The sequence below is a fragment of the Vigna angularis genome, chromosome 8, assembly GCF_016808095.1.
Source record: "Vigna angularis cultivar LongXiaoDou No.4 chromosome 8, ASM1680809v1, whole genome shotgun sequence".
NCBI classification, from domain to species: Eukaryota; Viridiplantae; Streptophyta; class Magnoliopsida; order Fabales; family Fabaceae; genus Vigna; species Vigna angularis.
The window spans coordinates 8,882,349-8,954,437 of NC_068977.1; the positions used below are offsets into that span (position 1 = coordinate 8,882,349).

At 32.8% G+C, this 72,089-nt stretch overlaps 3 protein-coding genes and 1 pseudogene across 4 annotated transcripts; 2 read left to right on the forward strand and 2 right to left on the reverse strand.

Annotated features, from left to right (window-relative positions):
- Positions 1–5,765: 5,765 nt before the first annotated feature.
- LOC108344479 (uncharacterized) lies at positions 5,766–8,435 on the forward strand (annotated as a pseudogene).
- Positions 8,436–11,795: 3,360 nt separating this feature from the next.
- On the forward strand, positions 11,796–21,249 carry LOC108345626 (ABSCISIC ACID-INSENSITIVE 5-like protein 2). Of its 2 annotated transcripts, XM_017584256.2 has the most exons (4): positions 11,796–11,875; positions 12,347–13,251; positions 13,358–13,429; positions 21,032–21,249. In XM_017584256.2, the coding sequence occupies exons 2-4, from the start codon at positions 12,583–12,585 to the stop codon at positions 21,110–21,112; spliced, it is 822 nt and encodes a 273-aa protein (XP_017439745.1). In that variant the 5' UTR covers positions 11,796–11,875; positions 12,347–12,582; the 3' UTR covers positions 21,113–21,249. The 2 variants fall into 2 exon arrangements, with proteins under 2 accessions (XP_017439745.1, XP_017439743.1); XM_017584254.2 differs by lacking the exon at positions 11,796–11,875 and having other exon boundaries at positions 11,919–13,251.
- LOC108345625 (L-2-hydroxyglutarate dehydrogenase, mitochondrial) lies at positions 20,179–25,596 on the reverse strand. Its single transcript, XM_017584253.2, has 5 exons — positions 25,092–25,596; positions 24,123–24,404; positions 23,521–23,957; positions 22,620–22,779; positions 20,179–21,678 (listed from the first exon to the last, which is right to left on the reverse strand). Exons 1-5 carry the CDS (start codon positions 25,440–25,442, stop codon positions 21,565–21,567), a joined length of 1,344 nt encoding a protein of 447 aa, XP_017439742.1. The 5' UTR covers positions 25,443–25,596; the 3' UTR covers positions 20,179–21,564.
- Positions 25,597–37,477: 11,881 nt separating this feature from the next.
- On the reverse strand, positions 37,478–39,522 carry LOC108345155 (transcription factor MYB30). The gene is made up of 3 exons (XM_017583733.2): positions 38,951–39,522; positions 38,426–38,872; positions 37,478–38,196 (listed from the first exon to the last, which is right to left on the reverse strand). The coding sequence occupies exons 1-3, from the start codon at positions 39,321–39,323 to the stop codon at positions 37,940–37,942; spliced, it is 1,077 nt and encodes a 358-aa protein (XP_017439222.1). The 5' UTR covers positions 39,324–39,522; the 3' UTR covers positions 37,478–37,939.
- Between the last annotated feature and the right edge of the window lie 32,567 nt (positions 39,523–72,089).

A 72,089-nucleotide genomic window follows, 5' to 3' on the forward strand; every position in this document is an offset into this window, starting at 1 on the left:
ATCCTAAACTGATCGGTGCAAACGATCGTCCTCTACGCCGGAAGAGTAGAACCGGTGCCTGAACGGTGATCGGAGAAGTGAAGAGGTGAGAATTGGTAGAGAGAAGGAAAAGCTTTTTGGAGAGAAGAAGGAGAAATGAAAGATCAGAGTTTTGGAGAAGAAGGTGCATGCAGAGAGAGTGTGACGTGATTTTCCAAGACTCAGTTTTGCCTAAAACGGACGTCCGCTCATCTGCTGACACCTGTATTCCACTATCTGATTTTCGGATCCTCGTTGCTTGACACCTGGCGGTCGCTCAGAGAGGTTTTTGAATGCGTTTTAATGGTTCTGACACTGAGGGGTTTTTGGGTGCGTTTTAATGGTTCTGACATTCCCAGAGGGGTTTTGGGTGCGTTTTAAATGAGGTCTGACAATAATTCACATAAAAAATTGACATCATTTTTAACTAACAATATTTTAAGATATTAAATTTATATTTTTTTTATTATATGAAACTTAATTTTCTCATATTTATTTAATTAAGACATAGGCGTACATTTTAAATTTTTAACACTTTATATAATATTAGTTTAATTTTCAAATAAAAAAGTTGCGGAGTGATTCAAATATAGGATTTTTTGTGTACACTACTAACTCTTAATAATTAAATTAGAACTTTAAATAAAAGGGAATTGACCGAAAGACGATAATATATGAAATATAAATTATAAAAAGAAATGAAAAGAGGTCTAACAATATAATGTAAATTTGAATGTCAAAGCAAAAGGCAAATTCGAATTGAAGTTCAACAATATGGCTATTTAAGTACATCTATAAGTCACATTCTAAATTAATGAATGATATAAGTTCTCCATGGCTATTAATTGAATAAATCGATATATCCAGTTACTATTACATGATCAACGCGTAACAAAAGAACATTTACACGAGAAATAATTATTACCATAGTTTGAACACGTAGGAGAGCTCTTTTTGAGCAAAAATGCAACTATAGAACATGCAACTCACATTATCTCCTTAAGGCTACTATGAGCAACAATTCATCAAAACATGTATACATGGTAATTTAGGACTTTACATAAATTTTATGTAAATAGGAAAGTTTTAGAGAACTCGTAACATATAAAAAACTCTTATACATTATTTATAGCAACAATAAATTAAATGACTTTCTTAGTTAAGAAGTGTCAAAGTAGTTCGATTCAAATATCTCACGTAAATATTTCTAACACAAATTTTTATGCTTTTCATAAGTTATAGTTATAAAAAATATGATAAAATCATTTATCCAAGCCAATATAATACGATTTACAAATTTCATTCTCATGTCAAATCCTAATATCAATTTTTACATATCAAGATATATTCTACATTCCAAATTGAACCACTCATAATAACCAGGTATGTTAATTTATCACACTATTGCACCCTATAACTTTATAACACATAGGGCCAATTAATCAACAAATAAAAAAATCTAGTTAGAGCTCTAAACACACATCATGATAAGAGAGTAACAAAGATTTACTAGAACAACCTTAAGCCATATGTGTCACCCTACGCTCACATGCAACTCAAGAGATAAAATTTTTAAAAAAGGAAAAAACAAAAACTTACTTTGTTTGACTATTTGATTAAATTGTTATGTAAAGCTCCTTACGAGGATCGATACTACGTCCTCTAATCTTCAATCTGATTAAGATTGGAGTAAAAAATTAAAAAAGAAGATGTAAATGAATCCTAAGAAAAGTTTAAAGATTTAATGGTTTTATAAAAATGAATTTAAGTTATTAGAAATTTTTACATAGTGTAAATCTTTCATTATTAAAATATTGTATGATTTTTTTTTATATAAAAATAAGCAGTGCTATTAAGCCACTCTCAAAAAATCATCATTGTTGTAACGTTCCATATTATATAAAAATATATAATATAGTAGTCCACATTTTAATATAATAGAACAGTTGGAATAAGACTTGCAGATAAAGTCTTAAGGTTACAGCCATCCTAAAAAGGCTATAATTTAAAACTTTAAACACCCATAAGAGTATTTTAAAATAATATAACTTAACTAAGAAATCCTAAATAAGCTAAGCTGCAACATCATCACCATCCAGGGCCTGCTCCAGGGGTACCTCATCTACCTCTACTCACATCCAAGTGGATGATCATTGCAACAAAAACACAACACAAACAATAGACAAACACAAGAAGAAGGGTGAGCTAGATATACAAAAATCATGTTATAACAATCACACACAACATGCAAGTTTAATTCAAAGTTAATGAACCATACAACACCACTTGTTACACTTTACACTTGACTCGTCCGGACTTAGAATGATTGCCGAGCTATGGCGGGTCATGCACTCATGGTGGCTTCTACTGCTTTGCAAAGCCATTGTCAATGGGTTTCACCCTACCACACTCACGAGGTTAGTCCGTTATCACTCACCTTAGACCATACTGGAAGCACCCAAGACTAGGACCTCCTGCTACTCCTCACCACATGGATCAATTCTCTCTACTTGAGAATGAAAGACCATTGGAGCGTCAGGATAACCCCCAAGACTGAACTACCATGCAAATCATTCTAAACACTAAGGGCACCACCATAAATGTTCTCCTTGAAGATCATGGAATTACGTCCAATAACATAGGGCACCACCATGTAACCTCCCTTTGAGATCCATGGAATTACGTCCAATAACATAGGACACCACCATGTAACCTCACTTTGAGATCCATGGAATTATGTCCAATAACATAGGGCACCACCATGTAACCTCCCTTTGAGATCCATGGAATTACGTCCATCAACCATACTTGTAAAACCACATACTTTCAATCACTTTGAATCACCATTCATACCTTTGAATCACATACACTTTCACTTTAACAATATACAACATGTTTGAATCCCATCATACAATACAATATGCTCCGACACATACTTCACAAACCATACAACATTCAACTCTATGTGAAACAATACAAAAGAGAAGATAGAGAATAAAACCCTGAACGTCTCGCACAGCGCACCCCTTTGCACAACGAAACTGAGAGCGTTTCGCACAACGCATACTATTCGCATTGCGAATTAACTCACAGAGGTGCCATACCTCATGCCTCTCACATAGCGCACCCTAGTCGCTATGCGAGAGCTCAGACAGAGACCAACCCCCTAAGACAACGCGCTATGCGCCCCAATCACTCTGCGAATTAACCAAAATGCAACTCCAGACTCCTTCCAGTCGCATAGCGAATAGATTCGCTATGCGAATCACCAGGCAGAGAGCAACACTCTCTAGTCATTCGCACAATGCACCATTTCGCACAATGAATGACTAAACCGTGAGCACCCTTCTACAGGGTCTCGCTATGCGAAACCATACGCATAGCGAGACTGCATAATCTACAGAACACAAGTTCTGCAGAATTATGCACTCACACACCCTCTTACCATTTCCAGTCCAATTCCCTAACTTCTAACACCCCTAATTTGAGTTTTAACTCTGATTGTTCTTATCTAACTGATTTTAAAGATCCCTACAATCAATCTAAAAGGTTTAAGACTCAGTTCTTATTCTAAAACACCAAATTCAACAACTTGGAGGCCCAATTTTAGTTATACCACTTTTAACATGTTTTTGGCCAATTTAAAGTTCCTAACAAGTCACAATTGACTTATCTGAGCTACCCAAACATCCCAATTGCACTTAAGACCTCCAATGCCCAAAATCACTACTTTACTTCCTCCAATTTGCCCTAAAACACTATAATTTCACTTAACTTTCCATTTAATTCAACTATAACAAATTTGTCACTCCAAGCACTTCCAACATGCTCAAATTACAACATTAAGATTCATCCAAAACAGTTATAAGCATCACAGCACAACTTCATAGAATTCAGTTTCAGCACAAACCACACCATATACATATCAGACCAAAATACTATTCTGAAGCAACATACATAGTTAGATTTCAACATACATTCATATCATATCACAAAAATAAAGAAGTATTCTAGCTCCCCTTACCTTAGAGTTGAGCAACCTAGCTCACAAGAACGACTCAACAATGCCGAACTCAACAAGAACCTAGACAACACCCTACAACCACCACATTGGTGACGAAAATGGCTCTTAGAGCTCAAGATTTAGCAGAGAGTGGGAAAGGGGGAACACAAGATACATGCAACCAGTAGAACTGCATGTTCTAGGTTCTAAAACAGCGGAGGAAGAGGAAAGGAAACTACTTACCGGTTGGAATGAAGAACGAAGAAAGTGATCGGTTTAAAACGGAGCCCTCTATGCCGCGGGTACTGAGGCACCACCTGATCGGAAATCAAACGGCTCAGTGAAGAGATTTGGTAGAGAGAAGGTAGAGAACTTGGAAGAAATGAGTTCTAGAGAGAGAGTAGGGCTTGACTAATGAACCAAGATGTTCTAAAATGTGTTTTTAAGAAAGAAATTTTGGTTTCATTAACTTAATACCCTATTAGCTTTCTAATTCAGATTTTTCAGGTTTTCACAATTGTAATTGTTATAATATAATTTGAATACAATTATACTTTTATTTTAATAAAATAATTATAGTTTTATAAATTATTATATAAACCGAATTTTAGTAAAGAATACATACTTTTATTATATAAATATGATTATTTTTGTTAATAAAGAAGTTATTTCGTGTGTGTATTTTAAAGAAGTAATTACACATCCTATAATTTTTTTTATATAATCTTCTATGAAATCATATAAATGAATCTTAAGAGAAGTTTAAAGATTCAGTAGTTTTATATAAAAATGAATTTAAATTATTTTAAATCTTTATATAGTCTAAACCTTTTATTATTAAAATATTGTATATTTTTTTAATAAAAATCACCACTGCAATTAAGGCATTTTGTAGGTTCTCTCAAAAAATCATCATTGCAATTATTATAATTTAATTTGAATACAATTATACTTTTATATTAGTAAAATAATTATAGTTTTATAAATTATTATATAAACCGAATTTTAATGAAGAATACATATTTTTGTTATATAAATATGATTATTTTATTAATAAAGTAGTTATTTCGTGTGTGTATTTTAAAGAAGTAATTATACATCTTATTATTTTTAGTTTTTTATATCATAATTTTCTATGGAATCATACGAAGATGTCAACATTTAAAAGATTTAAATTTGCTTTTATTGTTATTATTACGTTTTTAATTTGAAACAGTCTTCTTTGTTAATATCTTATAATTTTTAGGTAATATCGTAAAACTAATTTTATTTTTTGGTAATGTCGTAAAACTAATTTTATTTTTAGGTAAATTTATCTATTCTATGACATCGTAAAAGTAATTTAATAAAAGATAGTTGAAAAACTATCTTAAACTAGAAAATGGATATCTTAAACTAGAAAATGGTTTTATCCAGAGTTCATATAAAGTTATAAGTGGAAACAATTAACGAATGAAAAGTGAAATTTAAAAAAGAATACTGTATTATCTTATTTATAGATAAAAAATACAATAATATCTTATTTATAAACCAAAAGGTAACATCTTATATATTATTTTATCTGTATCATGTTTCGTTTTCTAATGTTAGCCGAAGAAGTTACAAAACAATAACAGTTATCTTAGTTTTTTTATATATGTATTCATACAAAGTGGCAGACTAAGAACTACGTTTTCACCCTCTTTCTCTTTTCTATTACATAGGTGAGTGAGTAATTCCTTTGGGAACTGAGGAGAAGTAGAAAATGACGAAAGTGAATATCTTTATGGTGGGAATTATGCTCTTGCATTGTTGGGTAGCAATAAGTGAGGCAAAGTACTTGAAATATAAAGACCCGAAGCAACATCTGAATGTTCGAATCAAGCTTCTCATAGATAGAATGACTTTAGAGAAGAAAATTGGTCAGATGACATAAATTGAACGTAAAGTTGCTTCTGCAGAAATCATGAAGAACTATTATATTGGTAAGCTCAATTTTTTGAAGGAAAAACAAAAAATATATATTTTGATATATTTATTTAGTTGTTTTCTTATATGGTTTGTGTTTTTGGTAGGGAGTGTGCTGAGTGGGGCTGGTAGTGTTCCAAAGCCACAAGCTTCTGCAGAGGATTGGATGAACATGGTGAATGATTTACAAAAGGGTTCTTTATCAACTAGATTGGGGATCCCTATGATATACAGGATCGATGTTATTCATGGCAATAATAATGTATATAACGCAACAATTTTCCCACACAATGTTGGGTTAGGTGCTACCAGGTAAATTATCACTATCATTATATGTGCATTTCCCTCACAATGTTTTGTAATACTTATTTTTTCTTTTATTTCTTTTTTATGCTTTTAGTTTCTTAAATAAATTACTTTTTAAAATTATGTTTGTGTATCTTGATGGAATTTATCTTTTAACAACTAGGGATCCTAAACTAGTGAGGAGAATTGGAGCAGCAACTGCTCTGGAAGTTAGAGCTACTGGAATTCAATATGCCTTTGCACCTTGCATAGCGGTAATAAAGAACATTCTATTGAATAATTTTATTATAATATTCATTTGGCCTCAATTATAACCTTATCTTAATATGATTTGAGGTATAGGTTTGTAGAGATCCCAGGTGGGGAAGATGTTACGAAAGTTATAGTGAAGACCACAAAGTAGTTCAAGCTATGACTGAGATTATTCCAGGTCTGTAAGGTGAAATCCCAACAAACTCTCAAAAGGGTTTCCCATATGTTGCTGGAAAGTAAGAACTTCATTATTCCCTTTGTTTCATATTTGTTTCTATCTTTGATAAACTTTCTTGGTGTTGGTGTTAACATACTGGCATTTGTTTGCATAGGCGAAAAGTTATAGCCTCCGCAAAACATTATGTTGGGGATGGAGGAACCATTAAGGGAATCAATGAGAACAACACAGTTATAAGCAAACATGGATTGCTTAGCATTCACATGCCAGCCTATTATAATGTAATCATCAAGGGTGTTTCCACTATCATGGTCTCTTATTCAAGCTGGAATGGAGAAAAGATACATGCCAATCATAATCTAACCACATACTTTCTTAAGAACTCATTACGCTTTAGGGTAACACTCAACTTCTGAGGGCTTCATTTAACTCAAAATAGCAAATTGACATAGTAAACATGTTGTAAATTTTGTTGGCTTTTTTAAGGTTTTGTCATATCAGATTGGAAGGGAATTGATAAGATCACTACCCCTACTCTTGCTAACTACACATATTCCATTTATGCTGCAATCACTGAGTTGACATGGTAAACTATGAGTTTAAAGTACAAAGTTGAATGATTTTTCCCATTACTTTTTATCATATTCTAATACTTGCTCAAGTACTGTTGCAGGTAATGGTTCCCCTTAACTACACAGAATTCATAGATGGCCTAACCTCATTGGTGGAAAGTAATGCCATACCAATGAGCCGAATTGATGATGCAATAAGGAGAATTTTGAGAGTAAAGTTTGTTATGGGCCTTTTTGAGAACCCGTTGGCTGATCATAACCTAGTTCACCATCTTGGGAAGAAGGTTTGTTAGTAGTCAAACAAGTGTATATTGTTTATCTACCAACAATTTTTCTTTTTTTGCATATTGATAAAATCGTTTTGACAATGTACCTTGACAGAAACATAGAGAATTGGCTCGGGAAGTTGTGAGGAAGTCCTTGGTTCTATTGAAGAATGGTGAAAATCCTAACCAACCCATTCTCCCTCTCCCTAAAAAGGCTTCAAAGATATTGGTTGCTGGAAGCCATGCTGATAATCTAGGATATCAGTGTGATGGATGAACCATCGAATGACAAGGAGTTACTGGAAACAATGTCACCAAAGGTATATTATAGATTCCTTCACAACTTCTTACCCTTTTGTGTAGTTCGATAAAAGCTCAATATTGAAGAGGTTGTGCTATTTACAGGTACAACAATCCTCAATGCTATCAAAAACACGATTGATAAAGATACTGAGGTAGTGTACAAGGATAATCCAGATTTGGACTATGTGAAGTCTAATAATTTTTCATATGTCATTGTGGTAGTTGGAGAGCAACCATATGCTAAAACAAACGGTGATAGTTTGAATTTGAGAATCTCTGCACTTGGGCCATAAACGATAAAAAATGTGTGTGGAGGAGTGAAATGTGTTACTGTGATAATCTCTGGTCGTCCAATGGTTATAGAACCATATGTTGACAAAATTGATGCTCTGGTTGCTGCTTGGCTTCCTAGTACTGAGGGAAATGGTGTGACTGACGTTTTGTTTGGTGACTATGGTTTTAGAGGAAAACTTCCAAGGACATGGTTCAAAAGTGTTGATCAGTTGCCAATGAATGTTGGAGATAGTCATTATGATCCCATTTTCCCCTTTGGATTTGGCCTTAAAACCAAACACCACAAAGTTAATTAGGAATCCAAAATCATGTGTCGTTTAATTTTAGTCTATTTACTATTAAGAGTTTCTTGTTACGTTTTTTTTAGTATATAATTTAGCATATGTAATATAATTATCTTTTTATTTATTTCTTATTTAGAATTTAATAACTATATAACTTTAAATAGTAAAGTCAATTTTATAGTATGTGATAGCTTCCGTTTAAAATGTGTTTGAGTACTAAACTTTTATTAAATAAATAGAAAACAATACATTATTCTGAGTGCAATTTTTTATAATGTGATCATGATGGATATAGTAGTTAATAAAACTCTCCAAAGAAAACTCTAATAGAATAACAAATTAGAAAATAAAAGAACAACATTCTAGTAAATCATTAAAAAAAGACCGTTATGTTAAAAAAAGATGGTTATTTAAGATAAGAAAGATAGTTATTTAATTACATTTATATATATGCAATATAAATTGATAACATCATCTTAAAATTTCATTGGTTATTGTAAATACCATTTCCTAATCTATACATATCCATATTTTCATAATTAAATGAAAATTAGAGCAATACCATACTTATTGCATTAACATAATTAAATGAAAATTGTGTAATATGTAATACTTGGCTAAGCTTCAACTAGGCAACTCAAATTTTGATAGTCCTTCATTAGATAAGTTTTTAATCATGTTTTGTAACTTATTTGATTACAGTTTTCTTGTTTCTCCATAATGAAGTATTTTTGAGTGTTTGCTCAACAATTTGAAGAAAACTTGAACAACCACTTGAAGTTCATTCTTCATTCGTTGTGTGAATGCTAGCTCCAAATATTAATATGTTACATTTTTTTTCTTTAAATTTGGAAATTAATATGTTAGAGCTTCATTTGAAATTTATTTTAACTATTTGAAATATAGTCTACATGAAAAATAAATATTTGAATGTAACATTTTATTCATTCTAAAATTTGAATATATTCTTTTTTAAAATATAATATACAAAATTTATAGTACAAAATATTTTTGGAATGTGCTTGAAATATTGAATTTTTGTGGTATAGTACAAAATTTATATAAATAATTGAAATATTGAATTTTTGTTATGTAGTACAAAAATTTGAATTATGTGTGTGTATTTTTGTTGTATAGTAGAAAATTTATATATATAATTTGAAATATGTGATATGGTAGATTTTAAATTTGCTTGATTTGGTTGATGAGTTGAAGTGACTATGTAGAAATAGTATGACTAAATTGTATTTAAGTTTGGTCGTATAAGGATTGGAATTATGAAATTATGTTGTATATGTTCATCTATGTATGAATTTGTGTGATTGTATTTTGGAGTCAACTAAATGGATATGTGTAAAACTATTGATGTTGTATGATGATTGGTCTGTGAGGTTGGTTGGGTTCAAATTATATATCTATAAGTGTGTATGAACCTTTGAACTCTTGGTTGATTTGATCTTGAAATGGGGTGTGCATATAATTTTTTGGTTGTTGTTCTACCTATGGTGTATCATTTTGGTTTATTTGGTTTATTTAGGACACCTTGAATTGGTAACAATGATATTTTTGAACTAAGAAATATGTTAGAGTACCTAGATTAATCAAGTGATTGATTTGATACACCTAGGAAGATTTTGGCTTTATGCAGACTCAATGACAAACCAAACTCTCATTAAGTGAGTGTTAAATTCGAGTTTGACATAAATGTATAGTGCTAGTAATTTATTCTCTAAGCAAGTGCCTTTTTAGAGGTAGTTTGCTAAAAGAGTAAGTCAGCTCATTGAGTGAGTCTGCTGAAATGTTGTATTTAATATGGGTTTGAAAAGTGGAAAATCTTTTGAGAAATTATTCTAGTATGGTTATGGTTTAAGGGAATGAAAAGAGACTAATGGATTAAAATGATTTTGGATGGAGGTGTTGTGTGTATTGTATGATTATGGTGTTCTTAAGGAGGAATGCCATAATAGTTATTATAATGTTATGCCTTTAGTAGGTAATCCACATTGTGAATTCATCGTAACTCTGTTAGACTTGCTGACTCATATGACTCATATAGAGGATATGACTTACATAGTGTGAGTTGAGGAAGGTTCCTATAGCAGGATATGAGGTTGAAGACACCTTTTTTGGAGAGACTTTAAATGAATTTACCCTATCATGCATGATTGAGACCAGGTAAATCAGGATCGATCGTGATATTTTATTTCATGATTTCAAGACAAGTTCTTGACTTCACAAGTATTCGACTCAATGCATAAATCCATAATTAAGTCTAGAGTTATTTTATCTGAGTCTTTTATAATGTGTTGTTTGCTGGTAAGAATGTATGACTATTTAAGTGTTAACAAATTGAGATTATGGTTAATATTGTAAGGTGTTCATAAATTGTAATAGTTAGATCGTCGCACGAATTGTAAATTTTACTTTTTATAATAAAAATGACAAATTATTAAAATAAAATTATTTCCTCCGTTAATACTTTATCAAACTTAAGTTTATAGAAAATGAATTATGTATAAAAAATCCGTCATTTTTAATTTTATTTGAATTTTATTTTAAATAAAATCTTATTTATCAGTTTGAATTTTATTTTAATTAAAATTTATTCAAGTTAAAGGGTGTAATTGAAAACTACTTCAAATTTTAATTAGGTGTTAATTTTATTTTAATTAAAAGCCATTCACTGATAAATTAGTGTTGTGCGTCTAAAAAAGTGAATTCAATATCAATAATAATTTTAATAGAGAGATGTTGAGATTGACAATACCAATAAGGTAAAATTTTAATTATATTAACTTTCAATTAGGTTAAATGCAGAAAAAAAAAGATGAATTTTACTTAAATTTATTTTTAATTGGTATATATAACAATAAATTTTTAATTGTATTAGAGTTTAGTTAGATTTAGATTTTATTTAAATTTAATATATTCATATAAAAAAGTGAACATATAATGTATGTAAAAATAAAGATGATTTACACAATATTTATGGTTTTATTTGATAATCCTAATAATTTTATTGTGTTATGATTATATGAAGGATCTGAAATACAAATATTGTTTCATAGAGTACAAAATACAACAATTTTTTTTTTTGAGAATTTTAAAATAAATAATACCTTTTTATAAATATCAAAACCATTTTTTAATTTTAATTTAAAAAATTAAGGTAATAAAAATAAATATTAAAAAAACAATCTGAACGAATACATTGAGTCATCACCTTTTACCCACTCATCTTTATCATTTAATTATTATATCTTGTACAAGTAAAAAGAAAGAAAAAGACTGATGAGAGAGAAAAAGGCAGTGCTTCTTCCATTTAACAATGATACTAATTACTATTGTTTTTAAAATATTTCTTCTACCTTGCTTGGTGTGCACTGGAGTTCCCACTCCCAATGAAAAATTTGAAATGCCCATTTTTGTAGATTTTGGAGATTTCAAATTTGGTATGTAAGACTGTACAAGTAGGTGAAATATTAGTTAGTGAAAGTAATGTGACCCTCTTAAATTTTGGTTTTGTTCATAGCTCACAAAGTCAGAACTAGAACTAAATCATTTGAAATTCCAAATTTTTTACTCACTAATGAGTTTATCTTTATTATTTGAAGGAAGACAAGAAAACTCAATAACCCTTTTCTTCTGAAATTGTAATGAGCAATGCTGTTTCAGCAGGGATTGTTAATTTTTTATCACCGTAAGGGGTTTCATTTGTGCTGAGATTTTGCAGGATCAAGTTTGGCCTTTTATTTCTTTAATGCACAGTGGTGACGATGATGATGATAGAAATAACATGCATGATGATTAGTTGATGGCTTTTATCTTTTGCTCTCAAGTGCCATCCTATGTTGGTGTGCGGACCATTTATAACATTGATTCCCTTGAAATCTGATCTGGCTTGTCTTTTTCATTTTCTTCAGGACCAATTTTCACCCACCACTTCACATTTGCTTGCTTTGTCTTTGTGGGTGCTTGTTATCAAATATCCATAGCTTAAAGAAACCGCCTTTTGGAATCAGAATTGGTTTTTTATCTAGTTTTCTTTCTGGGTATTTTTCTGAGTGGAGGGGGAATACTAATCTGATATTGAAATGCTTTCTGGTGAGCTTAGAAGATGCATGGTGTAGAATTGTAGGGTTGTGTTGGGGTTAAGAAAATGGGATCTCAAGGTGGGGCAGTTCAAGAGGCAAACACTACTACCCCTTTGGTTAGGCAAGGATCCTTGTACAATCTGACCCTAGATGAGGTGCATAACCAGATTGGGAATTTGGGGAAGCCACTTGGCTGCATGAATCTTGATGAGCTGCTGAAGAGTGTGTGGAGTGCTGACATGCAGGATGGCCAAGCTGCTTCAGATTCCTCCCTGAATCCTCAGGGCAATGTAACTTTGTCAAGGGATCTTAGCAGGAAAACTGTTGATGAGGTGTGGAGAGATATGCAACTGAAGAAGGATGAGAAAACCCAGAAAAGAAATCCTACACTTGGTGAGATGACTCTGGAGGATTTCTTGGTGAAAGCTGGAGTGGTCGGTGATTCAAATGGAGGTTCCTTACAGCATGGTCATTGGATGCAATACCAGCATTCTTCAGTGCAGCATCAGAATATGGTTGGGGGTTATGTGACTGGCCATGCCATTCAGCAGCCTTTTGTTCTTGATGCATCATACTCTGAGCCAGCTTCTGTAATAGGAGCTTTATCTGATACACAAACTCCCTGTCGAAAAAGGCTTGCCTCTGGTGATGTGGTGGAGAAAACTGTGGAGAGGAGGCACAAGAGAATGATTAAAAATAGAGAATCTGCTGCTAGATCTCGGGCAAGAAGACAGGTTACATTGCATTTGTGTGTTTGAGTGTGTGTGGGATGTTATTCTTTGAAATCTGTTTTTTTTTCCTTCTAATTTGATACAAGGTGTCATCTATGCTCATGCACAGGCATACACACAAGAACTGGAGATTAAAGTTAAGCAGTTAGAAGAGGAGAATGAAAGGCTTAGAAGACTGAATGTATGTTTGTAATTCTTACCTTTTTTATCTTTTTTCTTGCTTAGAAGGCTTAGAAGAGGAGATTAAAGTTTTGCCTTTTTTATCTTTTTCTTGTTTAATGAAATATTTGTTTGTCACATCTCTTCATGGCCTGCGGCCTGCCCATCTTAGCAGGAAACTGTATGGGGAAATGCTTGTTATAAAAAATTTCATCTGGCTAAAGCTTGTGGTTGTCTGATATCTTCTTGGATTATGATATCTTCTTGGATTAGGCAACTGATTTATGGCAATGAAAAGTGAGTGCTGGTTTTTTCACCATATAAGTGTAACTTTAAACAAAAGTTATCGAAATGGCCAAACTTTACAAATTTTAAGCATATTGCTATGTCATTTTTTTTCAATAACTGAAGTCCTATAGTGGCGGCTCAAAACAATTGAAGTTGTGTTATCTCTACACAATTTCACTTCAAATCAAAATATACGAAGTCGTGTCATTCTTACAGAACTTCAGTTCAAATTAGATTACATTAAAATCACCTATGCATGATTTCAGTTCCAATTAAGAAAAAATAACAGAATGGAAGAAGTCAGATAGAAGCAGCATCACTTCACTTTAAGAAATTTAAAGTCGAGCTATGCAAGCACACGACTGCTTAATAAAATTGTCATGGATACATAAAATTTTTAAAATTTGTCCATTTCCATAATTTTGGTTTAAAATTGCACTAATATGGTGAGGATGATGGACTAAATTGTAGTGATTAGTGGTAGACAAACCTGTTAAAAAGAAGGCAACGGATGAATTGTTCTTTTATTTAGAAAAGGAAAAGAAATAAAAGCGTTAGGCTCAAAACTAATACTAAGAATGTTCAAATAGTTGAACTTCTACGATAGAGTGGTCTTTGTCGCTATTATGATTCTTTAGTATTTAAATTGCATTTGGATCTACATTTTCGCGTGTTTTACATCAGAGAATGTTGACAAAAAAAAGTAAACTACAAAACTTTGTGAGGATAACGTGAAATTTTCTCTTCCCTTAAAACCATAATGTTTCCTAATAGAAGTTGGTTGACATTTAATAAGTTGCAGAAAACTCCACTGATTGGCCTAGTGAATATTTAATTTGTTACTGTGTCTGTCTTTTGTGATCGTGGCTGACAAGGGAAGATAGAAACAAAAGTATTTCGTGTTTGTACGTGCTTGTTTCTGGGACATATTAACTGCATGTGTTGCTGTTAGGTTTCTTTATTCAGAAACCAAAAGAGATCACTCTCTTCTCACCACAATACTCAAAACAGCAAAAGATAAATGTATGTATATGTATTTTATTGATTCTGTAATGTATAGAAAGAAAAATACAATTATGTGTCTCCAAGGAAGCCTTCCTTCCTTTACTGGAAATATGTCCAGTCTATACCCAAAAGAAAATATCAGATAATCCTTTTTCTCAGCTTATTCTGTTTTTATTTATACTCTTTCTCTACTAACAAACTAACCTCTTTTTTCGTCTTTAATTTCCTCCTCTTTTATTCCTTTTCATGTATACCTTTAACTTCTTAACATCAACCTTGTCCTCAAGGTGAAATCAGGGAACTACTGTTTGATGTATTGCTCCTCCTCCCAGGTAGCACCCTCCAAACCACCCTCCTGCCATTGTATTAGGACTTGGGGTATCTCCTCCCTTTGCTGTTGCTGGTTTCTTCGTTGTAGCACTTTCATAGGTGTATACATGGGTCTGTTGTCCAGCAGTTCAGTTGGTAGGGCTCCTTCAACCTGATGTGCTCCTATAGTTAGCTTCAGCTGGGAAACATGGAATACAAGGTGTATTCTTGATGTTTCTGGTAGCTGTAATCGAAAAGCTACAAGTCCTATTGTTTCTCCATTAGGAATGGTCCATAATACCTTGTTGAGAGCTTAGGATGTAGTCTTGTAGGCATAGACATTTGTCTATGAGGTATGACTTTAAGGAATACCCAATCTCCTTCCTTGATCTCAACCTCCACCCTCTTCTTATTGGCATAGTGTGTCATCTGGTCTTGAGCTCTGACCAGATGATATCTCAGTTGCTTCAAAACCTCATCTCAGGTCTGCAAATCCTGGGCAACTGCTTCCACCACTATTTCTCCAGGTATGAATCGTGTTAGTGTGGGAGGGGTTCTTCCATAAAATGTTTCAAAGGGTGTGCACTTGGATGCTCCTTGGTAACTGGTATTGTACCAGTATTCAGCCCAAGGCAACACCAAACTCCAACACTTGGGCTGTTCTGAACTAAAACAATGCAAATATGTCCCTAGCACCCTGTTCAAAACTTCAGTCTGCCCATCCGTCTCTGGATGATAGGGAGTGCTCATCTTAAGTTGTGTTCCCTACAAGCGAAAAATATTCTGCCAAAATACACTAAAAAAAGTGGAATCTCGATCACTTACGATGGTCATAGGTATCCCATGGAGTCTAATCACCTCCTTCACAAACACTTCAGCTATGGATCTTGCAGTATAAGGGTTCTTAATTGGGATAAAATGCTCATACTTGCTGAGTCTATCCACCACCACCGATATAGTGTCAAATCCATGAGACTTGGGTAATTTTAGCACAAAGTCCATACTGATTTCCTCCCATATTGCTTTCGGGATAGGTAATGGTTGCAAAAGACCTTGGGGAGATATGGCAAGTATTTATGCTGTTGACATACTAGGCATGCAACTACATAATCTGTGTCTGCCTTCTTCATTCCCACCCAATGCAAAGACTGTGCCACCTTTCTATAGGTCCTATAGACCCCTGAATGTCCTCCAGTGAAAGTGCTATGAAACTCTTCCAATAATCTAGGTATCCAGGCATACTAAGCCAATAGAACGAGCCTCCCCTTGTAATGTAATTGCCCATGTTCCAAGGTATATGTAGGATGGGAATTAGGATTTGGCCTTATTTCCTCCAACACCTTCTTTAAACTCTCATCCTTCTCGACCTCCTCCATGATTTCCTGAAATTCACATCTGTAGTACTTTGTCTCCTTCAACCCATTCTCCCCCTTTTCTTGATAGCCCATCAGCCACACGATTTGATGCCCCTATCCTGTATTTTATTTCAAACTCATACCCAAGTAACTTAGCTAGCCAATTTGGCTGGCTTTGGGTAGTAATGCGTTGCTCTAGTAAATACCTTAAGCTTCTTTGATCAATATAAACAACAAACTTCTGACCCAATAAGTATGGCCTCCAATGCTGTATAACGAGCACAAGAGCCATCAATTCCTTCTCATAGATGGACTTGGTAAGAGAAGATTCAGATAAGGCCTTACTAAAGAAGGCTATAGGCCTTTTGCTCTGTGACAGAACTGCCCCCACTCCAGTGCCACAGGCATCACACTCCACATAGAAGGTTTGAGCGAAATCAGGTAAAGCCAATACCAGAGCTGTAGTAACAGCTTCTTTAAGCTTCTGCATAACTTCTGCTCCTGCTGTAGACCACTTAAACATCCCTTTTTTTAGCAGCACTAAGGGGTCTAGCCATCCTCCCATAATCTCTAATGAATCTTCTATAATATCCAGTCAGCCCAAGGAATCCTCGCAACTCCTTGATACTTTTGGGCTCAAGCCATTTCATCACAGTTGCAATTTTTTCTCTGTCCATCTCCACCCCCTCTGCATATAGTTTGTGTCCCAAATATCTCACATGCCTTTTGCCAAATTCACATTTTTTTATTGGCAAAGAGTTTATGCTGAGCTAACACTTCCAGGACTTGCACTAGATGTTGTGAGTGCTCTTCCCATGTTTTGCTATAAACAAGTATATCATCAAAGAATACCAATACAAATTTCCTCAAAAAAGGTCTTAAAACTGAGTTCATCATGTCTTGGAAAGTGGTTGGGGCATTTGTTAGCTCAAAAGGCATAACAAGAAATTCATAATGCCCCTGATGAGTCCTAAAGGCAGTCTTATGAATATCTTCACTCTTCATCCTAATATGATGATATCCAGCCTTCAAATCCATTTTTGAGAAATAAGATGCCCCTTGGAGTTCATCCAGCAACTCCTCAATGAATGGGATGGGGTATTTGTCAGCCACTGTCACTCTATTTAGTGCCCTATAATCCACACAAAACCTCCAACTTTCATCTTTCTTCTTCAGTAGGATTACAGGGCTAGAGTAAGGGCTGTCGCTGGGCCTAATAATGCCCAAATTCAACATCTCTTCCACTTGCCTCTCTATTTCATTTTTCATCCCATGAGGGTAGTGGTATGGCCTCACGTCTTCAAAGGAATTCTATGATCTATTCGCCTCTCAGGTGGCAATCTCTGGGGATCTTTAAATACCCCCTCAAAATCACTCAAAATTTGCCTCAACCCTACCTCTTCATTATGAGTTAAGCCACTCTCTTCCGTCTCCCCTTCCATCAATTCAGCTTGGCTCAAACTCCAAACTAAAGTCATGGTTTCAATCTCCTTTTCTTTTAGGAGTGCTTCTGGATTCACAACTCTCCGTGTCAAAGTGGGATCCCCTTTGATCTCCACCTCTTTCCCTTCCTGCCCAACCTTCATGATGAGCTGCCCCCAGTCCACTTTAATTTCTCCTAGGGAAGCCAACCAAGTGACTCCCAGTATCACATCCACACCTCCTAACTCAAAGAGATACAATTTATCTCTGACTTCCAGACCCTCCAACTTCACTGGAACCCCTATACACCTGGTCACCTTCTTTTGTCCATCACCTAAGCACACTTTAAAAGGAAGTGTGTCTGTACTTTTCAGCCCCAACTCCTCCACCAATCTGGTGGAAATAAAGCTATGATTCACCCCGCTGTCAATCAACACCAATACTCTTCTCCCTTGCACCCAACCTTGCAGTTTCATTGTGTCAGACTGCATTAATCCTCATGTAGAAAAAACGACAGCTCCATGGTTGTTTGTTCCATTTCGAGAGTCTCCTCTGCCTCGTCTTCCTCAGCCAATATCATCACACGCATGCTCCTCTTTGCACACCGATGGCCAGAACTGTAAGGCCCACCATAGTGGAAACAATGCCCTTCTTCACATCTTTTAATATACTCTTGATAGGCCAGAGTTCTTACTTCTCTTCCTTGGGCGTTCCCTCCCCCACTACTGCCCGCTCTAGAGTTCAAATTACTGGAAACGCCATCTTTCTTCATCCCCTACCCTCCGCCGGCGTTAACAGACCCCTCCGACGACCCTCGATAAGTTTCCGTCCTTGCGACGGTCCCTAAGCTCGAGGAATATCTTCCCCATGTCGCCCTCCTTTTCCTACCCTTTCACAACTCCCTTGTGATATAAACCCAGCCTGTTCAACGTCTCGCGCTCGCTCCATCGTCGTCAACAAATCACGCGGGTCGTGCAGCCTCACCAAATTTCGCAGTCCCTCCTGCAATCCAGCGAAAAAGTATCCCAATAATTGCTCCTCGTTCACTTCCGATGCCTGCGTCACTAGGATTTCGAATTCTTAGATGTACTCGTCGACGCTCCCCTTTTGTCATACGACGACCAGTTTCTCAAAAATGGGTCTCTGATTCAGTCCGACAAACCTCCGCGTCAGAGCGTCACTGAACATCTTCCAAGTCGGATGCCTGGTCTTCTTCCACCAAAAGCGAAACGAGTAGCTAGCGCCTCCCTTCATACATATATAAACGAGCTTCATCTTCTCCTTCTCCTTCTCCGTCACATTCTGGAGATCGAAGAATTTCTCCGCCTTTGAGATCCAGCCCATGGGATCCGCACCTTCAAATGTAGGTAGTTCAACGCGCTTCATCCAACTGCATTGCACTTCTCCTCTATCCTCTTCTGATTCATCCTCCGAGCTCTCCGACACTTGTAGTTCGCGTTCGACATTGACGAAATCACGACTTCCTTCGGAGCTATGATCCTTCTTCCTGGAGCATCGTTCGAGAGCGCGGCCAAACGCCTGAAGTTCGTGAGTTACCGCTCGCATATCCGCCTTCAATTCTTCCACTGTCGACTCAATCGCCATCACTTGTCCCTCCATTCTTCTTCTTGCACGCTCTCTCTTCACCCTTCGATAGAGATCCGGCAAGTCAGACCAAATCTGTTAGGTTCCTTTATTTAGGAAACCAAAATAGATCACTTTCTTCTCACCACAACACGCAAAACAATAGAAGATAAATGTATGTATATGTATTTTATTGATTTTGTAATGTATAGAAAGAAAAATACAAGTATGTTTCCCCAAGGAAGCCTCCCTTCCTCCACTAGAAAATATTCCAGTCTATACCCAAAAGAAAATATCTGATAACCCTCTTCTCAGCCTATTCTGTTTTTATTTATACTCTCTCTACTAACAAACTAACCTCTTTTTCTGCCTTTAATTTTCTCTTCTTTTATTCCTTCTCACGTATACCTTTAACTTCCTAACAGTTGCACTTTCGTTGAATGCTTAGTTCTAATTAAACATTGCACTGAATATGAAATTTTAATGTTTGCCATTTTATTGAGACAGAGTGATTGGATTTTTATGAGTTTAGAATCTCACTGGTAGCATAGACAAGATGTAATATTTGGAGTGCATCAACCTTTGGGGTTTATATCTTCCTTTGCTTACATGAAGCAGATTGATGATTTCAAATGTTGAAGTTGATAATGAACATTGGTTAAAACATCATTGAATTTGTGAGAGAACCTTCATATGATTTTGTCCATAGTTTTAGGTCTCTATTTTGGCTTCAACCCTTTTGTTCTTTTTGAAACTATTCCAAGTTATTGGGTTCAATTTCTTCTTTAGGACTTCACAAAAAGGAACCTTAAGGGAAAACTTCAATGAAAAGACCCCAAAAATGTAAACCACAGGGCAGTAACTCCAATCTGAATCTTCTGGAGGATGGATTTGCTCACAACTTTTTTTCCCTCAAAAAAAACTGAAGTGTTCTACAGTTTTAAACACAATGCACATATTATGGTTATACTTACATCTTATTGAAAACTCACAGCAGTTCAGGATAAATATTTATAACTTGTTATAATCTAGAACCTTCTTCAGGATCTTAGAGCTTGAAGCAGGACATAACTCACTTGCCTTTCCCTCATAACTTGAACATTTGGAATGGCTGTCATTACAATAGGATGATTTTACTTTTATGAGAGTTTTAATAAAATATTTTTGCAGCTGATAAACTTTATCAAAGGGGCATTTAGTCTTGCAGTTATATACTATAACTGAGTACACCTTGATTATATAATTGCATAATTACCACAAATAAATCACAAATTAAAGTATATTTGTAGTGCAGCTTAAATTGGAAGCCAAACTTGTCAAAATGTACTTAAGAAGAGGAAAACATTGGTAGAATAGAATAGAACAAGATGAAGAAAACTGATTGCATCACAACCAACTACCCGGAGAAATTAGCCACCCAACTTTATCCAACTCAAAGAGTCAAGAGTAAACAGTATAATTGTGATAGTATTTGAAATATAGAGCTTGATTTGAATTCATGGAAAAGGTTTGGTTCATTTCATCTTACTTTCTTGAATAAGTACTCTTGAAAAGTTTGTAAATCCATTAAAGATTGTTTTAGTCTGTTCTTGTTTGTTCAAGATTTACCTGGTTGAGAAGTTTATTCAAATAGGGATGGCTAATGATTTTCCTTGTTGCAGGAGATTGAGAAGGCATTGCCATCTGTGCCACCACCTGAGCCCAAACAACAGCTTCGCAGAACTAATTCAGCCATCTTTTGATATCTTCTTTGCAATGAATTCTCAATTCTTTTTCATGCTATCACAATTATACTGTTTACTCTTGAATCTTTGAGTTGGATAAAGTTGGGTGGCTAATTTCTCCGAGTAGTTCGGTATGATGCAATCAGTTTTCTTCATCTGGTTCTATTCTATTCTACCAATATTTTTCTCTTCTTAAATACATTTTGACAAGTTTGGCTTACAATTTGAGCTTTACTATAAATATACTTTAATTTGTGATCTATTTGTGGTAATTATACAATTATATAATCAAGGTGTACTCAATTATAGCATATAACTGCAAGACTAAATGCCCTTTTGATAAATTTTATCAGCTGCAAAAATATTTTATTAAAACTCTCATAAAAGTAAGCTAAACCAAACAGGAAAGTATGACAACAATATGGTTTTCAGTGTTGTCTTATCTTCATGTTTCTCGCTTTATGCTTGAATCATCCCACGAATCTTGTACAGATAAATTCTGCAATAGCCATGCTTGATGTTAGACCAGGTGACTCTATTCCGAAAAGATTAATAAGACCAGGTATTCCATGAATTTCCTCTCCCTGCATAAATTAAACAAAGAAGCCATTGTTTAATTAAAATGTAGAAACTAAAACTACTCTCTCCATTCACAGTGAACCTTCGAAGAATTAGTAGTTTGGGTTGAAATTAAAATGAAGAAAAATGATGTCATGTATCAAATATACATTCATTGAACACGATATGGTCAGGCAGGTATATATAGCGCAAAAGATGAGCATGATTTTCAAATTACAAAATATAATTGCTTCCTTCGATCTTATTTGAAAAATACTAGTAGAGTAAGTTTATATAGCAGAACTTATTAAGGATGTTATGTGAGTGACCTGAAATATTTTCATGAATGAAACATGTGACATCCTTAGTTAGCTTGTGCATTTACAGTCAATAATGTCACGTATTTTTCTTCTCCTGATCAAAAGTCATCATTATACCATGTTGCCTCGTGGAACACTACAACGCTATTTTTATCCAAATCCATTCATGTGAAGTTACCTGAAGGAAAAAAATAGATCTAGAACACCAATGCTTATCATCTATCTATTTGCACCAAAGATCAACAAACTAGTAGTTTTAGCCAAAGCATATTTAACCATGATTACAATAAGACCTTGTAGTTTCCCAAACAAGAATCATCAAGAGAAAAGTGTTTGGTGTGAATGCAAGATAATCTTGGAAATATAAACAAAATCTATGGGATGTGTACTACTAGCACATGACATAAAAAGATAAACAAATTATATTATAGTTGTAGGACACCAATGCCAATACTTTTCATTTATGATAAAAAGGTAGCAAATGAAGTTTAGCATCTAAATGAGTAACATATGGTGGCATAGACCATTCAGTCAAAATAAGAGAACTGCTACATAAATATTATGGATGAAATGCAGCATCGAATCTAACATCATGAACAATACTGCCTCTAAATTTTGACTAACAAAAGAAAGTGTGAGAAAAAAACCTGTATAACAAAATCAGCAGGTAGCTGTGAAGGTCCCGAAAGTTTAGGTCTGATCCCTGAATATCCAGGTTCCAGAGAACCGTCCTTCAGATTTGGGTAATATTTTCTTATCTCTGGATAAAATCGTTCAGCACGATTTGGATTCACCGAATAATCAAACCTAGGATTTATTGTTACTAAAGTCAATTTCTGAACTATGTACACATTTCTTTATTCAAAGGCATACATGGAAAACACATCATGAGAGAAAAGGGAGAATATGAACAAAAATTTTACAGCAGCAAATTCTTTTTTAGTATTAAGTTAGTTGTTCATATCTTTTGCTTAAGATCATATGCAGCTAAAGTAGCTCTAGTGAGGGAAACCCTTATGTATATGAACTTAAAATTTAGGATAAATCTAAAGGATAAAGAAATAAATGAATGCAGACAATACAATGGGGCATCCAAAAAGAATAGACATGATCTGGATATAGACATAAACCAGTAAATGCGGAATAAATCCAAGCTGTAGTTCCATCAATAGGATCAGAATTAACAGAAAATGCTTATTCTAAGTAGAGTGCAGAATCTATCTTCCCCTGTTAGAAACTACAACATGATTTCATTATGTTTGCAACTAGCTAACATTAAAAAAAAAGCAAAAAAAATCATCTCATGACCATGATTTGTTCGTTACCTAAAGCATGCAGTAGAGTGTTCAAGTACGTAGAATGTAATCGCAATAATGGTAGGGTGAAAAATGCTCCAGGTGAACATGTTTAACAGAGCACTAAGATATAATAATTATATATCATGGAATTGAACTATTTCAGACACAAGCAGATGTTGCTATACGAAGTAGGGCATGCAATAGAAGCAGATACTAAAACAAACAAAAGCATGAAAATGACAGGAAATACTTATTCTGAAAGCTTGAGATATCATCAACACTGTCAATCCATTCAACATTTGGGCCAAACTTGACCTGACCATTCAAGTCTATAGTAACATGCACTCCAATGCCACCATCCTCTGGTATAGGATATATCAAATGTCTAAACGGAGAGACTTTAGTATTAGATAAGGTAAAGTAGCAACCCCGTGCATAGTAAGAAGGAGGAACAACTCCACTTTTTAGGCCACGAAATCTATTTGCAAGGGCAGGGGCACTTAGGCCAGTAGAGTTCACAATGAGTTTAGAACTTAGTAGTAGTTCTGGATGCAAAATTGATGTTCCTTTCCATTCTTTAAGACGGTCAGTTTCTGTCACATGAACACAAATATCATTCCCTTCGACATGGCCACCAATGACTGTTGAATTGTACGTGAAGGTTGCTCCATGATTTTCAGCTTCCCCCTGGACGAGTATGAGGATTCATATTCCTGTGAATATATCATTCTAACTCAAAATAAAGGCAATGCGTAATTATCAAGAACTGATTGTAAAATAGATAGATTCACAATAAGTTTGGATGTCTTAATCCATCTTTACAACATGGTAAAAGAAGCTAGAAATGTATACCACTAAAGAAAGCATTAATGAATGAGAATCAACAATCCCAGTGACAGGTGATAGTATTGCTTTCATGCATTGCAATTCAGGCTCTATTTTCATGGCATCAACACCATCCACCATCTTCAAACCATCAACCCCATTTTGAATCCCACGATCTAAAATATCACATAGCTTTGGAATCTCAGAAGATCTAGTAGCCACTATAAGCTTACCAATTTGTTTATGTGGAATATCATGCTGGGAGCAATACTCATATAACATATCTCTTCCCCTTACACAAAAAATTGCCTGCAAAAAACAGACTGAATTATGGTCTACATAAAGGGGAAAAGCTGTAGTCTTGGTTAGTTTCCAGGAAAATGAGTCAGCAAACAAAAAATCACCAGTATATTATATGAATGTAACGATACTTCTAGCATTATAAACATTGTTTTCACTTCGTATGGCAAAAAGAATAGCTATGATGGCCTAAACCAAGGTAACCAACGCACTGCAAACCAGTTCACTTTTTGATAATAAAAGTGAGGTCAGAATATAAATCATGTTTGCTGCTACTACCATATAACATCAATTTTATTCAGTAAAACTCGAGCAAAATGATTCATCATATGTTTTTACTTTTACCCAAATGTCGAAATGTTTAACTAATGCATTCAATAGAAGTTCAAATGCAAAAATGTCATCTCTTAATCCATTGCTTCCCAATTGATCAACTCAAATGATCAAGCCTTCTAGGTCAATGAATGACTCAACCATTTGAGTCTCCAATACCCAATATTCTCTTTTCACCAAGTAACACATAAGACAGATTTCAGACCCTCCGTCAAGATTTCTGGGGTTTGTGTGGCCACAATTCTTGCTATATCGACCGCATTTGTCAGCAATTTTAACGAAATCGAACCACAGCATAGAAATGGCACCTATATTTTGTGGGTAGATAAAAATGACAACTTTGATCACAAGGGAAATACCCACCTTGAAAGAATTGGCAGGGTAATAGATTCCAGCATGAATAACTTCACTGCTTCGGGAACTGGTCCCGGTTCCAAAGGTGGGGGCTGATTCTACGACCAACACTTTCCTGCCCTTGAGTGCTAGAGCTCTTGCCACTGCTATGCCAACAACACCAGCCCCTATCACTACGCACTCCACTCTCTCCTTTGGAACACTGTACGAGGTTGACCTGTTGTCATTACTTTGGGGCTTGCTGCTCATGCTTCTCACCCAATTGCCAAATAAGTGTTTCTTCCATTTCATATGAACATCACCATTTCTTCTTGATGCTGATATGCATCCTCCCAACCTTTGAACTGTTTGTTTCAGCATTTTTCCAGCTTAGGATGTTTCAACTCTCACCTTGTTTGTTTGTTTGCAAACAGAGAAAGATAAGTACAAGACGAAAACATGGGCCAATTCACCATTAACAAAGGAGTTTTTGGAGAGAGTATATCATCGAGAGAGGATCCGTGCTTAAAGATTGTACATATAATCATTATAAGAAAATTGTATAGTAAATATTATACACACGTATTTAGATAAGATAAGATAAGATGAAATAAATTACTATTTCTTTGCCTCCAAATTTTAAGATAAATAAATAAGTTTTTTTATTAATATTATATTGTTTTAGAGGTTTTATTGATTAATGGTATAACACCTTTGAGATCTTGAAAACCTCATTATTAGAGGAATATTATTAAATTTTGATTAATTAAAATATTTATTTTAAGCATGTTAAAAGAGAAAAATGGTAAGACTTGCAAGTGTGAATAACCTCAGATTTGTTAAGTAATAAACTCATTTCTCTTATACGACTTCTTCTAATTTACGTTTATCCAAAAAAATACTTTTTTTCACACTATTTGACTACTGGTTGACCATTTTTATAAAGATAAAATGGTCTTAACAACCTTAAATCCTAAAATTATATAACATAAAACATAAGGTTAAAAAAACTTATTACAATATGTAAATTTAGTTTAGATTTGTCCGATTTTCTTAAGAAATTATCAATACGTTTGATTCACATTTGGAAAATAAAAAAGTATTTTATTCATATTAACATGCTAAAAATATATATATATATATATATATATATATATATATATATATATATATAATAATGAAGAACTGAAGTCTGTTTTAATTACCTTTTAAAACTTTTTGTAAATGAAAAATACTTAAAAGATAGTTTTATATGATGAACAATCATTTAATGACTTTTTATCTTATATTTTATAACTTAATCTTTTTGGGTAGGAATATTTTGAAAACTTATTATTACAATAACTTTTCTTTCATTGAGATACAATATATTTTTATATTAATTTATCTAATAATATAAATTATATTTAGTTCTCAACGGAGTTTCAATATACAAATAAATATTTTAAATATTGTTTGAACTCATAATCATTCTTGAATAACTCCTTGAATATTATTTAAGTGTGTAACTTCTTTTAACTAACTTATTTAGATATTCTGTCTACAGTTAGTCACCCCTGTTTTAGTCCAAGTATTCTTTCAACAAGTTATATATGATTTAGTCAAATATTCTTTTAATAAAACACTTTTGGTTTAACTAAGTATTTTCTTTTTCAAAAAGTCACTACTGCTTTAAGCAAGTATTCTTTCAATAAGTCACTCTTGGTTTAAACAAATATTCTTTCAACAAGCAAATTTTGGTTCAGCATAAGTATTCTTTAAATAATAAGTCACTTTTAGCTTAAGACCAATAAAATGTCTTTATGATCAACATATCACATTTTACACTCAACAGAGAAAGGGTAGCGTATTTTAGTTAAACCCACTACTAGTATGCTATATAAACACAAACAATGTTCTTATAAAGCTAATGTGGTGTAAAAATATTTTGACAACTTTTTTGGTACTTAATTATGCAATTTAAGCTCTTTCTTTCTTCTTTTTCTTGAATGACTTTATATAAACTCTAAAGAAGATAATTCTTGCAATCCTTTTCTGACCATTGAGCAACTTTATCTCTTTCAGATGTTGTTCGTGGGACTGACTTGATTGTAAATGATGTTAAATTCACTACACATAACATTAAATTCTTCTTCTTCTTTAGGTTATATCAAAATATCTAGATGTACTTATCTCTTCTTGGAGAGTGTGCCTTTACTTGAATTTACCTATAATATAGAAATGTATGAAACAAATCCAAAGTTGACAATGCTATTGTCAAGGAGTTGTTCAAGAACCCAAAGGATTTTGATGTAGACTAATCTTAAATGCATATCATCTTGATAGGCAAAAGCAACATACATTCCTTACAACACAGAATAAACATATTCACATAATATGAGGCTAGCTTAAAACTGTGCACATATAATTTGAGTATATTCATGCTTTACCAAGTGTAAAATAAAACTACATAGTGTCATATTGTCTAACAAACAAAACATTGTGTCTTACATGGTTCGTTATTAAACTAAAACTATTCTCTCACAGACAAAGCATGGCCATGTTTTACTTATTTTCAACACTTATCAAAATCATGGGTATTAAACTTTTCCTTAACAATAAAACATATTACATTCTTATAATCTTCATTTGTAAATTTCAAAACCTTTAGAAAAAAAAGAGAAACAAAGAAATTTTGAAATAAATAGGAAGAATTTGAAGATATTTTTCCTAATTACTATGGAGATATTGAGAATATATTTTATCCTAATAATATGTTATTTAAGACACTCTCCTTCACGCTGGTAAATGAATATCAGTCATTCTTAACTTGCAAGCAAGATGATGTGATGCGCCCTAAAGAAAGTCTTTTAGTGAAAATGTTTGCCATTTGAAATCTTATGGTAGCATGAATTGTAACTAATAGACATCTATCAAGCTTATTTTGATGAAGTGCCTTTTGGGCCAATGCTCATGGCAGATTGATTGATGAAGTGTTTGCCACTTGAAATCTTAAAGGAACAGAGTTGTAATAACTAGACCTCTGTCAAGGTTATTTTCAATGAAGTGTTTGTTAATTTCAATATGTTTGAGGCAATGTTCATGGTTGACTTGTTATCACAATAAAATTGCATAAGAATATAAACCTTAATTTTAACGTCATCAACTATGATCTTCATCCATAGTCTTTCACATACACCTTGAGTAAGACTCACAATTAAGCTTCTTCACTAGAACTTGATACTCCATGATATTTTTTGCTTGACCAAATGACTAGACTTTATTTAAAAAACATATAATACCCAAATGTAGATTTTCTCCTAAGATAGACTCCCAAAAATTAGAGTGAATTAAGTCAAATGAAAAAAAATACTCTTTTTATTTAGATATGGGATAAGATGTATGATGATGCTCTAACGGTTAACATATATCACGTTTGAAAGACTTAACAATCTCAGTAGTCAACAAATGAGAGAACAAAGATTTTAAAAGGTTGAAAGAGGGATGACCAAGTCTTATATGATGAAGCAATATTTGGAAGTTTTCCATGTTTATGATGTTGCTTGTTGGCTTATGAAATTGGTTTTCTTTGGCCATTGGATTCTAATAGATACAACCTACTGTAACATCCCAAAATACAGTGTAAAAACTATATAATAGAATAATTATATCGATTAATATTACAGATCAGTCTTACAAAATAAAGAACGTACGCTTGTGGCCGAACGACCTTACAGAGAAACAAGAAAAACTAAAACCGAACAACATAAGCAAACCCGACCGAACGGTTTACAAAATGCTATACCGAACGGTCCTACAAAATAAGAGGGAAAAGATGATCGAATGATCATCTTAAAACTAAACTAATAATACTGACCGAACGGTTCTATTGTTCGATCTTAATTTCTACTTCAACTAAATTTTCTTCTTCCAGTGCTTCTTCCAGCAGCTCGTCTCCTTCTGCTCACATCCACATGGATGATCATTGCAACGGAAAGACAACCGAACGTACAAAACAGACAAGACAGGAAACATAGGGTAAACTTATGTAATTCAATTCATGTATAAACATATATTTCACACAATCAACCAAACAAGATAATTCATCACTCGTTCATGTAAAGCCTAATACTAGACTGACTGTCCGGACTGTATGAATTATGTGTAGCTACAACGTTCGTGCACCCGAGTGATGTAGTAATTGGGATACCCTCAACAGCTGCCACCCGAGATTAGTCCTATCTATCCAAATTAACCATAAGGACTAGGACCTCCTACCGTTCCCACACATGACTTACCCTCATCTACGTGAGGACGAGTAATCACGGAACATCAGGATAAATCGCCAGCTTAGCATGCCCACATTCATACTTTACAAATTCCAATATACATTCATGAGCTATTCCTCCTGGAACGCTCGTCCATAATCCAAAACATTTCATCCATGTCATATTTTATTCATCTTTCATTATTAATAATCTCAATTAAACCCTTCATACAAAGATCACTAAGGATACCAAATACCGAACGTTAAACATCAACCCTCAACCAGACCGAACGCTTTGAGTGAGACCAAAGGTCTCCAGTTCCAAACGGATCAAAACCGAGAGATGGAATCATTGGTTTTAAGAAAGGGAGTGATTAACATAATAATTCTCAAGAACGATTAGGAATCAAACGTTTATTTACTAGGTGAGCCAATTGAATGAACTGACTCCCGAGTTAGACCGAACGCTAATAGGCCTAGGCTGAATACCAAGACTCTAAGCTAAAACCAATTTAAGACAGACACTGTGAAAACCTCAAATAAGGGTAAATAATTGAATCAGGTGAATAAACCGAACGTCAATAAATATACTCAGCTTTTGAATGAGTTAAACATCAAGAACAATCAGAATGTCAATCGAAGACCGAGCACCGAAAAGGGCGAACCCTATTGAGTTTGAACGAACGTTCTTATATATATATATATATATATATATATATATATATATATATATATATATATATATTTCAGAAAAGAGAATGAGTACCTGGTGTAAGACCGAGCACTTACTCAGCACGAACGCTTGGTGGAAGACCGAGCACTACTCAGTACGAGCGCTTGGTGTAAGACCGAGCACTACTAAACTTACAGGAGAAAGGCTTGATAAATATAATAAGATACCATTTTGAGTAGTGTTTAAGAACAAACAAAAATATACAAATACATATAGATATACTTAAGTTTATAACCGAATACCAAGGAACAACTACGCTTGGCCGAACGCTCATGCACAATATTACAAAACGAAGATGCTCGTCCTTAACTAGGATTCTTCCCAAATGAAAGAATCAAATTCCAACCAAGTTCACTAGAAAAACCGAACGGTCAAGGACCGTTCAGTGACGAACGTACACTTTCATAGAAAAATTTCATACTAGAATTCTTTATACCAATTCATCTCTCAACATCTATTTTCATAAACTCAAACATCCATATCATAGTAAATAATCATACTTCATATAGTCAAAACTTATCAACAATCATACTTCATATACATTCAGCCACTCAACAAACATGCATTCATTAACAACGAACGTAAAAACGAACATACAATTAAATTATATAAGCTTCATTTACCTCTAAGCGTGACCGAACGTTCAACAATGCACCTCTAAGTGTGACCGAACGTTCAACAATGCAGAAATATATCTCCTCACTACTGAAATCTTAGAGTTCGACGATCACCCTTTACAAACTAACCAAACAGGAAAAACAGAAATACTCAGAACAAAGTGACCTATTCATGCAACCAAGAATCTGGGTTTGCATGTGTAAGAAGAACGAACGTTCTAAAGAGAAAGTGACTTACCAGTTTCAGAACCAAAAACTGATTGGTTCAACTGGAAGCTCTTGACGCCGGGAGTGCTCCAACGGTGCTTGAGTGGTGATCGGAGAAGAGAAAGTGAGTGTTTTGTAGAGAGAAGGAAAATCTTTTAGAGAGAAGGAGGAGAAAAATGAAATTTCAGAGTTTGGAAGAGAGGTTGCATGTAGAGAGTGGCGTGAGTTTTGAAAAACTAAGCTTTGCTACCACCATCAAGGACGAACGACCACTTCACTGCCCTCACTTGTCTCCCACTTTCTGATTTCCAGATTTCCTTCGCTTGACACCTGGCGTCCGCTCAGAGTGGTTTTGGGTGCGTTTTTAATGAGGTTTGACACCTACTATGCATGGCAAACCTATTATGCTATTATGTGTGGCAACAAATGTGAAGAAAGTTGCTAAACAATGAATGATTCTAATTCTCTCGTATCTGCATATAGGTACACTATCACCATTTTCAACTATAATGAATTATTCTTTGATCATTTTAACATACAAATTGAAGAGCTCCGAAAAAAGGAGTCATGTGGTTAGATGATTATAAATTAAGAATCCAAACACCCTAAGACAAAGGGTCAATATTATTTAATGTATCCATACCTTTCATAGGTAAGATACACAATCCAAAGGACATAGTAATCGATACAATCATTGTTTTCAATGATATATTTCCTTTTAAAAATTTTTTTTACTAGGAAATGAAAAACACACATACAAACAAATTAAACCCTTATCATTTTGATTCATAACAACAACAAAAAATTGTTCAACAATGACACCAAATCATAGTCAAATAAGACACCACCCTTTGATGCTCAACTTTTGAAAACCCTATCTATGATGGTAGTGGATGAGACACACCTTTCTATCCCCCCCTCTTACCTTAACGACGATGATCAAAATGGTGATGTGATGATTAGCAAGGCAGAAAAACAAAGCTCCTAAACTCGAGAGCTATGATACCAGCTTAAAAAAATAAAGAATTATTTTTATTGATATCAATAATGCAAATTACATTCTAATCATCTTTATTTATAATAATAATAAACCTTTAGAAAATAAAATAAAAATACACTAAAATAAATAGGAAGAATCTAAAGATATTTTTTTCTAATTATTTTGAAGACATTAAGAATACCTTTTATCCTAATAATATGCTATTTAGATCACGCACAAAATTCAATAAAATTTGTAATACAATAAACCAACTTTTTGTAATGTATATTAAGTTTAGTATTATTAATATTGTTGGAACAACTGGCTCTAAAGGGGACTGAATAAATCCCTACTCTTCTTTACATGAATGACAACCTAAAATATCTAACGAACAAGTAGAGAAAAAAATAACAAAGAAAATTGTATTGGTTCACCTAAACTATGCGCTACGTCAAATTTTCCTTTTGAAATTATTTATTAAAATGTTTCAGGTTAATTAATCATTTTGTTAGAGTAAAGTCCAACAATCTTGTAGTTTTTATTAAGTACTTATCACAACAAAGTGTAAACCATGGAAATGTTTTATTTGTCATACGATAAATTATGAAAAATAACAAATTATGTAATATACAAGTATTTCGTTTGATAGAGGACGAAACACCTTTCAATAAGTAAATCTTTCATTTGACGATTAGTGCACATAATTTTTAAGTTTACATTGTACCTATCAAAAATATTATTAAAGCTTATTTCATTATGTTGCAAGAAGTGTCTTCATCTTTTGTTTACCTAACTAATATATGAAAGCACAATTCTACATCAAGATATCTTGGGATAAGTTCTAAAGCTAATTTGTTTCAACAAACATCTTAATACCATCTTACGTCAATTCTAGTCAATTCTAGTAAGTTATTTGTCATGTGCGATTTTTGTTTTTACTCTATTTTCAAATAAAAAGCTCCTTGGCCTAGCCTAATGTTGGTAAGTACTATAAACTATCAAAATGTTGTTTAAAAAGAAGATTGACATTTAATACTACATGGAGCACATTTAAAGCATTTGCTTAAACTTTCGGAACATGAGTGAGATTTTTTCATTAGTTGAGTTTTTGGACTCAACCTCGGACATATTTGTTATAAAATACTAATTAGTTTTGATTGCAAAAGAAGGTTTGTAATGTTGGATTGCAACGTTCAAACATTTTAACATTCAAAACTTTATTATGTGCTGCAACGTTCAAAAATTTCATTATTATATTCTTCCTTTTTAGCTCTATAAATAGAGACCTCTCTCCATTTCTAAAATACACCATTCTCTCTTCTCTCTTTCTTTATAAGAAAATTTGGGTTTATTTTATACTCTTTTTTAGAGATCTTTGCTAGTTCTGAGATCCCTAGAGATGTTCTGGGAAGTTCCTATTGTTCGTGATTCTGTTAGCTTTTATCCAACAATCTTAAGGACTTATGGATGACATCAACAACTCAATCCCGGAGGATCAAAACTTTATTTCCAGAACTCAAACGGTATTTACGAAACCACTTATGGATGTGTCAAAAGTTGAAGTCTTCTCTAGATGAGGATGAAAAAGAGGAAGACAAGGCGAAAAAACTTTCATGTGTCATGTCTTTGTAATGTTTGAGGAAATGTGGAGAAAATTTTCTCTCCAGAGAAAGGAAAAGAAATAAGAAGATAAGGTACTTGAGTAATTTTCGTATACTTTACCTACAAATGAGAGAAACACAACCAGGTATTTTTTTCGTTTACCAATCTTAAGTATTTTAAAATTGTGGGGTGTAGGTAATTTTACTTAATTACTTTAAGAAATAAATTTGGCTTTTCACCTAATGATATTGATAATATTCTAAATTTGAAAGTAGAGAATATGTCATTTTGTATGCGAATGACATGTTAATTTCTGGGACATGCAATGAGATTGTCACTATGACTAAATTGTTTCTAGGATCAAATTTTGAAATGAAAGACATGGGTGAAACCAATATAATTTAGGTGTTAAAATCAAAAGGAAGGGAGATAGTATATTACTATCCCAAGAACAACACATTGAGAAACTTCTTAAGAAGTTTATGTATTATGATTTCAAACCTGTGAGTACCCCTTATGATGTTAACTCTAAACTAATGAAAAATAGAGGAGAATCATTATCTCAGCCTTAGTATGCCCAAATAATTGGGAGCTTACTACACTTGATGAGCTTTTCTAGACCTGCTATTTCTTATGCAGCAGGTAGACTGAGTAGGTACACTCAATGTCCAAATCAGGAACATTGGGATGCAATTGCTAGGCTTATGAGATACTTAAGAGGTTCAATGGATTATGCCATTGAATATAGTGGATTTCTCTCTATATTAGAAGGGTACAATGATGCTAACTGAATCTCTAATTCAGATGAGACAAAATCCACTAGTGGTTATGTATTCACACTAGGGGGTGGTACGATTACATGGAGATTAGCCAGACAAACAATTATTGCAAGATCAACAATGGAATCTGAGTTTGTTGCTCTTAAGATGGCTGGTAACGAGGCTGAGTGGTTGAAAAACTTCTTAGCAAGCATTCCACTAGAAATGAAACCAACCCCATCGGTATCAATACATTGTGATTGCCAATCAGCAATAGCTATAGCTAAAATAGACATATACAATTAAGACACAATTTTGTGAAGCAGCTGTTAAAAAGTGGAACTATTTCCATTGATTATGTAAAGTCGGAACGAAATCTAGTAGATCCTCTGACAAAACGCCTAGGAAGACAAATGATATTAGAAACATCGAGGGGAATGAGACTTAAGCCACTTGAAAACAAACAAGTGATGATAACCCAACCTTTGTGACTAGATCCCATGAATAAGGTTCATATGGGTAAAAACAAGTCACTTGTTAGTTCTGATAGCACTAAATTGATTTTAATCAATTATGTCCTTTCCTATGATGTGTGAAAGTGCTAGAGACTACATTATTGAGAGGCTAAACTTTGTCATAAAATTCTATGTGGTGAAAGAATTTTAGCTTAAACAAAGTTTTTAATGATTTTCATATCCCTTATGGATGGTGTATGATTTACAGCATACACTTGATGAAATGACCTATATGAGTGTCGAGTGGAGTCGCTTGCATGAGATTTTTGCATGATCTCTAGAGCACTCATGAATACCGGGCACGCACATGGCCTAGTAAGCGCAACACAACGATAACAAGGATTGTGAGAGTGTATTGTGATTGATAAACCTCTAACACACATCAAGTGTCTTCATATAACTTGTTATACCAACTACATTGTGTGTTAAGTTTCTCAATCTAAGATTGGTTCATATAGCTTGCTATACCAGTTCTGATGCATTACATTCTATGAGACCCAAGATAAAAGTTTCTTATCTTTAATTTTTGAACTATTTGAGTCAAATACTTTTTCTTTCAACTTTCTTTCGCAATAAGTGGGGGATTGTTATAAAATATTAATTAATTTTGATTGCAAAAGAACGTTTGTAACGTTGGATTGCAACGTTCAAACATTTTAACGTTCAAAAATTTCATTATTATATTCTTCCTTTTTAGCTATAAATAGAGACATCTCTCCATTTCTAAAATACACCAAAAATACATCATTCTCTCTTCTCTCTTTCTTTATAAGAAAATTCAGGTTTATTTTATACTCTTTTTAGAGATCCTTGCTAGTTCTAAGATCCTCAGAGATGTTATGGGAAATTCCTGTTGTATCCTGGGGGACTTGCGCAATACACCGTGGATAAGTCCTTAAGGACAATGAATCTACACGGTTTAGGAAATTTTGTTCGTAATTTTGTTAGCTTTTATCCAACAATATTCACTTCTTCCTCAAAGTGCTTTAAGATCTATTGTTTCCTTCCATTTCGCCTATATTTGTTTAGGTCTAACATGAAACCCTTTTCATGATATAGTTGAGGCTTCCTTTTGATCCTTATCTTGGAGATGAACTTCATTTAATCTCAAGATTCCAAGAATCTTGTCCTAATTAGGATGAAATAACGTGCCTTAGTTATGGTTGTTGTCTTGTGCTTCGAAACCTTCAGCATGCATCATTAGTATGTAACCAACAACCTGATGGCCCACCAACATCCAACTCTCAAACTCCACCACAACAATAATGATTGTACATAATATTTTTTGAACCCTTTGTTATTGATGACAAAAGATGGGAAAGTAATTTTAAATTCATGTATAAGAAACTTTCTCAAACTGACTAGCATTTTCATAATATACATAAGTCTTCCGCATCAACTTGTGTTCATCCTAATAGTTTCTTATACCTTAATATTTGCTATAATAACGTCGAAATGATGTGTTCTTACCTATTGTGTTTAATCCAAAGCTTATTGTATTTGTTACCATAAGAAGGAGAAGACTCTTAATACTCAAATGGTCGAATACTTGTTTAGAGTTGCTAAATTATCGCTTAATGAAGCTTTGATATTAAAAATACAAACAAGTAATTAAATAAAATTTTGTTTTGTCTATGAATATCCTAATTTATGTTGTATGTCAGAACTTTCTAATGGTTCACACAATGAGTAAGATGATCTATCAATCCATTACAATTAATGGTAAACAAATCATATGGTCATGTCATAACCACAAATTAATTTAAATGTAAATAATATATATTTTATAAGATTTAAGTTGTTGTAATGTTTAACTCAGTGGAGTTAAACGTTCTAGACAGTTGGTCTAGTGTTGATACTAAGAATGGTGAAACTCATCTAACCAGTTTGGTTAGTTTGTAAACTAGAAGTGGTTAAACTCGTTTTTAGTGGAATCTCTTAAAGATATTTTAAGGGAGAACTAGATATAGCTCAGTTGGAGTGAACTAGTATAAAATCAAAGTTTGCTTTACTGCTTTTATGTTTAAACAAGTTTTTCATTCAACGTTTTTTTAAAACATAAGTGTTCAACTACTGTCACAGATGGTCTAAACCCTACAAAATAATACTAAACACTATTTGTAAAAAGTTTTAAAACACTATTCAAATTTCTTTTAAATATTTTTTTTTCTGTGTTTCAATTTTACTAATTTGAATATAAGTGTCCTTACATGTACTCGACTCATTGCTAAAAAATGACACTTTCAATCAAACTACCATTTATAAATTCAAAAAAAAATTTATGGTTAAATTATTTTATTTCTCTTTTAGCAATATTTTACATTTAGCCTGTTGGTATTTGAAAGTTAAAGAAATTCTTATATGAAAGTTTAAGACCATAAATATTGAAACAAGTGCAAAGATACTCATCTTTATTTATGTAATTTTTAAACTTATTCCTTTATGCAAACTTTTATCACCATTTCACATGTAGATGAAGTGTTAATTTAATAAAGAAATAAGACAATACCTAGACACACTACTCTAAGTACATACAGAATTGGTGTGAAGCTAAAATTCAAGTTCTATCACTTCCATTACACATGACACAAAAGTGAAATTAATTTTAGTAAAAACGTTACAAAAATATAACTCCCAAGTAGTTCACTTAATGTCATCTAGTTTATTAATTGATTCTGGAGAATGGAAAAAGCAAGAACACCATAAATTGTAAGTGCATTTAAAACAAACATGGTCAGTAGCAAAGGAGTTACACAATGTGGCCCATAACAAATGAATCATTCAAAACGGTCGTTGAGTCATTCAAAGAGAACACCTAAGTCAAGTACTACGGCTTTGCTTAAAATGACAAAGTACAACACAAAAAAACACAGTCCCGCTTCTGTCCTAAGATCAGTCCAAATTTAAGAGTTTCAAAATTATCATATTTTTTATATTCTTAAAATAACATAAATAACTCAAAACTCTCTCTGTTATCTCTTTTCTTCCTCAGTTTTTGTTTTGTTTTTTCATATTTATTTTCTCTCCTCATTTCACATTTATGCAATTAACCTTTGGCCATAAATGGGACTAATTGCACACGTGAATGAAGGCAGATCCATTTCTCTTCATCATCACAACCATAATTGCTCACTATTCCAAACTCCTCTTCCCTCTTCCTCTGTTAGGATCAATGTCTTTCTGAGTGAAGATTATTCATTCATTCTAATCAAACATTTTCTTTATGTAGTTCCTACTCCAAGAAAATCAATGAATAACATGTTGGCGCTGTTATCACTTTCCCCATACATTGATAAATTGGTAGTCTTGTTGGTGGCAACTGATTCTGAAACTTCTGATGAGTTTGAATCTGAGTAATGAGATTGGTCCACACCCATTACCCTTCCCATGTGTCCAGTCTCAGATGAACCTTTCCCAGCACCAAAATGCTTGTTGAAACTCACATCCCTGTCTGGTGTCCTGCTTTCCCCAGATAAACCTGCAACCCCACAGAAACAAATGTTAAACATGTAACAATAAAGAAGAAAAAGAAAGGCACTTGAATTCATACAGACAGTTGTAAAGTGGTCCCTATATGTTAATAATATCTGTGAATGACCCTTCAATTAGAGTCATACAAAGCAAACATTTTGTCATACAAATGGTTGTAATGTAAAAGTTAAAATCTTTCATGGTTTGTAATATTTACATGGAAGAGCAAATCATACCCATTAGAGCACCACCAAAGGTTTGGACATTCTGAACTTGACAATGGTTTAGAAAAGGCAGAGGAGTTGATTTTGCTGAAGAGGAAGTGAAGGAGAGGTTAGTTCCTGTTGAAGCAGATTCATCAATGATGGTGCTTGAAATGGTTGATTCACTGCATCCATTCACTGGCAAGATCAAATCCAAATCCTTTGGTGGAAGGATCTGAAACGTGGGTTTTCTCCTTCTGAAGACACATGACTTTTCCCTTTGCCTCCTAGCCATGATCACATGCCAATGGTTCTTCACTGCATTATCAGTCCTACCTGGGAAGAGTCTAGAAATCGTGGCCCATTTGTTACCATACACTTTGTGAGCATTCAAGAGTTTTTCCTCTTCTTCCTCACTGAAAGCCTTTCTGTTAATTCTAGGATCTAACTGATTAAACCACCTCAATCTGCAACTTTTTCCTGCAATTATCCATTCAGCACAAAGACTCTGTTATCACAAAACATAGTAGTTCACTAAAAAGCAGAACTGTCATTTACCTGATCTTCCTGGAAGATGTTCTGCCATTGAGTTCCAATTTTGAGGTCCAAATTGTGCAACAAACTCTTTAAGTTTGGCATCTTCAGCTGATCTCCAATGTCCTCTTGCACAAAGCTTAGTGTGTCTGATTTTCCCTTTAGCAGGATAACTATTAGCTTGAAGCTCTTCACCAGGTTTCAAAGACAAGCCAGTGGCTTCAACCCCAGAAGATTCTTCTTCCTCCACGCTTTTGGGATTCAAAATCTGAAAAGGTATATCAGAACTTTCAGATTTCATGTCTCCAACATGACCCATCACCCCTATAATGTTGAAACACTGGAGACCAATAACAGCAACAGGAGGTGAAGGAAAAACATTCATTTCAGCGCTCATTGAAACTGAAGATGCAGAAAAGCTGAAAGGGTCTAACTTTCACAATGCTGAGTGAAGAAAAACATTAAAAGTTTGTTGGGTGAGAAAAGAATCTAAGGATAGAGCACAAAAATATCAAATGGCAAGGAGAGAGAGAGGAAAAAATGGTGGTCAGAAGGAAGACACAGAAACAGAAGAAAAAGGACAAGGTTTTAAAGAAAAATTCAAACAAATTAAATATGAGATCTTTTTGTTTTACATTTTGAGTTTTCTTTGTTTAAAAGTTCAATGCTTCTTTTGCTCTCTTATGTGAGAATGAGCTAGTGGGGCCACTGTTTCAACTTCTCACTCATTCTAAGAAAAAGAAAACATTAAATAAACATGAGTGAGTGTGTGCATGCAAATTGATATCAGTTCTGTGGTGTCAGTGTCACTCTGGTTGAAAGTTTTTTTTTTCCTTTTCCAACAAGATAGGTGGAAGACTTTTGTAAGAATTTAATTAAATATTTTTTGTTTAAATATTTATTAATGAGTAATTTTGAGTTTTACAAAAATGTTAATATTATATTTAGCTTTTTAATTGCCAAAATTAAGTAATCTTAGACGGGTATAAAATGGTCTAATAAGTATAGAATTTTTCTATGATAAAAAAGTAATGAAATTATAATTATAAAATAAATATAAGTAATTTTTATAATTTAATTGTAGATCATTTTTTATTTATTTTATAAATTATTTGTTTCAGTAAATGATTTTTATTTATTAAATTTAGAAAAATAGATAAATTTAAGAAAATGGTTAATTTAGAAAATCAATTAAATTTAAATAAAATAATAACTTGAAATATAAAAATAAAATAAAAATGGATAAAGGAAATTTCCATATATATATATATATATATATATATATATATATATATATATATATATATATATATATATATCTTACTACTGGAAACATTTTCGATACTTTTGAAATAAATAATGTTCATATTATTGTTTAATTATATGTAATTAATATTGATATTATTTACACTGTTCATAAATCGAAGTTGTTTAATTTAAAACACAATGTCAAGAGACTAAAATTGTACCTTCATAAAATAAAGGATAAGAGGTGGATTTAGGTTAAGAATTTATTAGTAAATTTTTTCTTTAGGTTTCCAAAATGAAACTGTGAGACCCTAGATATTTAACGCACCAAATCCCACACTCTGAACCCCATTTAATGCACTGTGCCACGTCAAAACCCACTCACTTCCACTCTGCATGCGCCGGCCATGTGTCACTGAGGGAACGTTCCAAAAACGTTAGTAGAAAACAAGTGGCATAATGAGAACGGACGTTCGTCCTGTGTGGGAAGGGAAATCACCCTCTGCATGCGCTGACGCCATCTGTCACGTCAGAAGCTTCTAAAAGCTGTAGTGGAAACCAGGTGGCAGTACGTGAATGCATGGCCGTTTGACGTGGGAGAGAAATGATTTCTCTGAAAAACACTTTCCATCAATTCTGCATTCACCTTCTTCCTCACGAAACCCTTGCTCTTCTTTTCTCCAACTTCTCTCTAAAACTCCTTCATCTTCTCTCTAAGATAACTTACCATCCTCTTCTCCGATCCCGTTTCAGATACCGTGGAAGCATTCCCTGCACCGTGAGCATCGTTCTGAACCAAACAGAACGGAGATCTGAACTGGTAAGTTCTCGTCTCTGCTCATTCGTCCATTTAGTTCATGCGAACCAAAATTCTGGTTGCATGCGTGGGTCATAGGTCTGAACTGTTTATGATTTTTGGTGTGTTAGATTAAGTGAAAGTTGTGGAGTGATTCTTTGGGTATAAAGCTGTGAGAGAACGAGCGAAACCCTTGCATTTGGAAGTTCACGGCTAGACCAGGTAAGGGAAGCTTTAGTAATTTAATTGATACTTGCATGGTGTGTGTGAAAGCATGAAACTGTACTGGATGTATGAACTGTATGATATTTAAGTATGCATGAACGAGTACTGTGAAATGGATGGATATGAATGATATTGTTTGAACTATATGTTGAGAATGAAACGTATGATTTGGAAAATGAATGATTTCTGTATGTTATGAGATGATAATATGAATTCTGTAATGTATGAGATTTATGGTGGAGATAAATTATAAGATATGAATCGTATGAAAATGGTGAAGTTATAGTAGATGAAAAATCTGGAAAATATCATAGTCCTTGCTTGATAATGTACGCTCGTCATCGCACGGTCTTATACCGTTCGTTTCCCCTTGAAAATAACTTAGAATAAGAATTCTTTCATTTGGAAAGGATCCTGATTAAGAACGAGCGTCCTTTGTGTGAAGGGTTAGGTTTGAGCGTTCGGCTCAGCCTAGCGTGTCCAACGGTTGAAATAATTTAAGTAAATTAGTAACGCTCGGTTTTATTATCCAGCGTTCGTCATAGGTAGCGCTTAGTCTTATACTGAGCGTTCGTCCAAATGAGCGCTCGGTCTTATATTGAGCGTCCGTTCTATTAGTGCTCGGTCATTTACCTAGCGTTCGTCCTGAGCAGTGTTCGGTTTTATAACTTAACGCTCGTCCTTATCATTGATTCCTCAGCGAACGTAAATAGCGTTCGTCCAAATTATTAGTTGACGTTCGGTCATTGACTGGCGGTATTCCCTCTTGAAATTTAATCACGCTCGGTTTATTTATCTAAAGGAATTGTATTGTATCTATCCCTTGGATTCAATCTAAAATCTTTATACTTAAATTATTCTAAGTATTATTCAGAACTTCTAGAGTCAATTCCCTTTAATTGAGTCAAGTATTTATAACGTCCGTCAGAGGACTGAGGTTCGTTTCTTTTGTTCAGAAACGATTATTTCTCTCTACTGAAATAACGTTCGTCCTTATTTTGAAAAGGATGAACGTTCGTTAATTTATGAAAGTGGAACACAGAATGAAAATGTGAATAATAGAAATGGTTAAGGTGTGCGAACGTTATTTTAAGTGAAATATTGAAAGTGGATTTTGAACGAACGTTCCAAGGGGGAACGTCTATATGATCTGAATGTGATAAGTTGTATAGTATGACCATGGTAAAATCGCTGATGGCTGTTCATCCTGATATTCCGTGAGTGCTCGTCCTCATGTAGAGGGGAGTAGGTCATGCGTGGGAATGGCAGGAGACTCTAGTCCTATTGAGTACTTTGGACTGATAGGGTTAACCTCGGGTGGCAGCTGATGGATGGTTCCAGTTACTACATCACCCGGGTGCACGAACGCCTGCGGTTACATGGATTCATACAGTCCGGACGGTCGTAAATTGTGAGAGTTTGGATGAGTTACTATATGCTTGGATATAAATATATTACTGTATGAATTGTATGGTTGATTTCATATGTTAAAGTATGTTGGTTGTATGAATTAAATTACCTAAGCTTACCCTTGCAATTCCTTGTGTTGTCTACTGTTTATGTACGTCCGTCTTGTCAATGCAATGATCATCCGTTGTGGATGTGAGTAGATGGAGAGGCGCCACTTGAAGAAATGCTAGAAGAAGAAAATTTGGAAGACGCCAACCTTGTTGAAGCAGAGGTTAAAGCCGAGCCCTAGAGCGCTCGTTCTGTAGTAGCTGTTAGTGTTTCTGGTTTGTATTTTGGGACGTTCAGTTATTTAGTTTTGAAAAGTCGTTCGTTCAGAACTTAGTATTTTGTAGTTATATTCCGAACCCTGTATCTTGTACGTTCGGCTTTTAATAGCTGATTTTAGTTAAGACTGCACTGTTTAACTCTGTAAATGTGATTAGTTCTAATTAATGGTAATTACTATTTATTGGGATGTTACAGAAACTATTTTAGTTCGGGTTGATTAAATTTAAAATAAACGTATATAAGAATTTTAAAAATAATCACTTATTCAATAAGTGGATAGGATTCTCATATTAAAATAAGTAGAAAATTAGTTATTTAAGAAAATTAGATAAACACACATTAAATTGCTTAAAATAACAATGACTTTTTTAGGGATGAGAAAAATATGTGTCTAATCAAACTAAAAGAAATTTAAACACATATTTAGGTTAAAATGGATAAGTGGATAATGTTGAATAAATAAAATTAAGTGAAATGAATAATTGTAGGCGGGTTCGGACAGTGAATTAAAATTTTAGAAAGTTTCACATCGACTAGAGATAAAGTCAATTGATAGCATATAAGTAGGTATAAACATCACCATAAAAATTAGTTTTATAGATTGAGTTAGACTTCAAGTGTATTTTTTAACATGATATCAGAGTCAACTTAAAGCATATCCTAGATTGTTTGCCTTGAGTTACGCTTAAAATTCATTTTTTAACAAAATTTTATAGATTCAATTCAAATTTATGTTTTATTATTAGGTTAAATATGTTGAACTTCAATGCAAAATTGGAACTAATTCATGTTGGAAACTTTAACACATTTTGGTCTCCAAATTTTAAATATGAATGGATACAGTTCTTTGAACCCAATTACGTTTTTATTTTAATATTAGATGAGAAAGACATTGGACACAACAAAAAAAAATTAACATAATTGGATTAAAAGAATTATATCTATTCATTTTTAAATTTAGATAACCAAAATATATAAAAGTTTAGAAGTGGAACCAATTCTAATTTTGCATAAAAGTTCAGGGACTAAAATCATATTTAACGCTTTAATATTTATAAATTAAAAAATATATTTAAAATTTAAAATTTTATTTTTAATATGATACTATTATGTTAAAATTTAGGCTTAAATATTAATTCAAGCCCTATTTTTATGGAGCTTGTTCAATGTCTTTTTTTCAATAAAGTCTTATTTTTTTTGTTAATTTAGTCTTTTTTTAATGTCATTTAAATATTTAACAACATACTGAATAGAGTATGCAACATGCCAATATATGGTTTTTTAATTTTTTTAAGTTTTTTTATTTCTTTTTTTTAATTTAAGAAAAATGTATGTATGTCAAGTTAGTATTATATCATGTAAAAGTAGTAGTATCATATGTTAGTGTCACATGTCAATAAAAGTTTAATGTGTCGATGTCAGTGTCACATATCAATATCAGTATGACGTATTCAATTCAGTTCTTATATTTATTATTTCGATTCAATTTAGTTCCAATTTATTTTTAAAATAAAGTTATTTTATCCCTATACAAATTGAGATCAAGTTTAATTTTTATATGAATGTTATTATGATATTTTTATTAAATATTTTAAAAATTATTTTTAAATTGACTTTAACTATATTATTAGAATATAATTATTAGATTTATCTTTGATGTTTGCTACATGTAAAAAATATGTTAGACTTGATTTAAAAAATAAGAATTTTCCTTCTAATTTTAAAGCACCTTTAATCATATATTAACTAAAATAAAATAGGAACTAAATTAGTATTTAATTCTAAAATTTAATATAAGTTATATATAATCATAATCCATTATAATAAAAATATGTTAGTTTATCATAAAAAAATAGTTTTAGTTGACTATGCTGTAAATATGTTAGTTTATCATAAAAAAATGGATTTTTCTTATAAAAATTTATTTAAATATATGTTAGAATCGATTCTGCTTTCGTAGTTCATAGGCTTTTTAATAATGGTGTATATACTTTACTACACTACTAATAATAATTATAATACTAATAATAAGTGAAAAAATAATAATATTTTATTTTTATTTATTAAAACATTTTTCAATTTATCAAACATATTATATCATTCACTAATTTTCATCTCAAATAATTTCATTTCTCATAATCTTTCTCTTAATTCAAACATCCACACCTTCACCTCTTTTTCTCTCAAATCCACTCTCCAAATATTAAATTTTTCTTTAATATTTTCCTTTTATTAATTAAAGAGAAACAAAAGGCTTAAATTTCCCAAGTGTTTTAAATGTGCATGCCTTTCTATTATTTTTTTAAACATATATATATATATATATATATATATATATATATATATATATATATATATATATATATATATATTACATAGAGATTTTATAAAATTAATAATCTCAATCTTAATAATTTGACATAGCTATATTTTTAAATAATATCGGGGCTACGTTTTTAAAATCCATAGAGTTAGAAAAGAACTTTATTAATAGAGAGAGTAAATAAAATAAAATAAGAAAATAATTAAGTGAAAAAATAGTAAATAATATGAACTACTGTTTAAAAAATTTAATTCTTACCATTTTTAGATTTTTGTCCTCTTATAACTTTTCATAGCGTATATAGTTATTAAACTTTTTATTTTAGGATGATTTAATCTCAATTTTTTCAAATTAATAGTCATGTTTAGGAATGAAAAATAGACCCGTTCTAACGGAAATTTCCTTCATAAATTAAGTATGGATATACTTAACTTTTTTAATTGAGTTTGGAAATGTATAAATATCCGCTTCATTTCTAACTTTATATTACTCCTAATATCCATTTTCATTTTAAATTACTAAATGTTTATAAATCATTAGGCAATGTAAAGACTTATAGATATGTACACACGTTCGGGTTATTGTATATAAGGTTTGCAATTTTTCCAGAAAAATTCTATGAATGATTTATAGTTTTGTTTATAAAAAGTTGCACAAGGATTTATAATTTTGTCCAAAAAAAACAAATACATAACAAGAGTTTGTAGTTTTGCTTAAAAAAATTGCATAGAAAAAGATTGTAGATTTCTTTAGAAAAAATTGTATGAAGGTTTACAATTTTTAAGTAATAATCTTTTTTAGTATTGGTGGATGTAGATCTTAAGGTACCAAACTATATTAAATTTCCTCTGTGCTTTTATTTAATTTTTTGCTCTTATTTATGGGTGTCTTTGTGCTTGAAGGGATTATTTTCCTAATGGGTGATTTCTAACCATCCTTCATTTATTAAGTAATATAAAAAAAACTTATCTTGTTTATTATATTTGATTATTAACTTTTGTTTTATTTGAAGAACTTCTTGTTTTACTCAAACAATTTTAATTATCTTTTAATGGTTTGGCTGGTTTGATATTTGAAAAGTTTTCTCAAATTTTCAATGTATTTCTAATCTTATCACATCCTTAATTATACATTTTTTCTTTTTGTGCAATTTTTTTGAATGGTATATGAAATTGTTTATAAGACACACATTTGATCATTTTTACTTTGTTTTAATATTTTTATTTTTTATTTTTTATCATGTAGAATATTTTTAATTATTTTTTATATAATAATTTTTTATTTGAATTATCATTAGTTTAATATATTTTCTATGTGTGATTTCATTTAACTAATGTATTATCACTAACACAAAACAACTTACCACATTATTGAATTTACGTCTACCATGTTGGTAAGAAATGTAAAAATTGTGTGATGATATTTTGTAATTAAATGGTTAATATTGATGTAGTCTCCAGTGGAGGTGAACTAGTATCAATTTGTTATGCCTATTTTGTGTATCCCTACATTTTTAATTTAAATAGTTAATTTGCTTGCATTTGTATATTTATGAGTGTAATTTTTTTTAATTTGTTTTCAGGCTCTATTCATGCTCCCCCCATTCTAAAGCCACATTACACCAATACAACTTTTTAGGAAACAAATAATCTTAAGCACTCTTGATTAAGTGTGTTTAATTACACTTAATTTTTATATAAAAAATATTATGTTTGAATTGTCTACTTTAACAAATTCAAGTATGAAATTGTAAATATTAAATCTGTTATTTCTAGAATAAGATTTCTCTACCATAAAGTTGAAATATACAACTCAAGATTTCCACGTGAAGACAATGCAAGATCAAAGTCTACCTTATATACAAGTAACAATCAAGTTTTCAGAAGATATATAGAAAGATTAAGTTGAAAATTGATCAACACATTGGTAATACTCCACTTTTTCATCTTTTTCTTTTTGTAAAAATGAGTTTTTAATCTCTTTTAGTTTCTAAGTCTTTAGAATTAGGTTAGTTTTTTTGTTAGAATGTAAAAATAGTTTTTTTTGTAAAAATGTAGTTAATTTGGTGTTTTTAATAGATAAATGCGTCTTTTGTTTAATATTGTTTATTGTTCTTTTAAAAACTCCAAAATGAAAATACAATTCTTTTATTTTTGCTTAAACAGGTCTCTACTTTGCTTAATTGCTCATTAACTCTTATCCAATTTCTTTCTTTTTTGTAGAATATTACCCTTGGTCAAATGGGTTGAATTGGTAAAAAGGGAAGGCTAACTTGCCCTATGTGACCAAAAAAATGCATAACTTTCTCAAAAACGCACAACAATGTTACTGAAAATGAAAGTGAAGGTTGATGCATGAGAAGGGGTTTAAATTTTTCCCCAAAACGCACAACCTCTGGTATAGCTTGTACTTTGTAAACTCAGTTCTTATTTTTTCATTTGAAATAAAATTTTGGTTTATGTTTCAATGTTCAATATATTATATTTCTATTCTTTATGTCTTTCTTGTGAGATGTTTTTACATTTCCAACAATATGTCTTAGTATTTCTATGTTTCTAAAGATGAAGTCTGACTTCTCTATTCATATTTGTTTTGTTCTTTAGAGTTTTGTGATTTTTTTGCATTGTTTGAGAAAAAATAGAATTGGTAGATGAAGATTCATTCAATTTTGTTGCATGTCTTAGAGTTTAGTAGTTGTTTCTTGGTTAATCTTGTAGTAACCATGTTAAATTCTTTCTTTTAGTCTAAACAAAATTTAGAATTGATTAATTAATCTGTTTGGGAATTTGAGAACCTACATATATCAGTGTCTAAAATAGACTCTACACGACCCTGAAGTGGGCCTGATTCAACCAAGACGTCTTCTTGAGACAAGTTGATATTCAAATTGACCAAATAGATCAAGTAATATATTCTAGGGTTTGCCTTGTTGAAGAGTTTCTGCAATTATTTTTATTGTCTTTGTTTCTTAAAACTATGCACCTATTTCTTTTAATTGTTGTCTATACCAATTGTTAGCTTACATGAGTATTTGTTCTTGATAGTTTTAGATTTTGTGCATTCTTGTTAATACCTAATAGTTTTAGGCATTTGCCCTTGGTTTAGTAGGTTAGTGTATAACTTTAAAGAACTTGTTTTAGATTTCATTTCTTGCATTTGCATTGCATTGTTATGTTTCTGATTTTGATCCCTTACAAGCCCAACTTGATCATTACTATGTTTGACTAAGTGAATGAGAATCACCAATTTCAAGTTTCTAAAACATAAACTACAAGATCCTAGTGTGGGCTTGATTTTTTCCAAAATGTCTTTTTGAAGAATGATTGAGATTCATCTAATCAAATATAAGGAATGTCCAATTTTGGGTCTCTTTTCTTTGTTGTTTTCAGTTAACTTTGGCTTCGATTGTCAAGTTTATTGCTCCCAACTTATTCATGATTGTTTCCTTCATCTTTTTGAATCACTTGCCCACTGCATAACATACATTTTTAATTCCATATTTGTTACACATTAATAGAGAATCCAATTTTGTGATTTCTGATGTTTCTTTCATTCTTTGTTGACAAAAGTACACACAGTAACATCTAGGACCATTTCGCATTGCATCAACACAACATTTGTTCATCTTTCCCTTCTTTGACTGCATTCACATATGATTCATTTCATAGTACATATAACATCATTATAATTAGAAAATTTGCACTTAAATGCTATGTTAGAAGTTGTAAACAATGCCGAGGTGCATACATCTAGAATTTGCATTCCATTTAGCCTTCTAACTTCATATTAATCATTGTTAGAATAAAGTGAACTTCCATACATGCATTGCCTCATAGAGTACATTGTTATAGGCATTTAAGATTTTGCCCTTGATAGTTTTTATAGAACATGCATTTAAATACTACGTAGAATCATTCATTCATTAATTCAATTTTCATTTTCCCCCATTGCATTATTCTTTTCTTTTAACCTAGGTTAGCTACACAAATTTAAAACTTAACAAGAACTAAGTCCTTGGATTGATCTCGAGTCTTTCCCTACTCTACATTAGGGGGAACTTGCTGGTTTATTGTCCTTTTAGCGACAAAAAGGCGAGTCCAACACACATAAACTTTTCTTTGTAGATCTTAGTTGTATACATTGTGCTCTTTGTTGAGTTGAGAACAAACTTTGTAATTCTTCATATTGTGAAGCTTTCTTAAGTGATCTTTAACTATGCTCTCAATGAGAATTATTTTTGTTTTTTCCCTTGAGAATTGTTAATATTATGGGAGGTAAATAAGGTGTAACCTAGAGAAGTTTTGCATACTCGTTGTATTCACCTTTGTTGATCAGTGGGACCTCTTAAGTTGTATGCTTAAAAAATAATTGGATGTATCCTATTAGTTATGGGACCTCTTACGTTGTATGCTTAAAAAATAATTGAAATGTATCCTATTAGTTTTGGGTGAACTAGTATAAAATTATTTTTGTACATATTCTTAGTGAATTAGATAGTCTAATTTAGTGTTATGCACGGAAAATAATGTACAAGCTCTATCCAACTCTTTTTTAGAGCTCACTTATTGTATCATAATTATACTTGTACTAAAATATTGATTTTATGTATATACATGATGAGTTTCATATGATGCAAAGTAAATATAATTATTTCAAGGGAGGGGATACTAAGTTGAGATTTTTAGGTTGTGTATTGAATTGTGGATTTATGAAGAAGATATCATAATTCTACTAATATTGAAATCACATAAAGGAAAATATCATATGTTGAGAGAAAAAAAGCTATGACCTAGTCTTTGGTGTGAAAAAGAACTATCGAGTAGGTCTTAGAGATTTACCTTATCACATGAGTGGAAAGATGTCCATGTTATATAGCTTTATTCTAGTGACAACTTAGTAAAGGTAATGTGACATGCATATTTTTTATTCTAATTCACAAACATATATCTTTTGGAAGTAGATTCATGTCTTTAGTAATTAGTAATTGATGTCTATATATTATGACATGAGATGTATATAAATGAGATGTACTATGATGTTTTATTAAATAAATGAATTGAAATTGTAGCCATTAAAGTATATAAATGAGATGTAATTATAATATATGTATGATTTAATATATACATGTCTATTTATTTTTAAAACTCTAGCTTATACCTTGTCTTGTGTGTTTGTATATTATTCATCAATAATAATGATTATGTGTTACCCATGACTAGATGATGTTACAAAGGAGGAATCTCAACAAAGATAGGGTGAGGAGATAAAATAGAATATAAATGTTTATGTTCTTTTCTTAAAAGTTGGGTAAATATAATATGATTCTCAATGAAGAGTGAAGTTTATCTTCAAAAACGGTAAACAATAATGTAAAACATTATTTAAATGTTTATTTAGCATAGCTTGATAAGTAGTAATGTAACTCTCAATGACATATGTACATTTTGATATCAAAATAAGTCGTGTCTTAGGTAATTTCAGGGAAATGGAATTTCCATATTTCAGTTGTGTGCATTTTATGCTAGTAAATTTAGGATTTTTCTTGAGAGTTTGAGATAGTTTCTAAACCTTTTCTCTTATGGCTCTTAGGCCTCATACTCCACTCTAATCATCTTTTAGTATGAGCTCAGTAGCCAAGGCTATTGAGAAGATGACTAATGTCATTCAACAATAAAACATAACAATGATGCATAAATACCAAGCATCTATGGAATAATGATATACAACTAAGATAATTACATTAGTGTCTTTTTCCATTCATCCCTAGGAGTAAAGAAGACTAATTGAGTTCATGAATGAGTGATAACCCCCAAAGTTCAGTGGTAATGCCACCCTTAACCAAGTTTATCGCTAGATAAAAAAGATTGAGAAAAATTTAAGGACAAGAAATTTCCAATATTTTACTCTCAAAAGGATTAAATGTTCTTCCTTAATGCTTCATCTTCTTCAATCCTCTTAACCATGGACTTTGTGATCGGGTGGTTTCCATCACCATTTCTAAGACGTATGTTTTGGTCATACAATTTAATGAATTTGAGTTATTTGTTGTCATGTGGGTTATTTTCTCAAATCACCGAATATCATTATCTTTGTACATGGCCTAGATAATGTCAAAAGTGACAAAGTGGGAGTAAAATCCAATGATAATGATCAACATAGAAGAAAATACTTGGTTATTTGTGGAATAAAAAAAACACCAACAAACAAAACAAGAGAGTTTCCAAAGGTTGTTTAGTTTGAATCTTTGAATTGATTTGTTTTGAGCTTCTTGATTTTACTTTTGATTTCTGATTTTGTTTTCCAATTTGTGTTTTATGTTTTTTAATCTCTAAATACCCATATTTATTTGTATAAGAAGAATACCAATGGTGATGAAAATGATTTAGATTGTATTTTAGATTTCACAAATGATGATGAAAATGAATACTCTCTTGGTTTTGTCAAAGAATTTTAAAGATTGTGTATTGATGTTGAAATTCCTGTGATTACTTTTGCAATGCATACACATCTTATCATGATTGTGTTGTTGACTTAATTCCATATTATTACATTTTGATATTACCTTTTGATTGTTCAAGAGTTAAATTGTCATTCTTTTGAATTTTTTTAATTAATTGTTTTTCTTGGTGTGATGAATCAGTTGATTTTGTTTATCAACAAAGAACACTTAATACTATTATAGAACTAAAATATTAAAGATGTTATATTTGTACTGGTGTATGTTATTCTTTATATTTTGATTCTTTTAGCATTCCTCAAACTACATAAAGGACTATTTATAGCTTGCTTAATTATGTAAATATAATTTATTAAAAGCTTAAAGTTGTCAATGCTTATTTAAAATTAAAAACTACAAATTTTATTTTGTTAAAAAAAAATTAAAAAAGTAAACATTTATTTTGAAGTTAGAAAGTATGCAAGGTTCATTTAGCGTGATGTTACATTTCATTGTTTATAAGTTAGATTCTAATATTTTTAAAAGGTTTTAGATCCTAAATATTTAAAAAAAAAATGCAATGTTTCTCTAAGGCAGAGGTATTAAGTGAGTGATGATGTCAAGCAATGTCAGGTTAGGTAAAGATACATCATTTAACCATATATAAGGCACTTAACAGTGCAGGCTTTGTTGGCTAACGGTATACCATCAATCATTATCTTATTTTGTTTTTCCTTAAAGAAAAAAAAGACACTTACGAATGTTTTATATTGTTTGTGGTGTCCGAAAGGTCAAAAACAAAAAGGTTTTTATGCATGCATGCAACAAAATAGGAGTCAGCTAAAAATGTTAGACAAGAGAATATTAGGTGGGGCATGGGGCTTTTGAAAGAGACTTGCATCTGCTTTCTTAGACAAAAGAATATTAGGTACAATATAGATATATTATATATTCTAATTATTTTTTGAATTAAATTTAGAATTTATATGTATATATGCAATGAATTTTAGCAACAAGAAATCTCCCTGATGTCTGTCTTAATTGTGCAGAAAATACATAAAAATTGCATCTTTGTCTTCAACAAATTAGAACAGAAAATATTATTAATGGAGAAAGAATAGAGAAAATATGGAAAAAGTTTAACACAGAGAAAAAAATTATTTCATGAAAATATTATCCTTTACTACTTTCATTTCTGCCTGGTTTTCATTCCAGGTTAGAAATTTTAGTTTTCTATATTTTTTAAATTAGCTTTTTTTTGTATATATAGACTTAAATGTGTTGGTAATGAGTTTTCAGAAACTTTGAGTGGTTCAATGATTGTATATATTATGTTCTGAAAAACTTTCCTTAGTTCAAATATGTTGGTAAGGGTGTTTCACCTCCGACAAATATTATTTGTTGTTTCTTACTTATTATTTTGTTGAGTGATCTTAGTTTCTCGTTTAAAATTTAATACATTCATTTGTGTAGTACTTCTTCCATTTTAAATGTCTTTTTATGTTAATTTGAACATAAAAAGTTGTGGATGTTGTGTTTGCAATAATTGTATTATATTTTGAATTATCTGGTTCGAAAGTTTGAGAAGAACAATAATGTTTTAATAATTGATTACTACATAAATTGTGATATACATTTGATATATTTTACTTGATTTTGGTTTGATCTTCGGGTGCATGTTTGGTTGTGGATATTTTGTATCATCACTTTCATTTTGTGTCACCTAAATATTAATGTGAAATGCTGCCGAAATTTTATAAAATATAAAGGGTGATGATCCCAATTTATGTAGTATTCATTTATAATAAAAGTGAATCTTCTCGAATAAATTAGGATTATACCTTTTATGAGAAAAAGTGAGATTTGAATGTAATGATAGAAAACTAATTTTGATCATGTATCTATAAAACATATACATGGATCTGAGTTGGGTTAATTTACCACATATAAGTGATTATTACGAAAGAGGGGTGAAAAAGTTTACAAAGTTCGCTTAATGTAATGCTGGTAGTGTACAAAATAGAGTAAGGATGAGGTGTCCTTTATGAATTGTATGAATATGAGAAGATTGGATGTTGCCAAAATTAGATAACATCTTTTGTGCGATAGATTTATGAAGAATTATACAACATGGACGTGGCACGGTGAATTGATAAATATTCCAAGTATATCTAATTAAATGAATTTGTTGATTAGACAATGAATTATAGATTAGAGGACATGATCCGTGATGTTAGAGTACAATCCTTTATTGAAGCGGTATATGAAAATATGTCTACTGATGTAGAGACTTTGTTATATCCTAGTTCAACCAACTTCACATGATTATCAACGGTGTTAAGGTTGATGAATTTGAAGGTATTGAATGTGTGGAATGATAAAAGCTTCATAGAATCTGTAAGACCCATGAAATATATATATATATATATATATATATATATATATATATATATATATATATATTTAATAGTAAATTTTAGCATTTTATTAGTAATAATAATTTTAATGGATAGAAAAATGTAAATTTTTGGATATAAAATTATAGTAATTTTAGAGGGAGAGCTTCAAATTTTTGATAACATATTTAGGATTTTTTTAAGAAAAGTGAATAGTAAATAGTGAATAGTGAATAGTGAATAGTGAATAGTGAATAGTGAATGGTTAAAAAAAAAAAAAAATATATATATATATATATATATATATATATATATTAAAATAAATTGTGGAAGAGAACACTCCACGTAGAATTAATCATTCAGAGATAAGAATGGTGAATAAAAAATAATTTTTGAATAGTAAAAATGAATAGTAAAAGTGAATAGTAAAAAATGAATAGTAAAATTTTTGGCTATAAATAGCCAAGGGGGGGAGGCTGAAGATTTACACCAAAATTCTAGAGAAATTGTGAGAGAAGAGAGTTGGAGGAAATTCTAGTTGAAGAGGGGAAATTCTGGAAGTTTCCGGAGAACGGTTTGAGAAGAGGAAACTAAGTCTGGAATAGAGGTAAGGGGAGCTAACTTTGAGTATTTCCTTTTGTATTATCTTGAGTCTAGAATATGCTATATTTTGTTTTTGTCTGATCTTAAATCTTGAATATGGAGTATTTTGTTTCTGTATGATCTTGAAATTTAAATAAGAGTATGCTTCTGTGATGATATCCAAGTGTGATAATTGTAAAATGTGATATTGATTATGTTATGCCATTTGTATGTTATTAGTTGTTTATTTTTTTTCTATTTTGGAAGGATTATAAATTGTCTAACCGGCTCTGCCAGATTCAATTTCTTGTTTCCCCAATCATTTTATTGCTTTCCTTATTTATTTTTATTGTATTTTGGAAGGATTAGAAGTTGTCTAACCGGCTCTGCCAGATTCAACTTCTTGTTTCCCCAAACTATTTATTGCTTTACTTATTTATTTTATTGCATTTTTGGAAGGATTAGAAGTTGTCTAACCGGCTCTGCCAGATTCAACTTCTTGTTTCCCTAGACATGTTATTGTTCGTGTTATTTAATTATATTGTATTTTTGGATGGATTAGAAGTTGTCTAACCGGCTCTGCCAGATTCAACTTCTTGTTTCCCCAGAAATTTTATTGTTTTATCTATTTTTTTTATTGCATCTTTCTGGAAGGATGAGAAGTTGTCTAACCGGCTCTGCCAGATTCAACTTCTTGATTCCCCTAAATTTTTATATTAATATTATTTGATGGTAATGAGAGCTAATTATTTTTGTATGAATTTATTTTATAAAATATTTGCATATGAATGTTGAACTGGTGTGCTCTTGTGAAACTATTTTATGACTTTTATTATATTGGGTATGATAACTGAAACTGTGAAATTGTACATGTTGTGATGTGATGAATTTAATCTGTTCTGAATGAGTTTGTTGGCTGAAATTGATCTTGTTGGAAGGTCTGAAGTAAGGGTTCTGAAATAGCTTATATATGGGTATTAAATAGATGTACAGATATTGTTTGAGGTTGCTATGAGAGGAAGTGAACACATTAAAATTTGGCATTTCAAATTTAGAGCATAAGAGAACATGGTAGATAATTTAAATAAATCAATTGTTAATTATTGAGGGCCTTTCTTTGTTGGTAGGATAGAGGAACCTTAAAAACCTGAGTTGGCACATCCCTGATCATAGAGCAGTCCTGACCTGGTCCAGTCAGTTGTGACTAGTCATATGTGCTGGCGTCGAAGGTGAGTTTGATGCGTTCAGACATCTGGGTCCTCTCCGGTGACCAATTGGAGTAAAGAAAAATCTATACTAGGATGAAAATAAAATAAAACAAGTTGATTGTAGATGCATAATATTATCATGGTAAAAATTTCATATATATTTTATTACATTGAGCCCAGACTTTAATATGTAGTTCCTAAGATATGTTGATATATTTTGGTTGATCCATGATCTTTGTTTGGTGAAAATACGTTGAGTTATACTCGTTATGGGCAAAATGAGTTTATAATATGAAGCATGATATCTGGCAATATGTTTAATTTATTGATACCAAAACGGGTTATTATGAATTCATGATTAAAGAATGAACATGATTGAGTTAGGTGGATAAGAGGGTATGAATTGTTGGTTTTATGAAATGTTGGGGTGGATATGAGAAATCATTACTTATGAAATGATGTTACTACCGGGAGTAGTATGTTCGAGTTATACCATGAGAGTTTGGTATGAGCAAAGTAACACCTGAGGTTTATGAAAGCAGGCAGAAAGTGGTCTAACCATAAGGCTTTGACATAAACATATGATTCGTAAGTTTTATAAAAGCAGGCAGAGAGGGGTCTGACCATAAGGCTTTAGAAAGTAAGACATAGTATATAAGTGAGGCTTAAGGAAGCAGGCAGAGAGCGGTCTGACCATAAGGCTTCATGAGTAAGCATGGTACACTTGTAAGATTTATGGAAATGAGAAAGATGATTTTGATAATGATGAATTAATGACATCGAAATAATGATATTTTATCAATTGCAGAAATACATGATTATAATATTTTTATTACAAGTTTAATGATTTTATGATATGGTTGGCTTACCCTTATTTGTTTGTACTATGATCATATAACTCATGTTATATGTGATTAGATAATGTTGCAGATGCGGTTGAAAAAACTTAGAGATGAGAGAGATGCGGGGAAAAACTTTCAGGGATTTTTGTAAAAAGAATAAATTTGTATTGGGAAGATTATGTTGTGTAAAATTTATAAGTTGAAATTTCAATGGTGAAGACTATATTGTTTAAAGTTTGTAAGTTTGGTATTGTACTTTGGAGTAATTGAAATAAAGTTTGATTGTTTATATGAGATATCAAATTAATTTAGTCTCTACTATCAGTAATACCCTTTAAAATATTTGGGTGGTACAAAATCGCTTTAGTTATTGAAGGAAATGCTTCCTGAAAGTAATACTTTACCTGATCGAAATTATGAGACAAAAATGATACTTTGTTCGGTGGGTATGGAATATCAAAAGATTCATTTATATTCTAATGATTATATTTTGTATAAAAAGAGTTTGCAGAGTTAAGAAGTTGTCTCAAGTGTGGCTAGTCATGTTATATGGTCAAAGATGGTGATAGGAGATCACAAAGCATGACCCTCCTTCAAAGGTAGTTTGGTATCTACTAATAATTCCAAGGTTTAAATGTATGTTTGTGAATCTATCTATCACTAAAAACCTTAGATGACATGCTGATAAGCGAAAATGTGATGAACTACTTCCTCATCCTGTAGATTTTGTGCAATGGAAGAGCATCTATAAAGAATTTCTTGCATTCGAAAGTGAATAATGGAATCTAAGGGTTGGACTAGCTATAGATGGAAGGAATCCTTATATCAATCATAGTTCATGGTCTGTTTTGTTAGTGATTAATAACTTTCCTTCAGGTTTGTGTATGAAGAGAAAGTACATGATGTTATCAATGATGATTTCTTGTCGAGGACAACAAGGAAATGACAAATGTTTACAATCCTTTATTGAAGCGGTGTATGAAAATATGTCTACTGATGGAGAGACTCTGTTATATCCTAGTTCAACTACCTTCACACGATTATCAAGAGTGTTAAGGTTGATGAATTTATTGAATGTGTGGACTGATAAAAGCTTCATAGAATCGCTTTAGTTATTGAAGGAAATGCTTCCTGAAAGTAATACTCTACTTGATCGAAATTATGAGACAAAAATGATACTTTGTTCGATGGGTATGGAATTTTCACTCTTCTTACAAGTGTAAGCTTATGATTCTATGAAGCTTAAGAGTCTATTCTTTCCTTTGTATTTGCTTTTCTTCTCAGATGTTTTCTTTCGTGTTCATGTGCCTATTCTCTTGATCTTCTCTCCAAGGATCTTCAATTTATAGGATGCATGAGAAAATATTCGTTTGATAGTGCTTTTTTTTATCTTTGGATCTTCATAGCCTTTTCATAGGTAGTCGTCGTAGATTGAAGTCAACTTGTCAAAGCAAGCATGTTTTTTCAGTACTTTATCAAAAATAGGTTGTACGAACTTTTTAGCACGACTTTTGATGATGAAAACATTATGCGAATGTCTTTTTTGTCTCTAACATCCACTTCTGATGTGTATATGATAGAGCATATGGATACTTAACATAGGCAAGTACAAAGAGCATAAGAGATATGTCATTTTTCTTATCACTTTTATTATTTTGAAACGTTTGGCGGACAGATGTAAAATTTACTACCTTAAGATGTCTTATACCCTAGATTCTGACATCAAAGACATATAAGACGTCAAAATTACTCTCTTTCTGACATCATATGTCCTGTAAAAATTTGTAAAAGCATAACCCACGGACATTGTTTCTTTGCACTTTCATTTACGCTTGAACCTACATTTTCGAAGACGAGTGTAAGGAAGAAGAAATGTTAGTATTTTGTCACTTACTTCTTGTGAATTTGTTTCTCTTGCTTTTGTTGGGATATTTCGTTAATTTTGATCGTTTTATATAATATTTTTTTCATTTAGTAGTGTTTTCCTTTACATGAGTTGAAACTCCATCCACCCCAAGTGAACAAACTACTTCGTTCATAAGTGCAAGGAAGAACAAATATCAGGTTTTTGGGTTATTTACCATAAATGTATATGTTTCCACATGTGGAGGTTACAATTTTATTTGTGTTTATTGATTTATTTCGGGTTTTTGTGCTTCATGAAGGTCCACCATAGCGAACAACAACGTCGGGAAGTTCTGCACTCTTTATCGTTGCTAACGATCCTTTCTATCAAGGTTAGTTTTTTTGTTTTGATACACACTACAATGAAGTGATATATTATTTAATATATGATTTTTAGTTTTCTTATTGTACTTTGAGTGTTGTTTCTTGTATGTGTCATTAATATTTGGCATTTTATTTTTTATATACTTTTTAAAAATAATATGGATCAAAGCTAGATGAATGAACATTGTATTAGTCAAGAGTATGAAAAAGGAGTTTTGAGTTCTTACAATATGTTCTCAGGAACACACAAACCTTATGAATGGGACATATTTTTGTTCTTGTGTTCTTTGTCGTAATCAAATATGTCAATACTTGGACAACATGCGTAATCATCTATTCATTTATGGTATAATAAAGAGTTATACAGTTTGGACTTGACATGGAGAAGTACTACACAAGCCTAGAACATCAAGAGGAACAAATTATGTGGATGAATGAATGAATGATCATTTAAAGGACATGATACGTGATGTTGGTGAAGAAAATTTTAGAAGAGCTCATTTATATGATTCTCTTAATAATGATTTAAAGGAAGAGTTGTATCTAGGATGCACTAACTTTACACTACTGTTGACAACTTTGAAATTCTTTAGTTTAAAAGTAAGGAATGGATGGACCGATAAAAGTTTGACAGAATTGTTGGAGTTGCTGAAGGAGATGCTTCCAGAAAATAACATGTTATCTATCCGTAATTACAAGGTGAAGAAAATTCTATGTCCAATGAGTTTAGAATACCAAAAGATACATGGATGTCTCAATGATTGTATATTATATAGAGATGAGTATGTTTCACTGAAATTATGCCCAATGTGTGATTTATCACGGTTGAAGAAGAAAGTTGATGGAAATAATGATGATGAATACAATGATGGTCCACCTACTAAGGTAAGGTGGTACTTGCCTATAATATCCAGGTTAAAAACGACTATTTTCCATTAAAGAAGATGTGAAGAACCTTAAATGACATGTTGCTGGAAGAAAGTGTGATAATCTTATTCAACACCCAGTTGATTCCCCACAATAGAAAAATATTGATGAAACATACAGAATTTGGTGCAGAGCTAAGAAACTTAAGATTTGCACTTGTTATCGATGATATGAATCCTTATGGGAACTTAAGTAGCAAACATAGTTCATGGCCAATTTTATTGATGATTTTACAATCTATCTCCTTTGTTGTGCATGAAGAGAAAATATATAATGTTGTCTATGATGATATCGGGTCCTAGACAACCTGAAAATAACATTGATGTGTATCTAAAATCATTAATTGATGATTTTAAAATGTTGTGGAAAGAGGGCATCGAGGTCTTCAATTCATATCTTGAAGAAAATTTTTGTTTGTGTGCAATGTTGTTTTGCACCATAAATGCTTTCCCAGCATATGGAAACTTGGGTGGTTATAGTGTTAAAGGTCATTTTACATATCCCATTTGTGAAAAAAAACACTAGATATCTTCAATTGAAGCATAGCCAGAAAACTGTGTATACAAGACATCAAAGATTTCTTCCTACAAATCATCCTTACCGTAGGTTAAAAAAAGTGTTTAATGGAAGTCCTGAAGATGATGTTATGTTAATACCTAACAATAGGAAAGAAGTATACAACCCGATGAAGAACATTGATGTTGTGTTTGGAAAAGATAAAAAGGAGATCATTGAGAAAACATTTGGAAGAAAAGATCAATATTATTTAATCTTCCATATTGATGGAGAAAGGATGTTAAACATTTCAATTCTACAACTATGGTGTATGTAAGATTTTTCATTGTCTTCCCTTTTTAAATATTCAAATTGTTACTTTTTAAGATATATACTTAACTTTATTGTTATAGGTACATGGACACTATCATTGTGGACCAAGGTCAGGCATCCATGTATGGATTTTTTAAACCTTAGACCATTCAAACTTTTGGAAACATAGTTGAATTCAAGCAATCATATATTTAAACATGGATGGTTGAGTCCAAAAGAGAGATGTACATCAAGGCATACAGTGATGGGTATATGTTACTCATTGTACAATTTTATAAAGGTTTAATTAATCGACTTACTATTTATGATTCATAACAGAGGCCATTGGCAACTGATGGTGATCATACCAAGACAATGTATAGTTGTATGGTTTTGTTCCCTTCACAGGAAGATGAAACTTGACTTGAAATCCTTATTACAAACATAAGTTTTACATTCTTTCGTATCAATTCATTATGATATTAATATATTAACCTATGTTTCAAACGTTTCAAATATAATTAGAGTTGTGGGTAGGCCTAGAGCACAACAAATTCAAATAATGTATCCAAAGGTTAGGCTTCATTGATCTTTAACTTATTACTTTTTATATGTGAATATTAGACATATTTGACTATTTAGTGTAACAAGCAGTTAGATTCATGGGCATGCATCTACTACATCATGTCTTAGATCAAGACCATCATTCGAGCATGAATTAAAGATGATTGGACTAAGGTAATAATAATATATCTTTCACATCTTACAAATCACATTCAACTTGAACATTAGAATACAAATATAGTAAAGTTGTATTGTTTTTGCAGTGGTTCAACAATCCATCACCAATAACATAGGCCACAATGATGAAGAGGAATGAGCAACATATCTTTTGGAGCGATGGAGTTAGGACATACTCTAGTTTAGTTTCAATACTTTATGTTTTGATAGCTTTAGTTTTTAGTTTTAATTGTGATAGATTTAGTTTATAGTTTTGATTAGTTTAGACATTCAAAAATGAGTTCTAGATATTTGAAATGCCAAAACTAGTTTTCTACTTTTCAGGTATTGTAATACTGTAAAAATGAATCTTTTATTAAAAAAAACATAAAAAGAACATTAGAAAGTTCACTTTTTGACATCAATTGCCGTCGAAAATTGTCATTTTCAACGTTAACTGACGTCAAAAAGTGAATTTTCAGACGTCACAAAACTTTCAATGCCAATTTCAGAGAGAAACCTTATCTTAGTGGGCAAGGCATGGCTTAGCAAGAAGGATGTCATCCTTCTCACGTCAAACACTATTTGATATTTTAAAGACAACCCATAAACTTTTGCTCAACAGCCAAGACACGACGTTGAGCGTTAAAGGACGTATGAATTGTCTGTTTGCCGACTTAATCAATGTACTCTTTTTTCTTCTGACATTAATTTGACATCTCATGATATGATATGATAATGGTATTTTGACAAACATTAAAAATCGAAAATAACATAGTGACACATCCAAAATAACACACATGATAGACAATGAAGAAAACATATTTGAATCATGATTGAAGTAGTAAGCAAGTAAATCAAACCTTTGAAGGTAGTAAATTTTATAGAGAAAAATTTAAAAGAAATAATAAAAAAATTTACTTTTGTGGATGTTTTCTATAGTGGCGTATATAAGTTTTTTTTTTTTAGAATACAGATGCCATCCATTAAAAGAAAACTACAATAGAGATAAAAAAAACCCTTTTGTTAATTTATTTGTCTTAAAAGACATGAAATAATTATAAACATGTTATTATTACAAAAAGAGAAATAGCGCATAGCTACGCGCAAGTTTAGCTTAATTTATTTGTAAGCACTTTTAAAAAAGAAAAATCAGTGTTTATACGTAATAAGTTTATGTAGAAATTAAGGTGCAGAAACTATTTCATGTAAGTTATTCATATAATCTTTTATTTGTAATTTATACATAATTAAATTAAATTTATTAAAAGAGAAGCTTATTAAGATAGGGTCTATATGTCCGAACAAGAGTATGTAACTAAATTACTGATGTCGCTTTCCATGATCATGATCTGGAGTTTGATCAAAGATGTTTGGCAAACCATCAACTGTCTTTCATGGTAAATTAACTAACACATTGGAAGAAAATCAAGCACAGATCCACTGCCCCACCCCAACAAAATGAAAGGTAGTTTAGTAAGAGGTTATACAACTTAAGGGCAAGGATGTATTTTAGGGACACAAATTACTAGACAGTGATCATTGTGAGTGTTAGTAACATCTTTTCAGAGTCGTTGAAAATTGTCGTCATGTTACAAGAAAATGAAACATGGAGCGCAGCCTTTATTGACAATAACTGGGGATTTGTGGAAAATTCTATTGCCTCTTTATTTGACCACCTTGCTTTTCTATTTGCTCATGCCTATCTCAATTTGTAAACATTGGCGTAAACACTTGTTAATTTTATTTAGTTGGAAACACTTGTTTGTTTTTTTTATTTAACTTTCTTATACTTGTAGTTCATTTTAATGAAACTTGATTAACTCATTTGTATCCATGAATTTTTACTTCTTACGTGAAAAGGGTTTTCTTATGCGAATAATATTGGTGTTTTTTTTTCTCTAATTATTATTGTCATTTTATATTGTTATTGTTCTTGATATATTTTTTGCGAGTCTGGAAAATTTATTTTTTACTATATATTTTAATATTTCAAGTTAAATACACTTTTAGTATCTAAATGTAGATGTAAAATTATAATTTGTTTCGGAATGTAGGTTCAAGGTTTACTGTCCAACATTTAGTGTGTTGTTCAGGTCCAAAAGTTGTTTTCAATTCTAAGTCCTCTCGTAACCGTTTGTCCAAATTGTTTACAGTTTTACAAAAAAAAGTCAAAGTTAGCTCAACATTGGTAGTTCAATATATTTATAGATTTTGAAGTGATTTTTTTATTAACAATGACCTAATCACAATCTAATTGTTGGTAATCACACTTTACCTCTAAGTTGTTTAGTATTAAGATTAATTATTTTGACCATTGACCGATCAGTCTAACTCTCTAACCGTCTGGTCTTAATGATGGCTTGTTCGTGTATCCCAATGAAAGTTTATTGTCCAATCAGTGACTGGCTGGACAATCATACAATATATAATTCATTCATTTTTAACCGAACGAAGTTAATTTTTTTTCAAGTGTTATTCTAAGTCAACATTTGAATTGTTTACACAATTTACTAAGTTTCAAATCAAATATCAATTTAAAACATCATTTAACACGTAATAGAACATTTGTTTTTTTGATTAAAAAAACTATATCATGAATTTTTTAAAGTTTAGAAACCAACATATATTAAAGTTTAAGATAATAATAAAAAACTAATTTATTTAAAGACTAAAAATATATTTAACTTTAATATTTTTAATTATATTTCTATTTTCTCTAACTTAATTCCTAGTTTGAATCTCCTACTAGTATAACCTCCGTATTAGGGTTAAAATTCTTCTATAACTACCCAAAAAGCACCACTCATCAAAGTTACATAATTGATTTTGTTTACTATATTTCCTAATTTTGGGGACCCTTTATTATTGCGCACACGATACATTATTGTCTTTTCGCTATCAGACATAACGATCACTGGAAAAGTTATCAGTACATCAGTAGACAAAACCAAACCCAAGTGGTGTTTGGCCAAAAGTTTGGTAACCTCTCTTGTACACCATTCTATTTTTTATTTTCTTTCCACACACTTCATACACATTCTATCACATTTTCCTCATACCTTTATATTATTTTATTAAAATAAAAATTGGATAAAAAAAATATTTATTTCTTTAATATATTTTTATCAAGCAATCTACTATGGATTTTGAAAGACAACATGTTTATCTAAGTTATGAAAACTATACATGAGGATTGTTATATTCATTGACCAAAACTATATAATCATTTGCAGCATACCAGAATTGTATTGAAAAATATAAAAAAAAAATGAAAGAAATAAAAATTAAGTGGGATTATGTGTTTATTCTGTCGTAGGAATCTCCATGGCGGGTTATTTGACTAAACGTATCAGTTTCTTTGATCCTGTAAATAGAAAAACTTCAAATACCAAATCCACGCGGATTTATTACATAATTATTTAATGGGAAGAAAATTAATTATAGGATCTTTTGATACTAGATAAAAAATAATGATAACATTTTATATAGTAGAAGCAAATAATAATTGAAAGATAAATAAATATAAAGGATATTGAAAATTTATTTTACTAACTTTTTTATATAATTTAATTGTTCTCAATTCACTTAGACATTTAATTTTCAAAGAGAAAATATATAAGTGTTGCATTTACGTTATACATATATGTTGTACATTAGTGGAAGAAAAAGTCTTTTACATCACATATTTAATGTTTGAGCAAAAAACGCGTAATGACATTTTTTAATTAAAAGTAACTTTTTTACATTGAATTATGCTTTAGTCTTATGTATATTTTGAAAGTTATATTGAATTTACGTAAATTTTCTTGTAACCTCTGCTCGCAACTTCTTTCTTATTTCCTTTTCACGATTTTGGCGCTTTCTTTCTTTTCTCGATGGTAGTTGCGGTGAGTTTAATTATAAAAAGTCATAAACAATCCTCATTACTAATAATCGAAAAATAATTCGCAATTGAATTATTTCGAAAATGATTTTAGGTTAATTGAACCCTTGTTATAATTTAAATTGAGTTATATATTTCTGTATTGAGTTGGTGTTATTGATTGATAATTCTATTAAAAATCTATCGTATTTTAATTTATTTTTTATTTATCTTCTTTTAATTTATTTTCTTGTTTGTCCGGTTTCTGTGTTCTTTTCTTATTATTTTTCGATTTTTAATTTTTAATTCTTGTGACTACATTTTTTGAAAATTTAAAACTAAATTTGAAACTTCAAAATCGGAAATAAAAACAAAAGTTTTAATTGTATTTTTTTTTAAATTTCAAAATAGAAAAACCGAAAAACAGTTGAGCTTCGATTTTTTTTAAATTAAGAAAAACGAGATTTGAATTTTTATTTGAAAGTATAAAAACAAAAAAGAATTAAATCTAAAATGGAAAAAATTGAAATTCTTTTAATTTTTGTTACTATTTTTTTTTTCTTAAATTTTGAATTTGAATTTTTTTATTATATTTTATTTTCTATTTTCCGTTCCTATTTCCAATTTTTTTCATTTGTTTCTCTTTTTTTTTTCTATATTCTGTAAAAGATGACACCTTTTTTTTTAAGTTTTATTGGTTGAAACTTAATACATTATTAGAGTATTTGCCATGCATTTATTTGATAATTTTGAATTTATGAAGTCCTTTCCTTGGAGTGAAAAAGTGTAAGTGTGAGAAAATATAATTAACATAATTTTAGTTATATACTTAGTACCTTTACTCATAAGTTTACTGGACTTTATTTGTGGTTAAATTCATTGCTTTAATTAGAATTTATCTAATTCGGCTTATTTTGGTTTTATTATAATTTCGGATTTTATGTCTATTGACATATATTTTTTATTTTCTTGATTGTTGAGACGGTAGATGGTCTAACTCATGTAGCCCATCTAGATGTTATGAATTTTTTAAGATAACTTACTTGTATAATCATGCATTTATTATTTGATCTCTAACGAGTGTTTTTTTGTTAGTTGAGGATCTTTAGACAGTGGTATGATCAATCTATATATATTGTCTAATATTTTTTATGTATTCATTTTGAATTATATTCATAGTCAAATGGTAACAAAAAATGCTTTTTATATATATCAAGAACATCATTTTAACAAATATGAAATTTAAAACTCTTAAGTATAGAAAGATTTTATGTTACAAACAATCAAGAAATAAATCTATTATTAAAACAACATTCTACATATGAAATTAATAATGATTAAATGTGATATAGGCAATTTATTTTGAATTGTTTCCATACTAATCAAAGTCCAAAGCAAAATAAAGACAAATCTAAATATTTTTTATATCAAGTTACTAATCAAATCTAAAGATTTTCTATATCAAGTTACTAATCAAGAGTTTTTAAAGAAAAACATAGAAGATTCCTATAATCATTTAAAGTAGACTATATAGATGAATTAATGATGAAGAAAAATATACAATTATATAATCTACAATTTTTCACTATTATTTGACTTGAACTTTTGTCATCTCTTGGTGGGATTACTTCCTTGGGAAGAATTATATAGTTTTTACCTCTAAAAACACTTAACAATATATGATCACTAAATATAATTCTTCTATTACACATCTTATTATTTGTTGAATAATTGTGAAAAAATATTTGTAAAATTGTATATTTGTGAGTATCTATGAATATATGTAAATATTTATATATTTTTTTTTCAATTTTAAATAAAAATATTTAAAAGAAAATCTTCAATATATAAGCTTAGTTTTAAAATCAAATAACTTACTATAATATCAGTGCAAAATAAATTCGGTCCTTTTGAAAAACAAATTTAAAAGAGTTACATCTAAATATAAATTTTAAGAAATTAATCTTTTAAAAATAACTTGAATTTTATAGGTTTAAAAAAAATAAAAATACATGATCTCAAATGGTAAAGGATTCTTCAACCATTAATATTTATTTCACTAATAACTTTATTTCGACCATTTGACGAGTTGAATATCATTACATGTATCCATTCCATTAACAGGCATATAATTTAATACTTGCACCCATTATTCGCATATATTCATTTAGTATGTGTTTCGACCGGATCCGAGCGGACCCTGCAAAAACACACGAGCTTACTGTTGATGGCGGACGGGCGGATGAGAAGACGAACGGACGATTGATGGCGAACGCTGGAGCCGGGCGGATGAGTGGTCACGGGCGTCCTCCAATCCGGACGCCTGCTCTCTGCTCCATGCTGGACGGACGTCCTCCCCTCCTGGCGGATGATCCTTTGCTTTCAGCTCCAAACTGGACGGGCGTCCTTCCTCTCAGCGCTGCTCCACCCTCCCAGTGGGGAGGGGCCGGGTACCTGCTAAAGGCACTCCGACGCTCAAATCAGTAATATGACAGGGCGTTGAATAATGCATGCATGAGTTGCGTTCTAAGCAATCTGTCCTAAAATCATACCTGAGACCTTTATTTATACTGATCGTAATGGGCTTTTACCTTTTGGGGGCCTGGAAACGGCCCAATAATACCTTAATCTTCATTAAGGACTTAATGTGTCATTAGCATTTAACCGTGTAATCAGCGAAGTGCGTCGGTTGGGAATGATGGTCGGTCAGGGATGTTACCCTAGGTGGGCGTCCAGCTCTTGGGCGGACGTTAATTCCTTGGGCGGACGTCCAATCCTTGGGCGAACGTCCAGCTCTTGGGCGAACGTCCTCCTATGGGCGGACGTCCTACTTCTTGGGCGGACGTTCCACAATGGGGGGACGTTCAGCTCTTGGGCGAACGTCCTCCTCTGGGCGGCGGACGTGCTACTTCTTGGGCGGACGTCCCACAATGGGGGGACGTTCAGCTCTTGGGCGAACGTCCTCCTCTGAGCGGATGTCCTCTCCTTGGGCGGTGGACGTCCAGCTCTTGGGCGGACGTCCTACTTCTTTGGGCGAACGTCCACTCCTTGGGCGGACGTTCCATATTGGGCGGACGTTCCACATTGGGCGGACGCTCCACATTGGGCGGACGCTTCACACTGGGCGGACGCTCCACACTGGCGGACGCTACACATTAGGCGGACGCTCCAGATTGGCGGACGCTCCACACTGGCGGACGCTACACATTGGGCGGACGCTCCAGTTTGGCGGACGTTCCACACTGGCGGACGCTCCACATTGGGCGGACATGCCAACCTTGGGCGGACGTCCACCTCTCAGATGGTTGGCCGCTCGTTCGGTCCTGTTTCTTGGGCGGACGTCCTTGGACGGTCGTCCGGTTTCTAAGGACGGACGGTCCTAGACTATTTGACGGACGTCTGGATTACTGGGCGGGCGTGTCTTATGCCGGGAGGACCTATCAATACATAAGCCCCCGAAGCCCGAGCATAATTTTATTGTGCGAAGGGGTTGTCCGTGCCTGGATGGGCGTCATTTTGGAAAACCGCTGGATCCATGCAAACTCGGACCAATGTTTATTTGGGCGTTCGGTCTTTGTTGCTTGACACGGGTGGCCGCTCGTCATTTTGAACGGACATGCCATCTTGGGTGGACGTCCACATGGGTGGACGTCCGTCATGACTGCCATCTTAGGGCGGACGTCCGAATGGCTGGACGCTCGGCCAGATTGCCGTTTTTGGGCGGACGTTTCATTCTTGGACGAACGTCCAACTCTTGGACGTCCCTTCTTGGACGCTCGTCCTATGCCGGGTGGACGCTCGTCCTATGCCGGGTGGACGCTCGTCATCTTGGATGCACATGCCGTCTTGAGCGATTGGACGCTCGTCCAATCTTGGGCGGACGTGCTATTTCAGATAGACGTTCGGCTCTTGTGTTATGCGAGTCGTCCAGGGTGGGTGCTCGACTTTGGTACTCAACAAGGGTGAACGCTCGGCCTTGTACCGCTCGAGCGGCCTTGGTCCTGATTGCCATTTTGGAGGGCGGCCTTGTTAACCGTTTGCTCGGTCTACGCTGGGAGGACCTATCAGTGCCTAAGCCCCCCAAGCCCGAGCGTAATTTGATTGTGCGAAGGGATTTTTTAGATGGTCCCCGAATTGTTGGGTCCATGTGGAGGTCGACTTGGCGTACCTTGGAGGACAAATGGCCGGGTGGTTGATTGACGTCCTCCTACTCCAGATTGGTGATAAATGCCAGATTCGGCTAAGTTACGGATGGCCGGCTGATTCCTGAATGCCAGATTTGGCTAAGTTACGGATGGCCGGCTGATTCCTGAATGCCAGATTTGGCTAAGTTACGGATGGCCGGCTGATCGCTGAATGCCAGATTTGGCTAAGTTACGGATGGCCGGCTGATTCCTGAATGCCAGATTTTGGCTAAGTTACGGATGGCCGGCTGATTCCTGAATGCCAGATTTTGGCTAAGTTACGGATGACCGGCTGATTCCTGAATGCCAGATTTGGCTAAGTTACGGATGGCCGGCTGATCGCTGAATGCCAGATTTGGCTAAGTTACGGATGGCCGGCTGATTCCTGAATGCCAGATTTGGCTAAGTTACGGATGGCCGGCTGATCGCTGAATGCCAGATTTTGGCTAAGTTACGGATGACCGGCTGATTCCTGAATGCCAGATTTGGCTAAGTTACGGATGGCCGGCTGATTCCTGAATGCCAGATTTGGCTAAGTTACGGATGGCCGGCTGATTCCTGAATGCCAGATTTGGCTAAGTTACGGATGGCCGGCTGATCGCTGAATGCCAGATTTTGGCTAAGTTACGGATGACCGGCTGATTCCTGAATGCCAGATTTGGCTAAGTTACGGATGGCCGGCTCTTTGCTTCGTCGCCCAACCAAGCTGAGAGTTGTTCTCGTTGGAACACTCTTTTTCACCAGCTTGGTCTTACTGGGAGGACGGTCCTTCGCTTCTTTGCCCGGCCAAGCTGAGAGTTGTTCTCGTTGGAACACTCTTTTTCACCAGCTTGGTCTTACTGGGAGGGACGGTCCTTCGCTTTCTTGCCCGGCCAAGCTGAGAGTTGTTCTCTTTGGAACACTCTTTTTCACCAGCTTGGTCTTACTGGGAGGACGGTCCTTCGCTTCTTTGCCCGGCCAAGCTGAGAGTTGTTCTCGTTGGAACACTCTTTTTCACCAGCTTGGTCTTACTGGGAGGACGGTCCTTCGCTTCTTTGCCCGGCCAAGCTGAGAGTTGTTCTCGTTGGAACACTCTTTTTCACCAGCTTGGTCTTACTGGGAGGACGGTCCTTCGCTTCTTTGCCCGGCCAAGCTGAGAGTTGTTCTCGTTGGAACACTCTTTTTCACCAGCTTGGTCTTACTGGGAGGACGGTCCTTCGCTTCTTTGCCCGGCCAAGCTGAGAGTTGTTCTCGTTGGAACACTCTTTTTCACCAGCTTGGTCTTACTGGGAGGACGGTCCTTCGCTTCTTTGCCCGGCCAAGCTGAGAGTTGTTCTCGTTGGAACACTCTTTTTCACCAGCTTGGTTTTACTGGGAGGACGGTCCTTCGCTTCTTTGCCCGGCCAAGCTGAGAGTTGTTCTCGTTGGAACACTCTTTTTCACCAGCTTGGTCTTACTGGGAGGATATGCACTCGTGCCATTGTTGCGGGTTACCTGCATTATGAAGGGAACATGGCGAGTTTCAAAGAAAGTATGTGTCCGTACCTTGTAAGACGGTTTGGTGGGTTGATCATGCTCGGATGAGCGCTTAAGTCCGGATTGGACGAGCGCTCTCTGAATCCGGGCGGACGAACGCTTAAGTCCGGATTGGACGAGCGCTCTCTGAATCTAGGCGGACGAACGCTTAAGTCCGGATTGGACGAGCGCTCTCAGATCCGGGCGGACGAACGCTGAAGTCCGGATTGGACGAGCGCTCTCAGATCCGGGCGGACGAACGCTGAAGTCCGGATTGGACGAGCGCTCTCTGAATCCGGGCGGGCGAACGCTCAAGTCGGGATTGGTTGGTCACCTGCAGTATAAAGGAATATTGATCGTATTTCTAGCTTAAAGGGTGTGTTCGTACCTTGTAAGGTCGAAAATATGTGTCCAAATGGCCGAGAATAGGTTGAGGCCGAACGTCCGAGATTATGCTGAGGCTGAACGGTCGAGACAATGCTGAGACCGAGCGTCCTTACCGATGAGGAGGTCGAACGGCCAAGACTATGCTGAGGCCGAACGTTCTTAAATATGTGGAGGCCGAATGGCCGAGGACATATGTCGTGCGGCTATGAAGTACTGGTGATGGGGTGGTCCGTGCTCATTTCTCGTGGTCACCTTTGGGTAACCGAAGTTACACGGCCCCACGGTGGGCGCCAGTATGTATTACAAATTTTATCTCATTTATCCATAAGTATGATTTTTTCTATCATCTCTAGTTCCAATAAATTAAAAATGTTCTCTCTTTTAGACTTATTTTTTTTTTCTGAATGTTATTAATCTTGGGAGATGTTAAAAAGTTATAATTATGAGTTATTTGTGGACTTGTTTATAATTAAAAGTAGTTTGTGTATGGTAATAGTTTATTGATAAGTCCTCTTAAGCAATTAGTTTAAGAGAAAACTTGACCTAACTTGTAAGTTTGGCTTGTTGGAAAAGAATAGATCATTTAACTAAATTATTGAAGAATTTATTTTCTTTCAGATATTCTCCTAATTATTTTTCTTCTTTACAGTTGATTTAAGGTGATCTCATGTAACTCTTTTGTAGCAAATTGATTGTTACGCTTAATTTTGATAATGATTTAAAATCCAGATATGGCTGATATTCTTGTTCTGTGTGA

Excerpts from the sequence above, each read along its gene's own strand:
- LOC108345626 (XM_017584256.2), top strand. The coding sequence starts at position 12,583 with ATGGGATCTCAAGGTGGGGCAGTTCAAGAGGCAAACACTACTACCCCT. Across the intron at positions 13,252-13,357 it reads GATCTCGGGCAAGAAGACAG|GCATACACACAAGAACTGGA; the intron begins GTTACATTGCAT and ends GCTCATGCACAG. Across the intron at positions 13,430-21,031 it reads AAAGGCTTAGAAGACTGAAT|GAGATTGAGAAGGCATTGCC; the intron begins GTATGTTTGTAA and ends TCCTTGTTGCAG.
- LOC108345625 (XM_017584253.2), bottom strand. The coding sequence starts at position 25,442 with ATGCTGAAACAAACAGTTCAAAGGTTGGGAGGATGCATATCAGCATCA. Across the intron at positions 23,958-24,122 it reads CATTAATGCTTTCTTTAGTG|GGGGAAGCTGAAAATCATGG; the intron begins GTATACATTTCT and ends ATACTCGTCCAG. Across the intron at positions 21,679-22,619 it reads CTGCTGATTTTGTTATACAG|GGAGAGGAAATTCATGGAAT; the intron begins GTTTTTTTCTCA and ends TAATTTATGCAG.
- LOC108345155 (XM_017583733.2), bottom strand. The coding sequence starts at position 39,323 with ATGAGCGCTGAAATGAATGTTTTTCCTTCACCTCCTGTTGCTGTTATT. Across the intron at positions 38,873-38,950 it reads ACATCTTCCAGGAAGATCAG|GAAAAAGTTGCAGATTGAGG; the intron begins GTAAATGACAGT and ends GGATAATTGCAG. Across the intron at positions 38,197-38,425 it reads CTTTGGTGGTGCTCTAATGG|GTTTATCTGGGGAAAGCAGG; the intron begins GTATGATTTGCT and ends GTGGGGTTGCAG.